The sequence below is a fragment of the Gopherus evgoodei genome, chromosome 1 (assembly GCF_007399415.2).
Source record: "Gopherus evgoodei ecotype Sinaloan lineage chromosome 1, rGopEvg1_v1.p, whole genome shotgun sequence".
Lineage (NCBI taxonomy): Eukaryota > Metazoa > Chordata > Testudines > Testudinidae > Gopherus > Gopherus evgoodei.
In genome coordinates, this window is record NC_044322.1 from 126,211,121 (window position 1) to 126,267,211 (window position 56,091).

Genomic DNA, 56,091 nt, shown 5'->3' on the forward strand with positions numbered 1-56,091 from the left:
TGTGGCAAAGATATAAAACCTCTAAATTGTAACTTTGATGAAGAAATGTGGATTATTTAGCTGTGTTTAAATAAAAAAAGGTTTATATATGTAAACAGTCCACCCACATCTGAATAATTCATATAAAACCCAAATATAGCACTTACATACTGTGACATGTTGCACAAGAGAATTTTAATTTAGATTTGTGTCTTTTTAATTTAGTCATAAAAAGTCCAATCTTGCATTGCTTGTGCATCCCAAATTCTCTGCAACATCAAGGAGAGTTTCTGATGTCCAAGCAAAGGAGGAGCCAGCTCCCTGCAGGCAAGATTGGCAGGCTTCTTAACATATGTTTAATTTTAGATAACATTTATCAGAAAATGTGGCAGGAAGGTGTGGTCTAGCCTAACAGACCCTGTATTTCAACTATCAAAGCCTGAGAGAGGATTTAATTCATCTAGTTCATCTCCTTTTGGGATTTATTTTAAATATCTCCTGTTTGCAGGTAGGCCCGTGAGAGGTTTTAGAGCTACAAAACACAAGTCCCGATGTCCAACATCCCCCCTCCATAAAAGTTTGAGTGCTTTTCGTTGTTGGATTCCACCTATCCCCAGAGACAGCCCCAAGCATGAAATCTGAATCTGGCTTTTGACCCCTCTCCCCTTCCACTTCCTGTGATTCAAGAGTTCCTCTCTTTTTTTCAACAGGTATGGAGACAAAAGGAAAGGTGTTTCCCATACCACACTAACCTGAAAGAGGCCAACCCCTACCAATTCACTATCTGGAGGCAAGAAACCTATACCTAGCAGGCATCTGAATCTGGAAGGATTAACAAGATAGTATATTTTATTGGACAACTAAAAGTTATTGCCTCACCCATGTTGTCTCTTAATAGTATCCTGGGACCCATATGGCTATAACTACACTGCATACAATCCAGGGAGGAGGTTAGTTTCTTTGCACGTCCAGAAAAGCCCTCCCTGCTGCCGTTTTTGCCAGACAGCAAAGTAAAAAACCGGTTTTGGCACCAATTGCGTTGAGTCATTGCTCTCTCTCTGCACCAGTTTCTGGCTCAGATCTGCATTCTGACAACCTTCCTGCCCTCCCACTGCAAACCCTCCCTGTGCCCGTTAGCAGCCTAACATGCCAGCTGCTGCACTCTCACGCTATTTTCCGCAGCTCGGGGACAGCATCTCCCGATCTGCAGGGCGAGACCTGCTGCACCGCACCCCACCCGCTAGTCTCCCGTGACCTAAGGCGTGGCATACCCTGGCAGAGATGCACGCTCTCTTCTCCCGGCCAGAGGCCGGGAAAGGGGGGAGTGGAGGTTGGCTGCCCGTTCGTCTCATTGGCTGCCTGGGGCCATCTCTCCCTGCGGATTGGCTGCCTGCCTCTGGTAGGCAGGATTCTTGGAGAGAGGGGACAGCTACATCCCCTTTTTTGGCTGCGGGGTGAAATTGCTGGTTGTGCAGGAGGATCCCGGGCGCCTGGAGGGCTGTGGCTGCTGCTTGTGGCGCACCCGTGAGCCGCTCCTGGCGGGAGTCTGGAGTTAGTGGCTTGTTGGAAAGCAAGTTAGAAGTGTGTGTGTTGGGTGGGAAACCTGCGGGGAAAGTTTGCACCTTAGTCTCCGGAGCGGCAGCAGCGGATCATGCAGCGGGGGAGACTCGCCCTCCTAGTGTCTCTGGCTTTTCTTCTGCTCCACGTGAGAGGTAAGAAGGTGGAGCAGACGCTGGGGGAAGAGGGTCGCTGCAGTGCAACTCGCCCCTCTTTCCCCTTGCGCCGACGGGGATCTGTGGCGGGGGGTTTCCTGTGGGGCTGCGCTCCCCTACGAAGCCTTCCCTCCCTCCCTCCCTCTTGCCACCTAGGGGTGGGGGCTGGGAGCTGTGGCCCGCTGCCAGCATAGCCTGAACAAAGGAGCGGCTGGACGGGGGACGGGGGATGGCGGGGCGCCCAGGCGGGAGATCCGCATGGCTGAGTGGCTCTCAGGGCGGGGTTGTAGCGCAGACTGGACAGTGTCCGGAGCTCCCCTTTGTCGATACGGAGGTGCTTGCCCAGGGGGGCGGCCCGTGCCGGGACCCCTCTCGCTGTTTGCACGGGCTGGCCGCCGCTAGGAGAGAGCGAGCAAAGAGCGGAGCTGCGGGCTGAGCCCCGGGCGTGGGTGTGCGCCCTGGGTCCATAAATGGCTGGTCCACCACCTCCGGCCGCGGCGCTGCCTCCCTAGGTGGGATGAGCCTGATGCTCTGCCTCTGCTCCCCCAGTGACAGCCACCCACGGAGAAGCCTTCGGAGGAGGCAGCCGGATTGGAAAAACTCCCTTTTGTGCGATCGGGGGCGTGCCCCCTTTTAGTTGGCAACTCGGTTTTTTTTGTTTTTGCCGTGGAATTTAATCTCTGGGAGAACTGGATTTGCAGTGACTGCGGAGAAATCGCCTTAACCGTGGGCACTGAACGTGGCGCTACTGGAAATGAGGCAGAGGGTGATGGGGAGGATTTACTACGCGGCTGGCACACAGAAATAAGCCAAGTATATTATGCTGGGCCGGTTGGCCTGCTCGTTGTCTGGTTTGGGAGAACTGAAAGGATCTGGGAGTTGTCTCTTCATGTATTGGTAGCCTGGGGAGGAGAAATGCTACATACTTGTAAGGCTGGGGAATCCTTAGCTGTCTTCCTGCTGGAGTATCTAGCTGACATCTTTCAGGGAAGGTGGGATGCCTGAAGTGCCTCTCATTCTCCCACTAGATCTGCACAGAGTAGTCCTCCTCACATTTGCCCGTTGAACCGTAGATACAGAAAGGGTAATGGGGTCACTTACAGAGGAGGTAATGTTGTCCTTTTTAAAAAAAGTGTACTGTATAAAAATGTTTATTTTTTTCACCTCTCACTTCATAAATTGTATGTACCTAATTAGTTGATGTGTTTTCATTAATTTGTGCATAGGAGGAGGCAGCTTTTCTTGAATGCCATGGAAAGTTTTGGCACAGTCAGAGCTCTAAAACAGCTTCCTGTTTAGGAAAGAAAGAGGAGTTACTTTAAATCAGAGCAACAGTTACCCAGTTGCAAGTTAACTTTGAGTTATCAGCACAATTACTATCCTATGGGGAAACTTCTAGGTAAACAAAAAAAAAGTTGCTGATAATTTCCCTTTGATTTTAATATTCTTATGAGCAGACTTTTTTTAGCCTTGAAACTTTTGGCCATTTTTTTTTGCACAGAATATTTATTTAAAAACAATAGGTTGAATGCTGGGCTTCTGATGCATTATTTGGAGAAGTGCAGCTACAATAGCTAAAACTACTTTATCCAATAAGAACTTATGTAAACTCTATGGCAGGCCTGCACAACATGCGGGCCGCATGTGGCCCGCGGAGGCTCGCTGTGCCGCCCGTGGCGGGGAATCAAAGGGCTCTGGGCTGCCCGCAGCGGTGGGGAGCCCAGAGCCCTTTAAATCCTAGCCGTGGCCAGGATTCATAGAGCTCTGGGCTGCCCGCAGCAGCGGGGAGCCCGGAGCTCTTTAAATCTCAGCCACGGCCAGAATTGAAAGGGCTCTGGGCTGCCCGCAGCAGTGGGGAGCCCGGAGCTCTTTAAATCCCAACCACGGCCAGGAATCAAAGGGCGCTGGGCTGCCTGCAGCAGTGGGGAGCCCAGAGCTCTTTAAATCTCAGCCGCGGCTGGGATTCATAGGGCTCTGGGCTGCCCACAGCCGCAGGGAGCCCAGAGCCCTTCAAATATGAGCCGCGGCCGGGATTCAAAAGGCTCTGGGCTGCCCGCAGTGGTGGGGAGCCCAGAGCTCTTTAAATCTCAGCCGCAGCCGGGATTCCTAGGGCTCTGGGCTGCTCGCAGCCGCGGGGAGCCCAGAGCTCTTTGAATCCCAGCCGCGGCGCCAGCGGATGGGTTGGGGCTGAGATTTAAAGGGCTTGGGCTCCCCTCAGCTGCAGGAGCTCTGGGCCCTTTAAATCCCTGGCCCAGCCCAGCAAAGCTCCGTGTTCCCCCAGCCGCCAGAGCCCCGGGCCCTTTAATTTGCCCCTGAGGGCTCCCAGCCACCTCTTCAGCTGGGAGCCCCTGGTTGATTTAAAATGAAGTATCACCTCCCTACCCCCAACCTTCCTTTTTGGCCCATAGCTGTTTTGGTGGGGCAGCGCTGGGGAAGGAGGGTTTGTTACTGCAGGGCTGGGCGGTGCTGGGGCGGGGTGTTTCCCCGAGGTCCTGAGAGGGGTTGTTTCCATGGGGCCAGGGGGTTTCAGCCCTCAGCTGTTTTCTTTGGAGTAATGTGGCCCTCGCCGCTTTACAGTTGTGCTGGCCTGCTCTATGGGCTAAGGCCTGATGTGATACAAGGATATGTGATACAAATTGTCACTTACTTTGCACAGTGTGTCACTTAATTACTTCTTGCAAGTATGGTATTATTTTAGCCACACCAAAGAAGGCTAGTTGATGCTACATAGTCATATATTTTTCCTGTCAAATATTTAGCAAAACTGTTAGTTTAGAATCACTTGTTGCCTCAGAGCTCCAGAGGACATGCTGTAGAACAGGGGTGGCCAACCTGTGGCTTTGGAGCCACATGCGGCTCTTGAGAAGTTTAATATGCGGCTCCTTGTATAGGTACTGACTCTAGGGCTGGAGCTACAGGTGCCAACTTTCCAGTGAGTCGAGGGGGCTCACTGCTCAGTCCCTGGCTCTGCTCCGACTCCACCCCTTCCTGCCCCCTCCTCTGAGCCTGAAATACTCTCGCTTCTCCCCCATCCCCCCAGAGCCTCCTGCATGCCACAAAACAGCTGATTGGGAGGGATGGGGGAGGTGCTGATTGGCGGTGCTGCCAGTGGGTGGGAGGCATTGGGAGCAGGAGTATGGGAGCCAATGGGGGGCTGCTGACCTATTGCTGTGGCTCTTTGGCAATGTACACTGGTAAATTCTGGCTCCTTCTCAGGCTCAATTTGCCCACCCATGTCATAGAGAGAGAGAGGGATGTTAAGTGTTTGAGAAACCTTTGCAAAGAAGTAAATTGTTCTGATATGATCAGTAACCGTAACTCAGCTTGTTGTGCCTGGGGTTACAGTTCATAATGTGAGTGCATTATCCCAACCAAATGCATAAAAGACACAAATAAGATCTTTTTTTTTTCTCCAAACAATACTTGTATGCATTTATGCATGGTATGAAGAAAGCTTCAGTTTTAACCAGCGCGAAGCTACTTTAAATAAAGCAATTTACATCAGTTATCTAAATCATTTGATTTTAAAATATCATCAGTCTAAATCAGGTGGAGGTTTTGCAAAACTAATTTGAAAACTTGTGCTCTTACAACATTAGGCTAAAATATATCCTAAATTTTGAAATGGTTTTTAAAATGCCACTGTCTGTAGGGTATCTTATTTGAATTTTCACTACTTTGTCAGTAGCAGTTCTGTAAGTGTACGGTTCTGATCCTGCAAACACTTAAGCAGTTGTGTAACTTTTACTCACACAAACAGTCCCATTAACTTCAGTGGGGACTACTCCTGTTCTTAAAGTTAAGCATGAGAGTTTGCAGCATCAGAGCTAGCACTGTATTTTTTTATTAAATGTCACTCTAAATGGCATAAAATATTTGTCATTCCAAAGCAAAATTGCTTCAGTGTTAACAATGTTATAAACACAGGCCAAAATTGTTTTAAAATAAGAGCCTAAAGTTAAGATCACATTTAGACACATGCAAGTGAGATTTTCAAAGTGTGGAACTTCAGAGCAGAAAAAAATCTTTGTCATAGCTGAAATTTTACTAACAATTAGAAAATTTAAGGAATAAATACAAAACAACAACTTCATCACTTTAAGACTATAAAATAGGAAGAATGTAATTGTGATTTTAACTGCCCTGGCCTCAACTGTTTACTTCTTTAGTTGGTTTAAATTCAGACTTTGAAAAAAATGGTCAAAATACAGTTAAATTATGCATTTTAATGTTGATAGAATGTGGATCAAATTCCCCCATGCATCATTCTGAAAATGTAGTTCCAAGTTAAATGAGCAGTTAATGATTGCATTTCCTTTGGATACTATTGCTATTTGCCAATTTCTGGTGGGGGTATCATTTTATAGAGCCGCACATACTGTACTATGAAGCTGAAAATGTGCAGCAGGCTATTCTTTTTACCTCTGTCACTGAAAAGAGTTCAGTTCTGTGACTCAGACTCTGAAGGCTTTTACTTTTTAGACTGATAATTTACATAAAAAGACAACTGTGCATGCTAAATCAAAATGACTTCATTGCAGCAGTGCAGAAGTTCTTTGAAGTCATGACTGTGTAGCTTGGCAACAGTTGAACACTCCTCAGCTCTTCACTGCACAGTAAGAAACAATTTCTAGATATTAATGTTTGATGTTACTACTTTGGCATGTCAGATGGGGTTAGGGCGACCACACAGTATGACGAACTAGGAATGTTCTTAATGTTTCCTCTGAATACTGTGTTGGTGCCTCAGTGTCCCCATGGCAGTTCTTAAGTATCTGGCAGAGCAAAGGGCCAGTGCACCTAAATGCCTGACCTTCTGTCTCCTAGCAACTGATGGCCTGGGCCCCTCCTCTGCAAAGGTGCTAGCTGGAGGTGTTGGAGACAAAGGGATCAGGTGACCTCCTGGCCCGGGAAAGGAGCTGAGCAGAAAGGAGGGGCTGGAAGGGGTTGTTAGTCTGGAGCTGGCTGGGGATGAGGAGTGAAGTGCAGACGTAGGGGGTCTGGCTCACTGCACCCCAGAATGGACCCGGCCGAGGGGTCCGGTTCGCTGTATCTACAAGCCCTGTTTTAGACCCTGTTCCTGTCATTGAATAAACCTCTGTTTTACTGGCTGGCTGAGAGTCACGTCTGACTGCAAAGTGGGGGTGCAGGACCCTGTGGCTTCCCCAGGACCCCGCCTGGGTGGGCTCGCTATGGGAAGCGCATGGAGGGGCAGAGGATGCTGAATGCTCCAAGGAGAGACCCAGGAGGTGAAGATGTGTGAGCTTCTTGCCCTGAACAAGTCTGCTCCAAGGGAGAGGAGGCTCCCCAAAGTCCTGACTGGCTTGGTGGGGAGCAGTTCCAGAGCATCGCCCGGGGACTCCGTGACAAGTTGAACACTCCTCAGCTCTTCACTGCACAATAAGAAACAATTTCTAGATATTAATGTTTGCTGTTACTACTTCGGCATGTCAGATGGGGTTAGGGCGACCACACAGCAAGTGTGAAAAATTGGGACTGTCCCTATAAAATCAGGGCATCTGGTCACCCTACATGGGATGGCAGCTATACTTAAAATGTTTGTCCTTGTTTGACTCTTGTTACTGTGATCCATGTACTGGGGAAGGCATTATTTGTTTGGAGGATACAGTTTAGTACAAATTTACTGTAATTGCCATGTCCTTTATTCATTTAGTATTGCAAGAAGATGAAAGTGCACCCAGAAATCTACTAGCCAGAGACCAATAGGACAAGAGTGTGTAAAGAGTATGAGGGGAGGGAGGAGGAAGGCAAGTCACTAGGGAGTTGCAGGGGTCAGGGCTCATCTTCAGCTGGTAGAAAAGGGGAGGGTACATGGGTTTGTACCTGGTTGCATTTACTTTTTTGTTAGAATGTGGGAGAGGGGAACAACACTTCATCTTCCATATGAATCGCTGGCTAGTGTTTAATAAATTTGAAATCCCATGGCTACTTGTTGGGAAAGGAGCAAGTGGTAAAAGCAGCAGCATTGAAGTGCTCTGTCTGCGGACTCAGACAGCACCACAACACTTAACTTTTGGAGGGTTCTTTGCAATCATAAGGAGACTGCAAATGAAAGCAGAAATTATGTAGAAGCTGGTACATTGCCACTTCTCAAATATCCAGTCTTAGGATATGTCTACATCTACAATTTTGCAGCGCTGGTTGTTACAGCTGTATTAGTACAGCTGTATAGGGCCAGCGCTGCAGAGTGGCCACACTTACAGCAACCAGCGCTGCAACTGGTGTTAGATGTGGCCACACTGCAGCGCTGTTGGGCGGCTTCAAGGGGGGTTCGGGGAACGCGAGAGCAAACCGGGGAAGGAGACCAGCTTCGCCACGGTTTGCTCTCGCGTTCCCCGAACCCCCCTGCAAACTGCAGGGAAGGAGATCTGCTTGCTCGGGGATTCGGGGAACGCGAGAGCAAACCGCAGGGAAGGAGACCTGCTTGCTCGGGGATTCGGGGAACGCAAGAGCAAACCGCAGGGAAGGAGACCTGCTTGCACGGGGGTTCGGGGAACGCGAAAACAAACCGGGAAAGGAGACCAGCTTCGCAGCGGTTTGCTCTCGCGTTCCCCGAACCCCCCTGCAAACCGCAGGGAAGGAGACCTGCTTGCACGGGGGTTCGGGGAACGCGAGAGCAAACCGGGGAAGGAGACCAGCTTCGCCGCGGTTTGCTCTCGCATTCCCCGAACCCCCCTGCAAACCGCAGGGAAGGAGACCTGCTTGCACGGGGGTTCGGGGAACGCGAGAGCAAACCGGGGAAGGAGACCTGCTTGATTACCAGAGGCTTCCTCAGGTATGCTGGGATACCTGCTTATTCCACGGAGGTCAAGAAAAGCGCTGGTAAGTGTCTACACTTGATTACCAGCGCTGGATCACCAGCGCTGGATCCTCTACACCCGAGACAAAACGGGAGTACGGCCAGCGCTGCAAACAGGGAGTTACAGCGCTGGTGATGCCCTGCAGATGTGTACACCTCCTAAGTTGCAGCGCTGTAACCCCCTCACCAGCGCTGCAACTTTGTGATGTAGACAAGCCCTCAATTCCTTTCCCCTAAGTAGGTTTCTGTCATCAATGTACAAAATGTCAAATGGACACTTAAAAAGAAACATCTTTAACTGTACTTTTTAAAAGGCAAAAGTCATTAGTAACTCAACTAGTAATTCACTACATATGTTAGTTGGTCTCTATCCTTCTCACGTTTTGAATCTCTTAATAGGCTTTCTTCTTGGATCTCTGCTAGCAGTTTTATAGATATGCCCCACCTGACCCCAAATGTATGCTTATTGTGTACAGTAGAACCTCAGAGTTATGAACACCAGAGTTATTAACTGATCACTCAACTTCATACCTCATTTGGAACTGGGACTATGCAATCAGGCAGCAACAGAGACTTAGAAAAAAGAAAAGAGAGAGAGAGGCAAATACAGTCCACTACTGTGTTAAATGTATACTACTACAAAAATAAAGGGAAAGCAGCATTTTTCTTCTACATAGTAAAGTTTCAAAGCTGAATTAAGTCAATTTTCAGTTGTAAACTTTTGAAAGAACCACCATAACGTTTTGTTCAAAGTTACGAACATTTCAGAAAAAATGAGGAGTCCTTGTGGCACCTTAGAGACTAACATATTTATTTGAGTATAAGCTTTTGTGGGCTATTTCAGAGTTACAAACAACCTCCATTCCCAAGATGTTTGTATCTCCGAGGTTCTATAACTTTCACCTTTGTGCAGGATGGACGGTGAGAATACTTCATCCACAAGATCTGTTCACAAGAAATCTTTTAATCCCAGGTCTTTTCTTTTGAGTAAGAGAATTTTGGTCTAGGTAAAAATAAATTTTGGGGTGGGTTTTTGTTGTTGTTGCTTTTGCCCCCTCACACAAGATATCCATTGCCATTTTTGTTGTCTGCTAAATCTTAGTTGTTTGTCTGAATAAAAGGTTCCAGGTTTTTATTAAACAAAAGCTGTTTGTAAACTCCAGAGCTTATGTTGTCTGGATTTGATCTGTTGGCGTTTTAGTTATAACATTCTCTTCTCATGCTGGTCCTTTTATTTTTAAACTAGACCATAGACATTCATTTCAACTTTTTCTTTATTTAATTTTTACTCTAAACTACTGAATTGTTTCACAAATAGAAATTAAACTGTGGGGATACAAAAGTTATTTAATACAAAGTTCTGTATCTAAAGCTGGGTCTGCAGTTTTAAAACAGAGCGTATCTAATAGGCTTGGTGGTAATGATACAATTGTTAGTAGTACTCTTTCAATCTGTGGTGCCTAGTGCACAAAACAAGTTGAAGGAATGGAAGTGCCAGGTATCAACCCTTATTTTGTCTTCCTACTCCCTGCCCCACATTTAGGGGTAACCTAAATTTGGGGGCTGGGGAGATAGCATGCTTAAGAGGTGCATAGCAGAGTAGGGTTTTGGTGAAGGGTTCTGGGAATCTTGTGCAAATGGCCTTTGGAAGCTGGTGGAGAAGAGTCTGCTCAGATCCACATTCTCAGTTTTACTTTTTTTCCTTTTGTTTATTCCTTTTTTCTGTTACACTCCTTCAGTATTATATATCCTTTCCTGCTAACACTACTCATCTGCATTCTCCCTCTTCCACCAACCCCCAAACCTACGCACCCTCATTGTCAAACCCCAACACAACATTGTCACCCACATCTCCAAATCTTGTGCAGCAGTCCTGCGTCCCAGTCCCTCTTCCAGCTTCCTCCCTGCTAACTCCCACACATACATAGCCATCACCGCTTGAAGCAAACCGCTCCATGATTCCCTCCCCACAGCAACTCTGCACCAAGGTTTCCCTTCTCACATATACTGCAGCCCTCTATCACTCTCCCATGCAGCAGCCTTCTCCCCTCTGCAACCCCCCTTCATTCCATCCATCTCCCTGTCTTTCCCACAATGCACCTGGGAACCCCCACTGCTTCCTGCAACCACTCCCTACAGCAGATCCCTGGTTTGCTCTTGCTACCATCTCTGTCTTCCACTGCCTTACCATTCATGTGGCTGTGACCAGGAAGGTAAGGGACTGCAGCAAGCCCTTTTGAATGTCCCATGTCTGCAGCCAACAGTGGTGAAATTTGTGGTGGAGTTGCTTTGCCTTTGGTGACTAATGAGATTGTCATGTCAAAGGCTTGAAGTCTCATCATGTTGCTTTGATCAACATGTATGCCATATTTCACAGCTAGGACATTTTCAGGACCACAATAAATCCCCTGGTGGCCCCAGGCTGTATCACACTGTATAGTGTAACCCCTACACTTGCAACCAGATCATGCAAATTGATCTTTGAGAGTGGATGCTTATACCTGTATGGAGTCAGTTTCTGGGTATATGCAAGCATCTGGCCACACTGAACCTATTGATGGAGTCAGAGGAAGAGACTGAGGGATGGATTCTCAATTTATAATGGAGTAGAAATGAATTAGGATTGTCTGAGTGACTTGCCATGTGTATTAGTAGTTCGTTGTAACTTTTGATTGTTTTAGTGGAATAGTATTCAGAGTGTGGGATGGTTGCTCCTGGAGAAATAAGAAGTGGCTTTCAGAGATAAGGATGGAAGATTTAAATACACAATTGCTGTAATTTCTGGGCAAGAGCCAGTACTCAAGTGCAGTTCCCTAGTAAGTGTTAAAATGTTGCAGTCACTTTCTTTGGGGTGGGATGTGTGTTTACTAATCACAAAACACTTCATAGCTACACAGATAAAATCTTTATGGATATGGAAATTAAACTATCAGGATCTGGGTGCTGTCCTTTGGTATCATGAACCATGATTTACATTAAATCATGGCTTATGACTTCTTACCACCTGGTCTTTAAAACATATAATGTTCTGTTCCCTCTCCCTAACAAATGTGGGAAAGACACTTAAGTGTACAGGAGTATAAAATATTCTTTAGTGGAATGATAGGCCATGTTAGTAGTTAGCTCTTTAGTGAAGAAAAATTGGCATAAGCCATTCAGTGTGAGTTTTATTTTCCTATCTGCAACAGGATTTGTCAGTCTCGTTCTGTTGTATGGTGTCAGGAAGTTAACTGCTTGCTTGGGCCAAACATTCTTCTTTTGATGAACCTGAATTTCCAACTGATTTTGGAATTGTTTATCTGTTAATTTCCTTTGTAATTGTCACAATTTGTCAAGTTGTAGAATTCTTATGAGTAGCTTTAACATTCATGTGAGGAAACTGCTGATGCCTGAGATGCATAGGGCTAGGTACGCATGAAGTACTTGTGAGAACACTGAAACTTGCCCCTAAAATTCTCTGTCCTGGTTTGAGACACGTGCTCTTGTTGCCGTGAAAATCTCATGGGAATAATGTTGTCTGCTTGTGATCTCCACATGAGGAATACAATACATTAACATTCCCTGAGGAATGTGTAATGGTCCTGGAAGCTCTGTAGTTCCAGATATTTGTATAGTTTTACTAAACAGAAATGGAAAAGAGTATTGCTGTAACTGACAACATTCTTTTTGCCTTTAAACCCAGAAATTGTCAATTAGTAGCATAATAAAGGAGGCTACTGATAATTTAGCTTTGGAAAGGGCAGAATGAACAATGAATTTACATTGACAGTATCTTCTTTGGTGTTGATGGGATGTGTGGAAGAATGAGAACTTTCCAGTAAGTGTATCACCGGTTAAGGAAACCTGATTGTTGCAAGTTCTGTTCATTGTTTATCACAAGTCTTTGTTAGGTTTGTGAAAGTTTAAAATACCAGCCCTTGGACAAGTTAAACTTGGAAACTGTGTGCTGTAGATGATATAAATACTGTGAAGGTTAGTTTGTAAGTCTTTTGGTCATGGAAAATGAACAAGGCTTTTATAGACTTTCAATAGCTGGATTTTCAAATGCCAGTGGTAGAATTTTCAAATGATACTAAGGGAATTAGATGCCCAATTTACATTTAATTTCATTGGGATTTGGGTGCTGAATTCCCTGAGGTTTTTGAATGTGTTTGTAAATGATGCAAAACCAATATAAAAGAATATAGGGACTTCCAAAGAGCTCTAGATTTGAAAGTCTCTTGCTCTGAGGAAAAGACGTCCAAATCCTGTGACTTGGATATGTTATAAAAGCACTTGGTTTTGTGGACTTATCATTGTTGCTACTATCTTCCTACTTATTGGCAACATGTGGTAACTTCTTGGATACCATAAATTGTATTAGCACAAAATAAGTCCTACAGTTTTTTTCACTGAGAAGAAGCTTATGTAAAAAAAATCTTTCCACCACTATATTTAACTCTTCCCTGCAGAAATTGGGGATCATTCCCTGTATATTAGCTGTAGCCAGTACCTAAATTTTAACAGCTTTACATTTGGAAAGTGAACTTTTTCTCGGGGGAGAAGAGTCAAATGACAACATTCAGCTTTTTAAAGGAAAGCTGAATGTTACATTTGTTGTGAAGATGAACAAAAACAAATACTGTCTAAAATAATAAGGTGACTTAACCTTAAATTCAGGCCTTTTCTACGCTGCAGAGTTTTGTCGCTAAAAGGCAGCTTTTGGTGACAAAATGTGGAGATGTACACATGAAATTCCACTTTTGGTGACAAAAATCTTCAGTTTCAACAACAAAATAAAACCACCTTGATGAAAGTCATAAAGCTTTTTGCAGCAAAGTTAAAATGACAAGGTGTGAGTGTAGATACTGCCATTCATTATATCGCCAGAACTGTCCTCCCCCAGTATCCCACAATGCCTGCCGTGACTGTTCTGCTCACTGTTTTGAAATCTGCAAGCGTGTGCCCCTCCCCTTTCAAAGCTCTGTTCTGACAGCTGAACATGTAGCACTGCTCTGAGCAACACAGAGGAAATCACTAAGGTGGAATGCTGCTCTGGGAACACAGAGACAGGCAGGCAGGGGCAGATGTGTATATGTGTGTGAGAGAGAGACTGCTGTGAAGAGCCATGGAGGGAAGCAGAGGCTGAAGCCAGGGGTGTCCCTCCCACTGCCTCAGGACTCATGCTTCCGGCTGCTGTCTGAATTTACGAGACAGCATGCCAGCACACTCACTCTCCCCCAGTACACACTCTGTCTCCACACACACACACACACCAGACATGCCAAACCTGTGGAAAAAATGCAGAAATTGGGCTTGTTTTTGGCTTAATTGGCTTGTGAATTGCTTGTTGGCTAGTTTTTGGCTTGTAGTTTTGTTGCTTGTGTGGTTTGTAGCTTGTTGCTTCTTTGATCGGCTCCTGGCAAGCTGGGGCAAGGGAGTGGGGGGAGCAAGCAGGGACCAGTGGGGGTGGGGAGAGTCAGGGGTGCACAGTGGGTCCACCACAGTCCCAGACTACATGCCGGGGGATCTAGCCACAGAGAGTGTTGGGGTTCTTAGCGATTGGCTTGATTTGGCCTTGTTTTGGAATGGGATTAGCTTGATTTTTGGCTTATTGTGAAAGTCGGGGTGCTTATTTACCATGTGAAAATTGGTATCTGTGACACACATGCTCCGTGTCACACACTCTCCCTTCTCTCTCCCTACACACTTCATTTGAAAAGTGACTGGCAATCTAGTAGGATGCTTATGGAACAATGGGATTGAGAAACCTGCATCATGTGATGCTGTACTTGCCCCATGAGGCACTGCAAACCCTTCCCAAAACATCCTGAGGCCAGTTGCACAGTGGGATAGCTACTCACAATACACTGTTCTCTGTGTTGATGCAAGACCTGCTAGTGTCGATGCATTCCACCAGCACCAGGAGCACAGTGTGGGCATGCAACAGTGCTTTAATTAAAACAGCATAACTTTTGGCAACAAAACTCTTCAATGAAGACATAGCCTTAGTCTGACTGCATTGTGGTTGTGACCTAACTTTATAACTAGGGGATACTAAGAGCTGGGTAGTGCTTCTCTGGGAGGAGTGAACTTCCAGTGTTCTTGCTTTTCGCAGATGCAAATACCTACATATGCTCTTTAAATAGTCTTACATTAGACAGTGTTGGAATGTACCCATTGTGGGATGTAATAGTTGTATATGCTCTCTTGATTTTACACTATGTAACAGGGTGGATTTGATTTAAATTGTGATTTAAATCTGGAAGACTCGATTTAATCATAATTTTCTACATAAAAGTGCGGTCTTATTGCTTGTTATAACCTTAATACGTATTCTTCACAGCTCAGAGATAGATGTAGGTTTTATTTTTAGAAGGTACACACTATACATTTTTAAACAGTGTTTTATTTTGAAAACTTTTCAGATTAGTTTTACAGCTATATCAGAACATGAATGATTGTTTGGTTATTTCATTTACCAAAGGTAACTGAAGCAGATATTTATGAAGTCACTAGGAGGTGAAGTATCTCCAGTTCAACAGGTTAATCAATAATATTTGGAGGATTTTCTTACCATGCTGTATTAGGAGGAGAACATCACCAGACAGACATTTAAATTGTTTTATTTAACTAAAACAACAACGTTAAATATTCTGTTTTTTTCTTCAACCGCAAGCATATAATATTATAACAAAACAAGTGTATGTCCCTTGCTTCTCACATTTATCTCCAGACTTCTTCTCCTTGTCCAGCTCTATTCCACCCCTAACACTCCTTCTATTAATTGAACTTTTGAAACTTTGCATTCTTAGAGAGAGGTAAGTGATTGACTCTGTGTACACAAATTGCAGAGGGACAATAGAGTTGAGGTCTGTTGTTTCTCACCTTTGTATATTCATTTATTTATTTAAAACATTTTTGCTGTTTACAAGCATGTTACCTCTAGAGACATAAATCCACAGTTTGAGAACTGCAAAACTAAGCATCTCTGATGGTATCTTCTAGACCAGGGATTGGCAACGTTTGGTGCACGGCCTGCCAAGGTAAGCTCCCTGGCGGGCCGAGCCAGTTTGTTTACTTGCCGCATCCACAGGTTTGGCCGATTACGGCTCCCACTGGCCTGGGAAGCAACACGGGACGAGGGATGTGCTGACTGCTGCTTCCCACAGCCCCCATTGGCCTGGAGTGGTGAACCATGGCCAGTGGGAGCTGCGATCAGCCGAACCTGTAGACGCGGCAAGTAAACAAACTGACCCAGCCCACGAGGGGGCTTACCCTGGTGAGCCGTGTGCCAGACGTTGCCAATCCCTGTTCTAGACTGAGCACTGAGTCCCGTTGGGTAGATAGAAAGATTAACCTAAATAATCTATACGGAAGCCTGTGGAACCACATAAGATTGGGTTTCTAATCCATGAACTATTGGAACTCATTTACAAAACTCTTCTTAAACATTACATGAATATATTGTCTCATACTATAGAATTCCATGATAAGATACATTATAGCTCAAAGGTATCTCATTTAAAACTATCTTTAGATAAGTTATTCCTCAAAAAGCATTTTATCAAAAAAATCCAATTTACTAAAAAAATAATCATTGATTTTTATCCACCCTGCTATGTAAAGTGTACACACTCATGTTTGCGTCTGCAAAGTGCACTTTGTGTCTGCAGTTTTGTGTTCACACAAAAGGAAACTGGGTAGAGGCCATTGTGAAATATATATTCCTTAAGCTTTGAAAGTCTTTATTAAAAGTTGTCCATTTCAGTAAGCAAGTGAGATGTTTTGCCGTTGAGAATGTCCTGATTGTGTCAGGTGCTTAGATGCCATGGCAATGATACATTATACAGTAGTGTCAACCCCACGCCTTCTCTGAGTATAAGAATTTATGTAGAATAGAATCAAGTGTGGTAAGCTCACCTCTGGGGAGAATAACTTTCCCAGAAACAAAGATGGCAAACATTTTAACCCTATGCTAGCTGACTGTGTGCTCTGAGACCATACTGAGGTCCCTAGGGAAAAATAGTCACCTCATTTCTGAATCTATGTCCTTACTGACCCCAACCTTGTGGAACTAAACTATGGTACAGAATTAGTTCTGGCATTTGGGTAGTGATTTGAAGATTGGACACTGGATCTTGGGCCTTAATCTACCCAGCCCAACTGAATGGCTTCAGAGGCTCCCAGATTTATTGTTGCTATGTGGCAGGACTGATTTTGGTTTCTGGATAACAGCTGTCATTAGCCTTATTAAATACTGAGCTCCTTGTGACAGATTCTGTAACCTCCTGTTTACCCTACTCTTGTGTAGTCTCAGGCGTTTATCTGGTGATTCAAAGCACTCTAACTCTTTATTCCTAAACTAAATGCTTCTGTCAAGCCATCCACATTATCAGCACCAGAGCTTGTTTTGTTTGTGATGCAAGCCCTCAGTGAATAGATTTCTTTTGTTACAAAATGTGCCATAATTCCTAATTTCTCTATGCAGTCTTGAATGGATATTAACGTAGATCGACATAATTTGTGATGCATCCCCTGAGTTCCAGCATGCACCACAGACACATGTGGAAACATGAAACGAAGGTATGTGTTGGAGAAAGGTGGTCTCTTGAATGGATGTTCACATCTGTCAAAGGATCCTGTGTACATTTTCACTTCTGTTCAATGGAAGGAATGGTCTGTTTTGGACTTCAGCATCAGTAGCTGAAAAGTGATAATGGACAACTGCTTATTTGCTCCTTGTTTAGGTACCCCATCATTTTAAAAAATGTCATTGCTACCTTGGAAGAGGTGTCTAGAAACCATTCTTTTTGCATAAAGGCCTGTTGGGAGACTTTTGTATGTGAACAAATAACCTTGGTAAGTCAAATACATCTTGAGCAATATGAAAGAAATGTAGGTTTCTCTTTTTTACTGATTCTAGAGGAATATTAACTGTCATGGTCACCAATGTTTTCTGACTGTAAACATGCTAAATCCAACAGGACTGAATATGCAGCAAATAGCTGCTTTTTTTGTATTTAGAAAATCTTCACTTCATATTCTGTCTGTATCATTGTGTCATACTTAGAATTTAAGCTCTTTGAGGTAGGGTCAGTCTTCTTTTTGTATCGTACCTAGCACAGTAGGGTCCTGGTTCATGACTGGAGCTCCTAAGTGCTACCACAGTGCAAATAATCAGTAGAAAATAAACTTAAAGATTTGATATATGAGCAAAGTTTTGATAGGTGAAGTCTTGTAAGAGAGTTGCAGACTAAAAACTACAGTACAGGATTTCAGTTCAGAAGATTTCATGGTATGCTGCTGCAGAGCTAATTATAAGCTGCTGCTTGTCAATGTCTGTAAACATCTTGTCACAGTTTTTGCCCACAGCCCTGCCTAGAATGAGATGACTAATACAGCTGCAAGTTCTGCTCCTCCCGCAGAGTCATCATCACATTCAAGTTTCTCTGCTTAAAACTTAAAAAAAGAAGTTTTTGCAGAGATATAAAGGGAACAGAGATTTAAGAGGAATAAAAAAGTTTTCACTTTGTCCTGCGCTGCTTGTTGGTAAATTTGTTTTTCTTTTTCGGTTCTAGATGTTTGTGACATTCACTATTTTGGAAAAAAAAAGACTGTCAGAATGTGGGATATGCAGTGGATGTTTTTATTCTTGGATCACTATATGCTGACAGGAGGCAGATAACTGATTTGGAAACAAATGCCAGTGAGCTCAGAACAGCAGTTCCTAGGTTTAAACTTTAAAGTATTTTGCACAATTTTATTTTTATTTGAAGTGTTGCTTTTACTAATTGCATATGTGCAGACCTACCTACCATGGCACTAGTCTCTCATGGCTGGGTAGCAGATATTCCCATCCTTCTTATAGGTCCACTGAAGTAAGGGGAAAAATGGAATTATTAGTGGGGTATATACCTTAGCCAATTAGTTTATTTTATCATCCATTTATCATTGTGTTATTTGGCATTATGGTTAATTCATATGCTATTTCATAGTTTGTCAATGTATGCAAAATAATTTAAATTGTAGGATAATAGAAGTGTAAGACTCACAATAATTTAGAGTGATGAGTGTGTGTTAAGTATATAAATAAAGCATAGCTGGAATACAAGGCCTATAAGCTGAAACCTGTACATTTTTAGCTTAGTCATCCTAGGCCAGGCTTAAGAATGCTTGATATTAGTGGGTGATCTGGGAATAACCTTATGCCAGGAAGGTCACAAGATCACTATAAAAGATATGCCCAATGTTACAAAAAACTAGATTGCAATACACTGCAGGGTATTTTTCAAGATCATGAGACACTGGATTGTTAGATCGTGGAATGTCCTGTCGTGATCGCAGCATACATGTTGTGCTTAGATGCTAATAAGAATAAGTGAAAAGTAAGAAACAGCTATGAAAAATTGGGCACTCCAATATTCATAGGGTATAAGGAAAACCCTCATGCATCTGCATAATGTATTAGGTATGATCAGAACAACAAAATAAAAGAGGTTCCCTGATTGGGTAAAAGTGGGAAAGACCCCCACCAGAAACCCCAGCAGGAACTATCCCTCTATTGACAATAATCTGTTGAGAGGTCCATTGGGGACCCTAGGATATCTTTTGAGGATGTGAGGATGACTGCAGCCTTAGTCATTGCATGGATTTTTGTAGGATTTATATATGTATGGGTCATTGTAACTTTATTGCTTTAATAAAACTTGTAGTACAGATAAGACTTTGTATTTGTGGTTGTGTTTGTGGTCACTCTCCTTGGACTTTGTGTTCCTGGAGTCTCCAGATTTGAGAGAGACACCAGAGGTAATTTTCACGCCATTGAGCTCGAAACTGTAGCGATAGCAGGTGAACCCATGGTAGCTTAATACAAAATTACTAAATTCAATTTAAATTTAAAAACTCCTACAGGAGAATAGGAGTGGTATTAAATATGATTATAGGGAATTGTGCAACCTGCTTGGGACAAGCTGTTTTACCCTCTGTGGAGATGCATCATAATAAATCCTCAGTCTCATCCTGTACTCCTGCTCATGACCAAAGCAGGAGCTGCTCTAAATCAGTTGTCTCATGCCAGCTTCTGCAGTGGAATGTAGCTCTGGTTGTCATTTCCTTTCCCACCCTGTTCAGTGAAGAAGCTTCCATGAGTCACAGCAACAGAGTTCCATTTCAGTGTCTGGCCCTCTTTAGTGGCCTTCAGTTCATCAGCCCTTCAAAGCTTTATATTTGCTCAGAAATAGCTTTTGCCTACCTAGTGCTTCAGATGTCATATTTTTAAATTCATTTTCCCAGCTGTCTCCAGCAATTGGCATAGCCTGTGTCAGTCAGGGCATCAAGGCTGGTAGCTTCTGCTCTGTTAGAGGTGCAAGGTTTTTTCTCCCTAGCTCTCTGCTCATATGCTTGAGAACACTTGAAACTCATGGATTTGTATATTGTGTGTATGGAGAGGTGGTAACACAGCAGTTTCAAAAAGTGCTCTAATGCTGCACTATGCCTCTCATAGACAGACACAACTGATGCATTCTTGATCCTTTATGGTTTCCAATACTAGTGCTTCAGAGGAAATTGCGTGAAATGCTGTCCATGGACAATTATAAAATAACCTTTTTTTCCCTCCATTTGTGCTGGGAAAGAAGCTTGCAATCTTCTCCCTAGTATCTGAACCTCATCCCAGTCATTCATACCTCTCAGCTCAGAATTGGATTATTGCAGTGCATTCACCACTGGGGCCAGATTTTCATTTTGAAAAAAGTTTAACATCTGGGGATCCTGACCTAGATCTGGCCCTAAACAGGACTATATCTGAAGACCTCTCAATAACTTCAGTCCGGCGAGGCTTCCTGCTTTAAGTGGTTACCCAGAGCATATCATACATGCCCAGCAGTCAAAAAGAGGCTTCAGTCTTATTTGTGGGTGATGTTTACAAGTGAAAATGATAAAACCTTAGCATTACAGTACTTTTTTGGATCTTGGCTCTCTTCGACTGCTTCTCCCCTTCTTGGACAAACCACCGCAGAGACAGTGAGCTGAGATGTTCAAACGAACAGTTCCCTTGTGTTAAATGTCAGGTGATGGTGGAGGCAGGGAGCTACCAGTGAATAGTCCTCTTCTCCGCAATTGGTATCTCCCCTCCAAATATACCTTTTAGTCCACCGAAGCCTAGATTTAATTTAACTATTCCTCATGTGATGCTTTTTGTGCTTCACATAAAGTTTTTTAAGTTTTTGCCTGTCTAGGTTAGGTCCCATTTTCTGGCTATTTTGCCTTTCTGCATGCCCATTGTAAACAGACCAGTTTATCTGCAGGCCCTGAACGAAAGATTTTCTTTGCAAAATGGATAAGCTTCGGCCTTTGTGATCCACTTTTATGCTGAATTCCTAAGATGATATGGATGTATCTTGCATTCCTTTCTAAGGTGGTGTCAGTTCCCGCTGAATCATTCTGGCAATATGTCTCATGGGCATGTCCACTCCTCTGAAGTAGTTTTTCCAGGAGTTGGGTGTTTAAAAGGTCCCACAGCATTTTTCAGGAGTGGAGTAAAGGAAAGTGGCTAGTGAGGAGATCCTCTCCTCTCTCTGCCGCTCACCCCTGTGGAGACTTGGAGTACCTGCCTTGTTGTGCAAGAGCCCAGCCACAAACCCAGTGCATTCATTATGATGACTATCTCCAGAGAGCAACTACAGTTAAGAGCTTTTTTCTTCCACCCTTTCAGATTGCCTGTTTTTGTCTGTTTCACGTCTTCTGTTCTAAGGCTGCGTCTGCACTAGGAGCTGGGGGTGTGATTTCCAGCTTGCATAGACATACTTGTGCTAGCTCTCATCAAACTAGCATGCTAAAAATAGTAGCCTAACTGTGATAGCATGGGCAGCAGGGAGTGGTGGCACAGACTAGCTGCGCCAAGTATATACTCCCAGGATCCAGGGCAGCTAGCCTATGCCACTCCTTGCTGCTGTCTGTGCTACCATGACTACACTATTACAGTAGAACCTGAGAGTTACAAACACCAGAGTTGTCTCCCACTCCCCTAGTTCCTGGTCACAGCACTGCTCTGTCCAGGATGCTGGCAGTTCTCTCAGCCCTCCAGAGACACAGCCCTTCCTCCCTGGGCTCCCAGCAGAGAACTGCCCTCCTTTGCCCTGCAGCTCACTGTAGATATGGGCCTGCTTGGCCCTGATGGGCTGCTCCCTTCAGCCCTTCTCTTATTGGCTGCCTCTGGCACAGCCTCCCTAGGCTGATTTGAAACCCTTTTCTGCCAGTGATGGGGTGTTTGCCCCTCACAGGGAAGAGTGCATTTACTCCATGGAAGACTGCCTGACCTTACAGAGATTGTCTGCAGATATGGCCCTTATAATAATCCCATATCCCTTCTCTTCTAAAGGAGTATTTTGGGGGGAAGTGCTTTTGCTTCCTGCCCGTGGTACTGAGAAACTCCCTGTATTCTAGCTACATGTGGGGCAACATTGACCAGGATCAGAATGGCGTATTTCAGAGTGAGAAAAGTCTCTCCTCATTCTGCTGCTAATTTCTGGCTTTTTTGTGTGTATGTGTGTGTTGATAGGTGAAGATGACTTTAACTTAGAAGATGCATTAGACTTGGGTAAGTAATATGTTCTTGCAAAAATCCCTTCTTGTGAGATTTTTCTTTATATAGTGTTTAGCATTAATGTTAAAACATAATTTAAACACTTAGGGCCAGATTCTGACATCCATACTGAACATGCATAACACCTTTCTCCATGAGTAGCTGTATTAACTTCTCTGGCACAATTTAAGGTATATGGTGCCAGTTAGTATGACTAAGAGTGTACCAGAACCTGGACCACATAGAATTAGAGCAACCTGTCTGGTGGCAATACTTACATGTTTAAGTGCAAATCATACAGCTATAGAAGACTTGAAAAATTATTGGTCTAATACTTTCACTTATTTTAAAAGGAAGTCTATTTAAACTTGTTCTCTAAGTACCTTTGTGCAATGTATTCATCACCAAAGTTTCAGTTTGTATTAACTTCTATGACCTTGACATACCAGGGCCTACAAAGAAGCCTGATTCAGCTACCAAAAAGCCGGAGCTGGGTGAGTAGTGATTAAGTTGGCACATAATGCATCTTACAGTAAATGCTTTATTGTGATTTTTAGATGTGTAGTTACTGACAAAGAATCATGGTTACACATTGCTGTATATCTGCAATAAAAAAAAATAGACACGTTGGGATAATTTAAGTGCACATCTCAAGCCTCTTTGGGGACAAGCGGAGGATCAAATAATAGAACCAAGCTGTCTTTAATAATACAGTAACGCCTCATTTAATGTCATCCCGGTTAACACTGTTTGATTGTTACGTCACTGATCTACTAAAAAACATGCCCGTTTAAAGTTGCCCTGTGCTCCCTTATGACATTTGGCAGCTGCCTGCTTTGTCCACTGCTTTCAGGAAGAGCAGCCCGTTGGAGGCAGCTGGTGGGGGCTTGGAACCAGGATGGACTGGAAACCCCCCTATCAGCTTCCTTAAGTTCCCAGCAGACTATCAATTGCCCGGCAGTTCAGGTGTCCCTCCCCCACTTCCATGTGCTGCTCCGGCCCTCTGTCTTGGAACTGCTCCCAGGAGCCTCCTGCTTGCTGTGCAGGGAGTGGGGGGGGAAAGAAGGGGCCTAATGTCAGGGAGTCCCCCTCCCCCTGCTCCTGTACCCCATCTCCACAAAGCAGGGGCGGGGGACACCCAGGAGCGGTGCCAGGGTTTCTGACGCTCTAGGCGGATGGCCATTTCACCGCCCCCCGCGGGTCCGGTGGACCTACCGCAGTCATGCCGGCGGACGGTCTGCTGCTGGAAAGGCTCCGGTGGAGCTGCCGCAGTGATGCCGGCGGGCGGTCTGCTGGTCTAAAGGCTCCGGTGGACCTGCCACAGGCATTACTGCGGTAGGTCCGCCGGAGCCTTTGGACCAGCGCATCGTCCGCCAAAATGACTGCGGCAGCTCCACCGGAGCCTTTCGAGCAGCGAACCGTCCGCCAGCATGACTGCAGTAGGTCCACCGGGGCCGCATGCCGCCCCCCTGGCAAAATAGCGCCCCCCAAAAATTCTGGCTCCCTAGGCCATTGCCTAGGTCACCTAAATGGTAGTGCCGGCCCTGGGGACACTACAGGGCTCAGGACAGAGGGAACTGCTGTCTCAACTTGCTGGTCTGCTTAAAAAGGCAGTGTCCTTAGAGTGGGGTCAACATAGTTAAAGGGGCAATGCGGGTCTCTGTCTCTCTCACACACGCACACACACACACATGCACCCCCTATCACTTTGGAAAGTGGAGAGAGTGGTGCGCTCCATTGGGATAGCATGGGTTCATCATCATGTTCAGTTTCCGCAGGAAACGTTTGCAGGCATTGCTATTGTGTCTCCTCCCTCTATTTGTGCTGCCTTGTAGAGTGTGAGGCTACATTAACAACATGTTAACCCTTGAGGGCTCAGCCGTGTGCTAGTTCATCATTTAGCATCATTTTTTTCATTTACAAGAAACCATAAAAAAAAAAAAGGAAACGAATAAGTATGGTGACTTACTTTGCCACTCCAATGCCCTAAAATGTCATGAAATTTGAACAGTAAGGTTGATCATTTTGATGTAGTGATAATTAAAGATTTAACTTCACAAGTGTATCCAATATCCTAGAAAACCATGATGTATAACCTGAGCAACTTTTCACATAAAGAGCCTGCATCCTAACCAGGCATCATTTAGCAGTAAGGCATTCCCTGGGAAATATCTCGACCTCTTCCACCCTCTGACTCCACCACCTCAACCAAGTGTCACAATCATCATTGCTGTGTGCAGTATTAAATTGTTTGTTTAAAACTTACACTGTGTGTGTGTGTGTGTGTGTGTGTGTGTGTGTGTGTGTGTAAATATATATATGAATTTTTTTTTCCTGAAACCTAACCCCCCCATTTACATTAATTCTTGTGGGGAAGTTGGTTTAGCTTAACATCGTTTTGCTTAAAAGTAGCATTTTTCAGGAACATGATTACGTGTTAAGCGAGGAGTTACTGTAATAATGACTCTTGTAGGCTTTAGGCAGTGTCATGGCAAAACTGAGTTATTGGCTGACAGATCTTTTGGTGATGTCATACATACCTCAGTCTGCAGGAACACATTTGTCTCTGACATCTGCTGAACCGCCACATTGAAATTATATTTTACTATATCTAAGGGTTAAATTGTTGCTTAACTAACATGGTGGAATGAGAGCATAAGGACACCTTAACACCCTTTTGCTGGCTACATGCATTGCAGATAGTAGGGAAAGCAGGCTACCCAGAGCTACTACTTCTTCCCCTTACACAGGTGGGTGAGAGGGGCAGAATATAGGCTTCACCCTTGCAATGTGCTTGTTGGCATAGCTGTGCTGGGGATATATGCTGCAACAAATATAGTGCAGTTACTGCCTCCCTGGAGTCGAGGAGGAAACCAGGAGTGATACTGAGACTGAGTCACAATCTCCCTCCTTTGCTTCTTTGGGGGGCAGTGCAACAGCACGCTGTCCTTTGCTCAAGACTAGATGTTAGTCATGATCTAGTCCGTAATCAGGAAAACAATAATTAGAGCCTTCAGAATGTGCATTTAGATTTGTCAGTGAATTAAAAAAAACTCAATTAAAAGCAGTCTCTTAAAAACAAATGCACGTGCAGCCTCATTGGGGTTTTGTACTAGCTAGCAAAATGGGATGAGCAGGATGGTCACAGCCCTAGGACTTGCAACCCATGAATTAGACTATAACAATGCATAATAAATACGTATGTCTTGTATATCACTTGTCATCAGTAGACCTTAAAAGTGCCATGCAAAGGACATCTGTGTCATTATCCCCATTCTACAGATGAGGAATCTGAGAGCTTGCTCCTTTGTAAAGCACTTTGAGGTCTACTCATGAAAAATGCTATATAAGAGCTGGGTATTATTATTCTGAGTTGTTAGAGCCTAGTACATGGGTTGCGGGCAAACCTTGTGGCTGTGACCACCCTGCTCATCCCATTTTGCTAAATGGAAGGGGGATCCTCAGAGGTAAGTAGGGAATCCTAGTAAGTAGAACCATGGAATGTTAACCTGCGTATTTTGTTCACTGAAGCTTTCATAATTAGAGTGGTCTGCAGTGGGTCCTGGGGGTTGCCTGAGCAGAGCTCGTTGCAAGATCAGGTCTAAAAGATATCCAAGGAACAATTTCATGGCTTTTTAAAATAGGGGTGATGATGGCATGATGAGGTGAGTTAGAGCTTATAGGACTACTGGAAGAAGTGAATATCAAGAGGGATTTAATTAAATTGAGGTCAGTGCGACGCACAGAAATTGATGTAGTAGAATTTGGTATTGAGGATCCATGAGTTTCTGCTGTTGAGTTAGAGGCCACGTTTGAGTGCATTAATGGCTTTGGGTTTTTTGTTTTTCCAAATGGCTTTTGATTAGTTGACTTTGGGGATGTTTCATCACCTTATTTTCACTAGATAGAACTAATTGACTAATATACCATTCCTAGAAGTGGTTGTAATTTGAAAATATTACCTTTCTAATCACTCCCTAGAAAGAAGGGGAAAAAAAGATGCTCTTTATGCCAGGAGATGGGAGTCTGTTGTCAGAAGGAAAGCCTTTCCCTTTCCTCTGGGATAATCTCTTTGCAAAGTCTTTAATGTATTTCAGCTAAGTCACATTAGCAAACTGCAGTATCCTTGCCACACTCTCACTGGTGAAGTGGAACATAGTTTGGCAGGTAGTGTCTGTTAACTTTTTGGATTGCTGAACAACACCCATAAAAGCTGGTATCACACTAGCATTGCTGTGTTTCAGCATTACTGGCAATTGTTGAGAAGGGGGAGGCTTGTCTGTGGGAACTAACAAAGGGCACAGAATTCCAGAACTGTAACAATGTTTGTTCTTTTAGTTTATTTAGTCATAGAAGAAGCATGGCGTTATACAAGGCCATAATGCCTCTGTTAGAAGGATTTTGGCCAATTACATGCAAGTTTGGAAATCTGTAAAGTTTATTGCCTGGTTAGGATGCAGGCTCTTTATGTGAAAAGTTGCTCAGGTTATACATCATGGTTTTCTAGGGCATTGGATACACTTGTGACGTTAACTCTTTTATTGCTACATCAAAATGCTCAACCTTACTGTTCAAATTTCATGACATTTTAAGGCATTGGAGTGGCAAAGTAAATCACCATATTTATTTGTTTCCTTTTTTCTTTTACTGTTTCTTCTAAATGGAAAAAAAAAAAGTCTTCATTTTTATAGAATTGCCAGTCAGAACAGATGAACTTGTGGCCTTTGTTAGTTAACTGCATGTTTGTAGACTCAACTGTGTGTGTAAGTTGTATGCAAAGTACACGTTTCCATATGCATTTATTGCTGTGTGTGTATATATAAATAAAATGAGATGAAGTTGTCTTGGGATCTTGCTAATTTTAAATGGTCATAACTAGAGTGAACGCAAAATGAACCGATTTTCTTCTTCAGGTGGATTGATACTTTTTTTTGAGACTGAGGTCTATAAAGCTGCCAGACTGAAATAAATTCAGTTTCATAGTCTTAAAGTTGATGCATACTTGATGCTAGCTACCTAGTTTTAAAAATTCCACTTTAGTGCCCAGGCCTGCTTCCCATTCTGTTCAATGGGAGTTTTGCTATTGACTTCAATGGGAGCAGAAGCAGGCCCTAAACTTCAGACAAGCAAATCGAAATGAGGTGGGATAGTTAGAAATAGAAGGGTTCTCAAGAGATTCTTATTTACAATCTTGAACTCAGTGGATTAAATCAGCTGCCATAATATTAGTAAACATAAGTTATGGAGGGACTTTGTAGGGGTGAGGAGAGGAAGACAGAGAAACATGGGAAAGGTGAGTATAGATTATTCAGCTTGTTTCTGCACTTTACTCATTTGCAATTTTAATTCTTTTTCCCCCTAATAATATTTGTCAGTAGATGACCGCCCAAAACCTCAGCCTGGAAGCAAGGACAATACTGGTGGTAAGAATTTTGTAAATGTTTTAAATAGCGTTTGTCAGCCATCATACTCAGATCATTCTATTGACTTTTTAAACGAACCATTCATCTTTAAATGATTTGGTACATCAAGGCATTTACTTCTGATTATGCAAATAATGAACTTGATGAACTTAGACATGATGAAAGAACAGTTGAGAACTAAGAGAAAGTGCTCGATGCTTGATTTTTGCAAACAAATCATGCAAGGTAATAAATGGCAGAAAGTCAGTTTCCTTTGTTTTCATTTTTTAAAAAGAAAAAGGGTGAGCATAGGTCAATATTTGCATTTGAGTGCCTAAAGCAAGGCACCTAAATAAGTGATCTGATTTATCCTCTCCCGACCTTGACAGGATGAGCTCCCACAGATTTCATTCAAGTCAATGGGAACTGCAAGGTCTTAGTGCTGTTCTGACCAAACTTGCTAATTGGTAGAAAGGTTGTTTTTAGTATCTCATATGCACATTTTGAAACTACTTTGTGTTAACCTGGAGTCTGCTCTATTTTGTGTTAATATGGAATCTGCTCTATGGAAATCACAAATAAACTCCTAAAGTTGTTTGGATTTTGAAACTCTGATAATATATCTGAATTTTTAATAGACCTTTGTGGGTGAGAGGCAAACCAGTGGAGGAGAGTAGTTGTGGCGTTGCACTGTTTGTTCTTGAGAGTTTGCCTTAAACCTTGGATTTTGTCATGTATGAAGTAAAACATAGTTTTCAGCATGCCCTGGATAAATGTATGACACATGTATTCCAATAGTTATTTTTCAGGTGGCTCAAGTTTCCTATCGGCTTATAGAAGCTAAAAAGGGGTTAAGAGATCAAGGATGAACATGTCATGATAGTTTAAAGGAAGAGTCAATATCAGGTATAAACACATACAAAGGAAGGATAACCATTGTATTTACTCTTACAGGAAACTTTAAGGATGAAGACTTAGTTGATGGTAATCTTCCGCCAGAAAAAAGGGGTAAGATAACGTCCAACACTTCACAGTGAAACCCGTTGCTATCTCGTTTTTGCCTAAGACTTTTGTGTCACAAGCTGATTAAAATGAGTTAGGAATGCTAGATTTTGTCCTGGTTTCTTTAAGGCATGGAAATTGATATCTTCCAATTTAACCATTATGTACTTTGTTCATTCAGAAAAATTGATGATCCGAGGGAGTGGAATTGATTCAGGAATCCTAAACAATAGGTTTAAAACTACAGTGATGTGAAAGTGGTACTGTTTCAGCATTCACAATGGGTAAAATTTCCAAATGCACCTCAGCACCATGTCTAGTGACTTAGGAGCTTACGTCCTATTGACTTTCAGTGAGATTTAGGTTACTAAAAGCCTAAGTCCCTTCTGAAAATAGGACTTGGTTGCTTTTGAGAAAAAAATCCCCCAGCCATTCTGTTGAGAAGTTCTAGTGCCTTGCTTTGGGACAGAGACTTGAAATTTGGCATAGGAATATCCCTGGTGCCAGGAATGTGCATCTTGCTGTTCCCATGGGGAAAAAGCCCACTGGTATTTGGCCAAGTTTTATAAGTCTTTGAAAAATCTGTTTGCAAACGCTCAGTTAAATTTTCTTGAGAATCCCATCTGCACAGAACGTGCCCAGTCGAGATCTTCAGTGGGTGAGCAGGACTTTCCCTGTGATTACTGCTCCCAATTGCTGCATGCTGCTGTAGTGCCAGGTATTAAACTGGAGAACAGGGAGACTCTCTCTTATCCTCTCTGTGCTGGCACCAGGCAGCAAGGATGATGAAGCCACCTGACTTGAACAGAGGGGACAAGAGCTGGAGTGGGGGTGGGAAAGAATAGATTGGGACAACAAGCTATGGAGACTAGGAACTTGAGGGGTAGAGGAGAAGTCAGGTGTGGGGAAGAGACAGGACTGGGACATGTTAGAGAGGGTGGGGCAGAAGGGTCTGTGCCCACTAGAGCGCACACCTTCAGCACCTGAGATTCCTCAGTGTCAGCATTCCCAGCTGTCAGAAGATATCTGTGAAATGCACTAGCAAAGAGTGTCTCCTCATCATCTGATGATTCGTCCAGAGAGAGGATGGCAACTTACTACTGCTACCAATACTCCATTAGCTCAAATGGCAGAGGTCTGTGTGGTGGATTTAAAGGTTCAAGCCTCTGTGGTGCCACCTGATGGAATTTACATATCAGCTTGCTTTTCAAATGCCTAGGAAATCATACACACAACCATGTTAAAAGAATATAAAGGTTGCAAAGTCAACCATTCAAAAGTTAAGAAATACCAGAACTAAGGTTACCTATGCACTTTGATAGACTTCAATTGCACGATCACATAGTATCCCTGCATCATTCAGTGCAGAGGGTGGGTGGCACTCTGGTAGAATGAATCAGAGTTCCTAATGAGTAAGGCTGTTACTTATAGCACCCTTACCTCACTTGTTGCAGAAGTTGGAAGGTGTGTAGTGAATGAGGCAGGGGACTGCAGGAACGGAAAGAAAAGTCTCTGATGGGTAAGGCAGTTGAATGCTGCAAAGGAGAACTGGATTCTATTGCTGCATCTGCCACAGAGTTAAACCGCACTTTTCAAAGGTGGCCACTAATTGTATTCACTTTCTTGATTCCCAGCTTGGGACCCCAGGACCTGATTTGGAGAGGTGCTGAGCACTTAACAGCCGCAACTGAAGCAGTGGGAGCTGTGGAGCTTTGAGCACAGAAAGTGCTATATAATGTTAAATACTCTGGCACTCAAAATTAGTATCCTTAATCTCTGAGCCCCAGTTTCCCATCTGTACAATGAAGATGCTAATGCTACCTTACCACACACAGCTGTTGTGAAACTAAATTAATGTTTGTGAAACACTTAGATAATTTGGTGATAATCACCATAGAAAACCCCATGAGGAAATCTAATAATTTTGTATTTAAAGCAGAGTTTTAGCCGTGTGCAGTAAATTAGGCCTGGGGCCTTTATATTGAACCATGAGAATAAGATAAAATATTGAATTAGCTACTCATTGCTTGGGAACCATCTATCCTAAGCATTTGGAACAGGGTCCTGTAGAAAAAAATGGTCTGTGATCACGTAATTAAAGAGTGTATCACAATAAATACACCCAATAGGGCTGAATTAAGTTTGCACAGGCAACCCTAGGTCTGGCATTTCCTACTTTTGAGTGCTTGACTTTGCAACCCGAGTATTCTTTTAACATAGTTTGTGTAATTTCTTTATTATTTAAACTTGAAGTCTGTTTCCATTGTATTGACTTTGTTAATGTAGCATCTGGAGATAGCGATGCATTGACATAAAGCGCGGATTCTCATTGTGATAAGGCTGTTCTCTAAAAAGATTCTTCTAGCAATGAAATTATTTGTTCTTTCAGGAGAAGATGATACCAATCCCAAGAGTGGAGGAGATGCGGCAGGTAAATGCATGGATTTTCATATATCTATTATATCTGTACATCATCTTTAAAAAGTTAAAATATCTAACATTAGGCATTCCTTTTATTGCCTGCAGGTTTAGAATTGTAATAGTGCCAATAAGCACTGTCGATGCTTTTCAGCTTCAAAATATTATACAAAATCTAGCATTTTTATTTCAAGCGGCTTTGTTCCTGCCACCTTTTTTTAAATACTTCACTTCTGATGGGTCAAAAATTGTGAGTTATTAGAGTATAAAATGTGAACCTTGCACACAGCATTTCACAAGGTTTAGATCCAGACTTCATAGTGCCCACTCATTTTTGTATGAATGTACTTCATACCATGCCAATCACATAATGGAATGTGCTCGTGCTGCTTAATAATATGTACTACTTGAAAAATTAACTATTCTAAATCTATGCTTGACTCTTCAAAATCCATGAAAAGAAGGCAGAATCAATGTCAAAGATTACTTCAAATGTTAGTGCTGTTTGGAAACATTACGAGTTTGTATATCTTTTTTTGTTTATAGCCTCTCAAGGAGTGATACCTGGAATTATAAGTGCTGTGGTTGTAGCAGTTGTTGGAGCAGTATCTAGCTTCATTGCTTACCAGAAGAAGAAACTCTGTTTCAAAGCAAGCGGTAAGATTTTAACTAGTTTTTTTTTTCCCTTTGTCATCTGTTGTAGCTCTTAATTAGAAAGTTTATATGGAATTTAGTAATGATTATAAAACATAGGCCACAGTCTTAGTGGTCCAGTGCATTAGCACTCATCATGAAAGAATAATGTATTTTAAGTGAGACTTAAAACTAAGCTGTTTGAGAGCTGCTTTGGCAAAAAAATAAATAAATAAATAAAAATTAAAGATATAGGAGGGTACCTTCCCCTCCTCCCTCCAAATCCCATAGCTCAGAAAAAGCTGGGCTGAGGATTCTCAAATGCTTCAAAAATTCTCTGCTTGCGAAAGAGCGAGTATGGGAGAGTTTAAGCAACACTTTTGAGGGGGAAATAAAAAAATAGAGGAAATAAGGAGTGGGAAGTGGAATGTTTATAGTGGAAACTGCCTTGCAACTTTAACAATAGAGTCACTATCTTGGCTCTGTAATGTCACTAGTGGGCCCAGGCTAACCCACAGTTTGTGAATTATGAAGACTAAGTACACAGCTGTTTCCCACACATTAGGCTTCTAACAACAGCACAGGAGAGTTTTTATTCCTTTTTGAGATGTTCATCTTCCCACCATTAGTTTCTATCCCTTCTCCTCCCTCACTGTCTTCCTAAACCAAAGATATGAAGGCCAGGACACTACGTGAAATGTCACACAGCATAAAACTTCCCCCAAATAACTTGCAAGGGCAATAACATGGTTACTGGATGCAATTTATGCTTCATTTGCTCTTGGTAACATTCTTCTTTCTTTTAGTTGTCTAGGTCAGGGATCGGCAACCTTTGACATGCAGCCCATCAGGGAAATCCGCTGACGGTCCGGGAGAGTTTGTTTACCTGCAGCATCCACAGGTTCAGCCGACCTCAGCTCCCACTGGCTGCAGTTCACCATTCCAGGCCAATGGGGGCTGCGAGGAGGGGCGGCCAGCACATCCCTTGGCCTGCACTGGTTCCCACAACCCCCATTAGCCTGGAACGGTGAACTGCGGCCAGTGGGAGCTGAGGTCGGCTGAACCAGTGGATGCTGCAGGTAAACAAACTCTCCCGGACCGCCAGCGGATTTCCCTGATGGGCTGCATGCCAAAGGTTGCCGATCCCTGGTCTAGGCTATTGCAGAATCTCTGAATTACACACCCTATGCTTTCAGTGGCCACCGTCTAGAGAAGCCTTTGCAGAGGATGATCACTTTGCCACCTAGTCAGTGTAAGGAGGCTATACCCATCCATCAGTGGTTTCACAGGCCTTACCTTTTTAAGTTGCTTTGCTACAGAGCATTCCCATCCTCTCTCATGTTTGCTCTTGTATCTGCCGTTACCGGTCTTAGGGAAATGCAAGTAATACAAATGCCTGATGTCTTACAGTGTTTGTGTTTGTATCTCAGGAGATCAAGAGAATGTTAATATGGAAAGTCAGCAAGGAGCACATGCAGAGCCACCTGGTAAGAAAAGGATCTGGAGGGAAGAGAAGAATTTTTGGCAGGAATCTCTGTGGACTTGCATCACAGAAATTAATCTCTTAGAGAGACTTTTCACTTGCACTATACATTCTTGTAGCCAAGTGTTTATAACTGCTAGAGAAACTAATTTTGGACTGAAACAAGTCTCAAATTGAGTTTCATTTATATTAGATGGTAAAAATGTAGAACTAAAGCAAATTACTAACCTTTTTTTTTGGTGGGTTTTTTTTTTGCATTTTTTTCTTTATAGTGAAATATTAAAATGTGTAAGGAAGTAGTGGGAATGTAAATGAGTATCATAATTGTGAACCAAAAGAGCACGAAGCTGCTACTTTAAATCAATTATTTGAAAAATGATATGGAATGGTAACTGTCTGGTGTGTTTAGTGGGATGTGTTGGGAGTCTGACTGGAGCCGTAGCTGTGCTGTGTGACACTAGACCAATAAAGCTCTCTCAGAGTTGGCATTAATAAAAGGTTCACGGTATTTGAACAAAGATGCAGTTACATAAAAGCAAGCTGGAGGCAGGGAAAATTAAACTAACTAGTATACTGTTGTGCACCACAAAGTATCTTTTATAAAAGAAGAAAAGCATAAAAGAGCAAACTTTTTTTTTTTTTTTTTTTTTTTTTGGTCTGATCATGACTGCTAGGAGTTTTTTTCAATTAGCTCCAACTCTGTAGTGCAATGCGGACGTGGCTGTTTAAAATGATTGGCTAGGGAAATTGATGTATTGTCAGAGTAGGAAACCTGGCTTCAGGAAGCCCTAGATATATTTGGATATAGGAATTGTTGAAGTGGTATAGGTGACAGCCAGAAAACAAACTTGGCTTGTGTCAGTTTCACCCCTTCTGACTGACTAATGAAGGGACGAATGGGAGTACTCAGCAAGGCACTGAAATTTTGGAGAGGATTCTGCATGTACAGTATGTTTAAAAAAATAAAGTTGAGCCTCTCACAAGAGTGTAGGTTATGAGTAACTGTATGTCCTCCTGCGTGCTTAGTTTAAAACTAGCGTCAGAGCAGAACTAGGCCTTTTCTACCTTTTAAATCTGGGCAAAGAGTTACTTGCCTTATTACTCCAATGCAGTCAGTTTGTCCCCATCGACTTGTTAGCTGGTTCAAGATCTCTTGTGTAAACTTTTCTGTAATACATTATCAATTATTTTATAAAACTATAAAGCAAGTACCTTTCTCTCCAACTGCTTCCTGAAGTCAAGAGCACAGTTAGTTTTGAATATCCGCCTCAAACCTGAGAGATTCAGACAAATAGTTTAAATACAGATATTAATTGTAGTTCTTTTAAAATTAATCTGGTTATATTAGCTGAAGAGAAGAGCAGATTTAAAATGTCTAGATATTCGTTAGGATACAGTGTTAAACTAAAATCTATCTCTTTGCCCGTAGTGAAATATACCTTTATAAAGTCCTGGATTAGGTTACCATTGTAATCTAGATAAATATAATACTGCAAGAGCTCTGCAAAATTCAGCTTCATATATGAGTTTATAGACAGAGTAGGTTGAAAGTTTAAACTTAGTTTAGGATTCCTGGACTTGGTTGTGATTTGTCACAATTGTTATAAAATTAGTGATTTTTTTTAAGGGTTTAATAAAACCCCACAAAACCAAAAATTTTTGTATGCATTGAAATCTGACCATTTTCTCCTAGATGTGTATGCAAGCATGTTACATTCCAGTCTGAGTTTACTATAACTGCATATTATATATACTATAACTGCATTTTGCATAGATAAGGCCATGACCCAAAATCACTCTTGTAGACACAATTTGTGTCTGCAAAAGAATCCCCCTTTTTACTTTTTTGCATCCACAGTGAATTGTAGGGGCAGTTCTTAGAAGTTGTATTTCTGAATACTTGACTGCAAATGTAAATTAGGTAGCCATATATGTCATTAAAATTTATTTCTTCGCGTTACTCATGGGTGCAAAAACATGCAGCCACCCTGTTTTTTGCAAGCAGAATTCTGCTTACAAACAGATCGGGCTTCAGCCCCACTCCACAATATCAAATGCCCATTTATTTACTAAGATTAGAGTGTTCACACTTTTAATAGAAACACTGTTTTACAAATTGGATTCTGATGTATTGATAGAGTGTTTTACTAAGCTTGATTTGATTATTTTGTTTGTATATTTGTTTCTTTTTCTTTTTTTCAGTTCAACGAACACTTCTGCAGAAATAATCCAGGGAGACTCAAGGTGAAGAAAAGATGAGCAAAAATGGATAGAAAACCTGCATATCTGCCTGAAAAAAACACAATGTAAACAGCAGGGGCTTGAGTTTCAAAATTGCATGAAAAAAAAATGTAGTCCTGTTGAAATATCCTTGGAAAGGATGGGAGGGATGTTTTCAAATACCTGAGCATTTTTAATGTGGTTAGCCCTGTGAAGCGCAGTGTTGCCCACTGACAATTGGCCTTAAAATAGTGATGGTCTGAAACAACTTGTGCCTTTTAATTCTCAACTCTGCTCTTGTGGCAAGAACTGTCGCTGGTGTATATCTGAACTGACTACTATTCTGGCTAGCTCCTTTTCCTTACCCCTTCAAAAAAAAATCAGTAGATCTGTTAATGTATCATTACTTTGACACAGCTCGAACACTGTAGCATTGTATGGGTACATCTACACAACCCACATCAGGAAGCCTCCCACTGTGGGCTGACAGACTGGGGCTAGCAAGGCTCATGCTAGTGCTCTTAAAAATAGCAGTGGAGGCAGTGCTTTGAAGTTGCAGCTCAGGCTAGTGCTCGGGCTCTGAAGCTTAGAGAGGTGGGTGGGCTCCAAAGCCGGAGCTCCCACCCACGCTGCGACGTCTACCCAGCTATTTTTAGTGCGGTAGCGCAAGTCCCAGGAGCCCAACTCTGTTGACCTGAATTGAGAGGCTAACTGCTGTGTGCTGCATATACTTACCCTAAATCGGGTAATCATACTAGTGAAGACACCCGTACAGTTCACTTGCAAGTGAAGTTTAAAAAAAAAAATATTCTAGTAAATGTTACATTTTGTGGGCACCTGAATACAAATGTTACATAGCTTAAAAAAAGTAGCCATGTCATCTGAAATATTTGACCAAATGAGTGTGAGTGTGTGTGTGTGTATTTGACAATGGTGTTGCCTGTGTAGCTGCATGGGTCAGCTTAGCAGGAAGGAGGTACTTATATCTATCCTCTAAGGAAAAAAAGTGTTTCTTTTATTTTTCTTCACTACGTCTGTCTGGTACAGATCCAGAAAGCCCCAATGTGCTTCCCTGCATCCCCCAGAGTCTCAAAGTTGCTTTTCATAGCGATTAACTAAAATAGAGTTGATCAAAAAAGGAAAAGCCTGACTTACAGATCAGAATTCTGCATTGGCTGCTTTTCATTTGGCTGGGTGTGTCTTTTTGGTGTTCGTGAGAATTCAAACAGCTGCCAGGAATTAATTTGTATACAATTTGGGACTGACAGATATTTCCATGACTGCTCACCTGAAAGTTTTAACAGAAGGTCATTATATATAGTTTCAGTTTTGAAAGCTTTGTCATCCAGTCAGAAAGCAGAAACAATACGACTAACTTATGTGGTAACTCTGCAACATGGATAATCAAGAGCTCTAAACTAGGGTGACCAGATAGCAACTGTGAAAAAATGAGACGGGGGTGGGGGATAATAGGCGCCTATATAAGAAAAAGTCCCAAAAAACGTGACTGTCCCTTTATAAAACGGGACATCTGGTCACCCTACTCTAAAGTGAGTTCCTAAAAATTACTCTCCACACGATTCAGCAAATGCTTGTGAATAACAAACACATTTGAGGACCTCTATTAGGTTCATGAGGGACTGACAGCAGAAAAGAGCCTCAGTCCTGCAGCTAATAGCATACAGGGGCTGCTGCACTTGTATGGAGCCCCAGTAAAATTAGTGGTGCCCCATTCAAGCATAGCAGCCTGCTTACATGCTGTCAATTGAAGGATTGGGGCTTAAATTTGTAACTAATACTGGTTACAGTGAATAGTTTGACCAGCTGTACCAAGGAGATTTTTTTTGTAATATAACTTCAGTTTTTGTGCAATTTTACAAAACACTTTGTGACAATTTTACTTAAAAGTGCATCTGGTAAATGCATAGGTGAGAATCTGGAGAATTACAGTAATTCATACAGGAAACAAATGAAGCTTTTTGCATAAGGTTATAATTTGGACTAGCTCAGACTTTTTTTTCCTGCCAAAACCTGCAAATCTCTGTTCATTCAAATATTAATGCATCTAATGAGAACTCATTTTAAAGGGAACATGGACATTTTTATTTTAGGAAGTTGATGACAAAGAGCTTTAAATTGATTTTTTTTTTAATTATGAAAATCAGTAAACCAGTTTGCCCCATTACTCTTATTTTTTTTCCTGGATGAAAATGTTAAAACATGCAAGTGTGTTATTGGTGGAAAAGTTACTATATTGTAGGTGAAATTCTTTGACTGTAATCATTAAACTAATGAAATGCCTTGCTTACCTTCACCAACAAATGTATTACATATGTATCATTGTCAAGTGTCAAGCACACTGAAACATGCCAATAGCTGTTTTGGGGTTCTTTAAACAAGCTTTCAGTTAATTAGGATTATGAATCCTTCTTTAGATTTCTCAAACCTCTTAAGAATTAGTCATTAAAACCTCAAACTATTAACATTGTGCCTTTTTTAAATAAACATTTGTAAAGTTACTTTGGTTAAGTATCTTAAAATGGACTTCCATTTATTTCTTTGAGCTGAAAACAATGTTAACTCTACTTCTATGTTTGGATGTTCTAGAAAAAAAGAAGTTGGAGGCAAGATGGGAGTGGTCTACAAACTTGTTAGTTTACCTTTTGTCCTAAAGAGTTTAGATTTATTTTGAAAACATCTAAGTGTACTAGAATACATGTGTGTAATTTTAAGTAAACAGTGAAAAAAAGTACTAGCCTGTTTTTAATATCTAGTGTGCAGCATTTTGGAGAAGAGACTGCAGAATGTGATTTGTGGTTTCCTTTTTTGTACAATGGCTGATTCGTATGCACTCAAATTTCGGTAGGTTTGTTTATATTACAGAGGAATTATTAAAACATCCAACATAGAATGACATTGTTTCTGTGTTTCTAGTTAGGCAAACAAAGACAAGTGGATTATATCAGTTTTGCCTATGCAAGTTGAAGATGTTCTCCATCCTAATGCCATTGCAGCTCCTCCTAGCAGTAGTTACTGCAATGATACCTGTACCACTTTTAATCCTAGCCTCTGAGTGAGGAGTTCATTGAAACTGAAATGACTGAAAACAATATGGGAGGGGTTCCAAGTAATATTATTTTAACAATAGTAAACTTACTGAATACCTCAGCTTTGGAGGCTGCAAACTGATATGTGAAATTCAAGCACAGAGAAGACTATTCCATCACAATTTCAGCTGTATTATGTAGCACTATTTGAGTGGAAAATCTGTGACTCTCTTAAAGCTGATTTTTTTATTTTTTTGCACCCTGCTCCATCCCACACACTGCTGTGTGCTTGTTTGGTTTGTGGCTTTACGGACTAGAAGCATGGGATAGGGAAGAAATGTGGCACATTGCATATTTGTGATACTACTGGAATGTCTCAGTGTCACTACTGACAGCCAGAGAGGAAAGGCAAAAAAAAACAACCCCAAACCCTTGAAGGCTTGAAAACTCCCTGATGCCATTCTGTAATGTGTGAGCAAGGAGCGGGTGTCATGATAGAGGTCCCTGTCAGCCACAAGGTGACTGTGGGAACAAGTGTTCCTACATGGTCCCCATGAAGCTGTTAGGTCAAAATTTTCAGACTTTAATGGCTGAAAGAAGGCACCTAAATATAGTCACTTGGTTTTGCAAATTTTAGCCATAGTGCTTAAGTTTCCCACTATCAAAGTAATTCTGCAGGCAAAGCTTTTAACATCAGAAAGAGTAAAACTAGCATTAACCACCACCCACTTGTCCTTCGCACTTGACTATTTGTTTCCCTGCTTAATGGCTTATCTCATTCCCTACTTTAAATCCCCACCTAATTTCTATATTGGGTTTTAATCAGTCTGGTACCTGAGGATGGAGTACCATTCTTCAGCTCCCTCAAGCATTTCCTCTCTTAGCCAAAGCAATTGCCGGTTCAGCCATGCAAGAGAACTTCAATACTGCAACAAAAGTTTAATTATCCAGAGATGAAAAAACTTTTGGGATGCAAGCAACTGTTTCACTCTGGCTAACCACCTAGCTGCATTATATCCATGTTATCTTAATATGCCCAATCCTTCTCTTACATGAAGATATTATGCCTAAATCTCTCTTGCTTTACTAGCATTAGTTTGTGATCAGTTATCACCAGGCTATTGTAATATCAAACAGGAAAGCCCAGTTGGCCCATCTAGTTAAAGAAAGACTTTAGAATAATTATTTAACAGGGTTTTCACACACTGGCATTGATGTATAGTGTTTTTATCCCATTAGCATCTACAAGAGCTGAACAGAATGACAATTTGAAGGGCACGAACACTTTTGGAAAATAGTATTTTTGACCCATGACTACTCTTTTTTTTTTTTTTTTTTAACCCCATAACTCCCACTATTCACTATTTTAAAAACTGTGCCTCGTTTAAATGTTTCTGAACATCACTTTTAATGTAAAACGTTCAGCTATAACATGGGTCAGTGCAATCACTTTGAACTGAATTACATTTGATTTTTTAAAGTCAGTTTTCATCCCTGTTGTCAAATCCCTTAGGCAGCTGCCTAGGTGCTAACTAAACTCTAGGCCATGGGAGAGACATCAAGATGGGGAAAAAAGGAGAGCAATAATAAGAAGGAGTTAAGTAATAGGGAATGAAATTTAGAGGAAAGGAAAGACAGCTGTGGCGGAAGGAGAAAATAATGCTGGCAACAATATTACAGAAGGAAGTTGATGAAAAGACAAATGGGAAAAGGAGGAAAAGAGAATTTGAGTTTGAAAATGCATGCCAAGTTCAACACTTAGCATTTGAAAAAATACTTTGAGATCTACCGATGGAAAATGTTTATAAGCTGTGTATTGTTGCATTATTGTTAAAAGGCTAATAGGGCCAAGCAACATTTACTTATTAAGCACAACTTCTTGCAGAAAGATGTTATTTTTTTTAATGCATTACAGACAATGTAGAAAGAAAAACTGTTACAGGGGACTTCAGTTTGGGAAGCATGCTGGAGGACTTATGTAGCCAGTAGTAAAATATCAGACTCTGTTTCTTGTTCTGTTTGTTTGTTTGTTTCTTTAAAAATATATATAATTGTCTAACACAAAAGGTATTTCATCAGGATGGAGTATCTCTGTTGCACCTCTTTATGATGGAGAAACATTAGTGACAGAAATGGAAATTGGTAGGTTGCCTAGGGACCAATTATCATGACCTGATTACATTCAATATGGGAAAATAGAGCACAGTCCAACCAGTAATGTATATACTTGGTGCTTCAAAAGGGCTAACTTCCCAAAGCTGGGGGATTCAGTTGATAAAGAATAGGAATATAATTAATGCCAGTGCACACAGTTTTATGGAAAATAGATCTTGTCATGCAAACCTGACTTCACTCTTTAAGACTATAAGTTTGTTTGATAAAGGTAATTGTGTGGGTGTAATATACTTAAACCTTTATAAGGTATTTGACTTAGTATCCAAAGACATTCTGATTTAAAAAATAAGAAATTATATATATCAGTAGAGCACGTGGATTAAGAACTGGTTAACTGATCACAATAAGTAGTCAATGGGGAAACAACAGTGAATGAGGATATTTATAGAGGGATTCCACAGGGAGTGGTACTAGACCTGATGCTATTCAAAATTTTCATCAATGATCTGGAAGTAAATATAAAATCCTTGCTGATACATTTTGTGGAAGACACAAAGAGTGGCAGAGTGGTAAATTATGATGAGAAGGCAGTCATACAGAACAATGGGCATTTCTTGGTAAATTGGGCCCATTCAAATAAATTTGTGTTTTTAATACAGCCAAATACTTTTATACACCTAGAAACAAGGAAGGCAGGCCATGCTTACAGAGTGAGGGCGCTGTATACCAGAATGCAGGATGTGGAAAAATTGGAGAGGGTGCAGTAAAGAGCAACAAAAATGACTCGAGGGCTGCAAAAAATGGTTTACAGTGAGATTTAAAGAGCTTAATCTGTTTAGTTTACTAAGAAGAATATTGAGAGGTGATATGATTAAGGTGCATAAGTATCTTCATGAGTAGAGAACTTAGTGGATAAAGCCCCTAACAAGAACCGATGGCTGGAAGTTGAAGCCAACAAAACTCAAAGTAAGGCACAATTTTTTAATAGGGAAGGTGGAACAAACTACCGCAGTAAGCGATGGATATTCCATCTGTTGTCTTCAGATCAAGACTGGATGCTTTACCCAAAGACAGGCTCAACCTCAGGGTAACTGGGTGAGAGTTAATGGCCTGCAATATATAGAAGATCAGATTAGATGATCTAATGCCCCCTTTTGGCCTTAAACTCTGTGGAACTATATACGGTCCAGGTGTGGTAGCTCCTATTATAGTCTGTGTGTGTGCACATGCATACACCAGTGAGCCAAATTCAGAGATCATTGCAACATACTCCCATACCTTCCACTCCCTTCAGCTTGTAAATTGGATCTGTTAATCTCCTCCCTTTTGTACTGATTTATACCACTGAATCATCTCTGAAGAGGATTAATCTACCAACTGAGTGACCACATGAGAGAGAGAGCAAGAAAAACAGGAGGATGTATCAAGGTATTAGTGAAAATACTTCCGTTTTTATGACCAAAAATGTTCATTGTATCAGGAAGCAATTGGCACAATGGCCCAATTGCTCTCCCCAGAATTCTGATAGGGGTCCATTGAGCAATGCAGATAGAGCAATAAAATAGGAATCTGGCTCTAATTGGGTAAGGCCTAACTTGCCCTCAGGAGGAAGATACGACTGACAAGGGTCTGACTGCCACTCTCCCCACTTCAAGCTTCTCAGCTCTAACACGCTTATTTACAAAATAACTGGTATGATATGGAGAACACAAAGAGATTTAAATGAAAAGTGGGAAATTTTAAAATTATATGGAGAAAAGAGGATACATACAAAAGTGCAGTGGGCCACAATGTACACCACATGTACATGCACATCAGTTAGTCATATAATCATAGGACTGGAAGAGACCTCAACAGGTCATCTAGTCCAGTCCCGTGCACTCATGACAGGACTAAGTATTATCTAGGCCAGGGATCAGCACCTTTGGCATGTGGCCTGTCAGGGAAATCTGCTGGCAGGCCAGGCCGGTTTGTTTACCTGCAGCACCCGCAGGTTCAGCCAATTGCAGCTCCCACTGGCCGCGGTTTGCTGTTCCAGGGCAATGGGGGCTGTGGGAAGCGATGGCCAGCACATTCCTTATCCCATGCCACTTCCCGCAGCTGCCATTGGCCTGGAACAGTGAACTGCAGCCTGTGGGAGCTGCGATTGGTCTAACCTGTGGATGCTGCAGGTAAACAAACGTCCCATCTCGCCAGTGGATTTCCCTGATGGGCTGCGTGCCAAAAGTTGTCAATCCCTGATCTAGATTATCCCTCACAGGTGTTTGTCTAACTTGCTCTTTAAAATCTCCAATGACAGAAATTCCACAACCTCCCTAAGCAATTTATTCTAGTGTTTAACTACCATGACAGGAAATTTTTCCTAATGTCCAACCAAAACTGCCCTTGCTGAAATTTAAGCCCATTGCTTCTTGTCCTGTTCTCAGAGGTTAAAGAGAACAATTTTTCTCCTGCCTTCCTGTAACAACTTTTTATGTACTTGAAAACTGTTATCATGTCCTTTTGCAGACTTTTCTTCTCCAGACTAAACAAACCCAAATTTTTCAATCTTCTCTCATAGGTCAAGTATTCTGATCTTTAATAATTTTTGTTGCTCTTCTCTGGAATTTTTCCAATCTGTCCACATCTTATTGAGTTAGAAAACAAGGTTTACAGGGAATCTACTTTTATTCTCCCATTTATTCATTGTCTGCTCTTGGGCTAAGGTTTGGAAAAGAAAAATGGTTAAGTGTTTTTACTAATTTTTTTTTAAAAGAAAATACTTAGATATTTGTGGTGCTTTATATGTTCAAAGCACTGTGCAGCTGTTAATCCCCCTGGTAGGTAGTCACACACTTTTATCGCTAATTTACAGAGGGGTAACTGAAGCCAAAAAGACACAGGCCCAGATCCTCAAAGGAATTTAGGTCCCTACCTCCCATTGATTTCAATGGGACTTAGGTGCCTAAAAACTTCTGAAGATCTTGGGGATTTACCCATGGGTGCCCAGTACATTAGTAGCAGAGGCGGAATTAGTACTTGGGACATCCTGACTCCCAACACCATTCATTGTTTCAGCCTACATTTTGTAAAATGCTTTGCCATACCAAATGCTGCATTTGTTAGTATTTTGTATTCCGTAGAGATGTGGATCTAAAATAGTTTTCTCACATAAGAAATCTTGCCCCTATATGACAAGAGAGAAGATATGGTACGTACAGAAAAGACACCCACCAGGAAAATAGCTATTGTAAAGTTAAAGCCATTAAACCTCAATGAGGTGTGCTGCCTTTGCCTAAGATTCTCTATTATTCAAGCAGCAAAGAATCCTGTGGCACCTTATAGACTAACAGACGTTTTGGAGCATGAGCTTTCGTGGGTGAATACCCACTTCGTCAGATGTGGGTATTCACCCACGAAAGCTCATGCTCCAAAACGTCTGTTAGTCTATAAGGTGCCATAGGATTCTTTGCTGCTTTTATAGATCCAGACTAACACGGCTACCCCTCTATTATTCAACTGCACTAAATTCTCTGTTACCTTTAGGGTGTCAACAGTTTCCTCATTGAAATCAGGCTTAGCACGCATACACAGATGCATGCATTAGTTTGAGGAGAGGCATTCAAAGATCTTATGATGACTTCCTGTTGAGTCATATAGCCTACTCCTTTTGTTGAAATAAGAAATGATTTCCTCAGCCACTTAACTTAAATGTCAGTAACTTTCTCAGCTTCAATGATTGGGACTGACAAGAATGAATATATTTAACTGCCTTAGCCAAAGTAGTGATGACAACAATTGTCGTGTCTTCCATCATAGCAAAAACAATTTCAATATCAATTTACATTATTTAAATTCAACTTGGTATTTGTTACTTGTTCAGTTTCCAAAGCTTTCATTCTTCTTCCCATTCTCAGATCACAGCAATGTACCAAGTGTCTTCCTATTTACAGATTCCTCTTTTCATTCTAATGGGATCTTCCTTTACTATTTCAGTTTAACCCCCTCACGAGTGGAACGTGATCACAGCAACTGCAGTAGCCTGATTTTTCAAAGGTGCAGGCTTCCTCCTTGCATATACCCGAGCCACCCCTCATCCCTTGATTTCAGTGAGTTGTTGAGTGCTCAAGCAGTTCTGAAATTGAGCCATTTGTGCACCACACCACCACCACAGGATACGTGCGGACAAGAAGTAAATATTGAATTGAAACTGGAGCAGGAAGCATTAACTCTCTGTACTTTTGCAAAACATTCCAGGAAATTTTTGATGACTGCTAATGCTGCTGTGACTCTCATTTTTTAAGGAACCCTATACTCCTGTGAGTAACTGAATTGTTCTGTCAATGTAGCTATTCACTGAACTGGCATAATAATAAAAAAGACTTTGACAGACTCATTGAAACTCACCCTAGGGTCCTTCCAGACATAGCTGAAGTTCTGGATGTCCCTCTGAGTATATTAACTATTAAAATCACCAGACTTGACTGCAAATATTAATAGAACAAATACACAATAATATTGGAAAGATGTTTGAACAACAACAAAGGCTAAATGGATCAGGTGTCTCCATGAATCTGAAAGGTGAATGTGAATTGAATGGAAATCCCTGTCTAGTGAACTTCTGCTCTTCTAAATGTAACCTCATCCCTCTCTCTCCCTCTTCTTTAAAGTTAGAGCAGAGAGGTCTGAAATAATTGAAATTTGTGGTATTGGAGTGCAAATTCTGACTGATCTGTAGCCCTTTCCGTGATGAAATATTTTTGGCAACAGTCATGAAGATTCATTATTAAATCTTTGGAGTGAAAACTTGGCCCTGTTGAAGTCAATGGCAAAACTACTATTGACTTCAAAGGGGTCAGGATTTCACCTGTGAACTTGTTTGTAACCGACGTGGTCCTACCTGTTTTCCCCTCTTCCACAGACCTCTCAGTCTTAACAAATAGTTAAGCAAGATTTGCGTGCACCAAACTGTCTCCTCTTTTCAGTATTTTCAGACACCTCTGATGGGTAAATCGATGAATTAAAGATAGGTAAATGGATGAATTGAAAATTTGTTGTATGCAATACTAGCCTATGACCTGCTGTCACTATGACCTGCTGTCACAAGCACTGGTCGGTAAACACTGTTAGTACTATGGTCAAGGAGAGCAACGTGAATGTAAACATCAGCAGGTAAATAAACTTATGTACTCACGACCCCTGACTCAGGATGACTCAGGAAAAACATGTTCCGACCAGTGTGGTCCGATATGACGTGTAAAATGCTATAAATATACAATGTAAAGCTTGTCTCGGTGTGCCCTTCCTCTGGCATTAGTCGAGGGGGACACCCGCTCAGCTGATCATTCAATAAAACGGTCAAAGCTCTCTGTGTTCCTCTTTGGAGTAATTGGCTAGCTCCGGGGAGAACGAGCCTAATTTGGTTAACAAATTGGCGACCGCGGCAGGACTCTCTCTGTAGAGGGCGCTGACGCTATCGGTGGCTAGTAGGTTGGTACCGAGAAAAGTGGCCACCCGAGCTGATTGTGCGGCTTGTGTTCTCGGACCACCACGGCCAACCGGGGCAGCGGTGTCCTCTCTAGAGTAAGTCCCAAAAGGACACAAGAGCACTGAGTTTTTGGTTCCTCAACGTCCCCAAGCCGGACGCGGCCACTCCGGGTGGTAAGTGCATTTCCCTCCAAAGGGTTGAGGATTAACGCCCCCGAAGTGTGGGTTGGACGACGGAAATTGCAACAAGAAGGTATACTACTAGTAGCATTGTTATAGTTTTGTGAATAATTTGTGTATAGTATTAGTTTATGGGTTGTTTAACACAACTCCTAGCTCTTTTGCTCCTATTCGCGCTTTTCTTCCTTCTCCTTATTGTGTATTGGAAGTTCAACTCGTGTATAAGCATTTCGTGTTTCTGTGTGGAAGGTGAGTGAGTGCTACTAGTTATATCTGGGACTAAGCTGACTCCAGCCGCCCAAGACTCCTGCAAGGGGAAACCCGATGACCAAGATATCTTGATTGCAAGGGGGGTCAGCCGAACCTCAGTGAATATCTGTTGTAAATCTGTATGTACATAGCGTTTGAGTCTTAAGTATGGGGTCTATGGGGTCCACTCAAAGTTCTTATTCTGGAACACCCCTAGGATGCATGTTAGATAACTGGACAGCATTTAGACGCCAGGCAGATTATGGGACGGTATTATGTAAAGAAGATCTGATAAAATTTTTACGGTAGAATGGCCGACATTTAAGGTAGACTGGCCAGATGGTGGTACATTAAAATTAGACATTGTACAGGCTGTGCATGGCATTGTGACCCGAGATGGGCATTGCGACCAGTATCCGTATAGACATTTGGCAGGATCTGGTAGCCAATCCCCCTCCCTGGTTACAAAAATGTAGGCAGAAAACCCTTAAGATTTTGTTGGCCCGAGCCCCGGTTAAGAAACCCAATAGCACCGTTAAAAAGCCATGCCCTCCCCCTGTAATCTCACAACCTCCGGAATATGTGGTTCCTCCTCCTCCCTTGTACCCAAACCTTTCTCACCTGCAGAAAGGGGAGGGCACTAGCACCCCTTTTGTGTCTGCAGGAGACAAAGAGGATAAAAGCGTAGAACAGGACTCTACCCAGATTTTCCCTGACTCCACACAGAAAGGGCCCATACATACTTATGAATTAAGAAGTAAGGACCAAGGTGGCACGGCATATCTAATGCCCCTACGTGAAACTTTAGGAGAAGATGGTAAAATAACCATGGTATATGTCCCGTTTTCTACAAGTGACATATATAATTGAAAAGAATATAGAGGAGCTGTTACAAATTGCTCTAAAGGTGTATGATAAACGGGAAGATGAAGAACATAAGAAGGGAGCTCGGACCCTAGCAATGGCTTTAAGAAAGGGAAACGAAGGCGTTGGGTATGTTGAAGAAAGAGGTAGGAAGTGACTTCCCCGCTTAGGGCGCAATCAGTGCGCCATCTGTAAAGAGGAGGGACATTGGAAAAATAAATGTCCTAAAAGATGATTTATGGAAAAGGGACATAAGAATGAGGCTCCAGCACTCCCAATTTTCTATAACACAACAGATTCGGACAGTGCTTCTCCCCAATAGGGGGGCCGGGGGACCCAGCGGCCCCTCTTAGCGGCACAGGCTGCTGAGTTGGATCCCACGGTACAGACTAAAATAGGAGACTATCAGATCTCTCATCAGTTCGTCTGTAGCCCCTCATGCCCCATTGCCTTGCTAGGACGAGATATTCTCACTAAACTGCAGGCAGAAATCTCGTTCAGCAATGGAACTATTGAAGTTAGGCTTCCGAAACAACAAACTTCGAACTATCAGATGGCCTTATTGTCTGCCAAAAATACGGAATACCAGAGTACAGAAGGGGGCCTGATACCGGGGATTAATCCTGAGGTCTGGGCAGAGAAGGGAAGTGTCCCACGGGCTCGGAATGCCTCCCCAGTACGGATACATCTTAAGGAAGGGAGCAGTCCGATCCGTGTCCGACAATATCCTCTGAAGTTGGCTACACAAATTGGTCCAAAACCCCTAATTCTCAAATTTGTGCGATGTGGCTGGCTCAGGGAAGGCATTTCCCCATACAATACTCCAATAATAGGGGTGCCTAACCCTAACGGACAGTATCGATTGGTACAAGACCTAAGACAGGTGAACAAGCAAATAGAAGCCCCCTTTCCAGTAGTTCCGAATCCCCATACTATTCTTGGTCAGATTCCCAAGACTCATAGCTGGTTCTCTGTAATAGATTTAAAAGATGCCTTTTTCTCTATTCCTCTACACCCTGACTCACAAAAGCTGTTTGCATTTGAATGGGAAGATCCAGACACCCATTACAAGGCTCAGTATCTGTGGACTGTCGTCCCACAAGGACTTATGTGCACCTGAGATTTTTGGCAGCCAGCTAAAAAGAGACCTTGCCTCATTCCTTGCTAAACACCCCTCATGTAACATAGTTCAGTATTGCGATGATCTGCTTTTAAATACTGACAGCGAGACATCCTGTAAAGTGCAAACAGTAAAGCTCCTTAATTACCTCAGGTAAAGGAAAAAGCCCAATTAGTGAAGCAACAGGTCACTTTCCTTGGATATTATCTATCCAAAGGAAATCACAGATTGGAAAAAAAAAGAATCCAGGCCATACTCGCTTGTCCCCAACCACGAAATCCCCGGGAGTTAAGGGCTTTCTTAGGATTAACCGGATTTTGTAAACTCTGGATCCCTGACTATGGGGGGAAAGCCAAACCCCTATATGAATCCTTAACTAAAGAAGGTTTGCTCTATTGGAAATGGACCAGGGAGATGGAGAAAGCATTTCGAGAGCTTAAGACAGCTTTAACTCAGCCTCCTGCTTTGGCTCTTCCAGATCCTCGAAAGCCATTTACCCTGTATGTCCATGAAAGAAATGGAGTAGCAGCAGGGGTCCTGTGTCAGCGTTCAGGACCAATCTGCCAACCAATTGGTTACTATTCAAAACTATTAGATCCTGTTGCCAGGGGATGGCCTGCCTGTTTACGAGCTGTTGCGGCAACCAGCCCCCTTGTTCAGGAAGCTGAAAAGTTAACCCTGGGTGGGGACACTGAAGTTGTGGTTCCCCATGATGTGCCTCCAATATTAGGGACAGGAGCCGGAGAAAAACACTTAAATCCCAGTTGGCACTCACGATATGAGGTAGGGCTTTTATTAGCCCCAATCTAACTTTTAGGGCTGTTAGCTCTCTTAACCCAGCAACCTTGTTACTAAACCCTCGGATTTCCCAGGAATCCAGTCCCACTCATGACTGTGTTAAAGTTTTGCAGCAAGAAACTAAACCCCAGCCAGACCTCTCCGATGTGCCCTGGTCAAACCCTGATATCGAAGTGTATGTAGACGGGTCTGGTCACATGCAAAGACATACAAGAGTCCGCTTCAACCACAGTGGCTGGGACCTTTTGAGATCCTTCTGACAAGCCCTACTGCTGTCCGGGTAAAGGAGTTATCTACTTGAACCCATCACACCAGACTCAAGAGGAGCACCGCTCTGGAACCTGACCTGGTAAAGGGTTCCCCAGAAGCAGACGACGTCGGACTTTGAGGGAGCCGCGCACGGTCACTCCACCACGAACCGGGTAAACCAGAAGCAGATGACACTTGTGTCCCAGATAAATGGACTGTTGCCCCTTTGGGTGACCTAAAGCTCCGACTCACGAGGAAACTGTAACTTGGTTATGTCTTTTTTCAAAAGAATGGCCCAACTTGCTGGCATGGGTCTTTCTGTTTTTGTTCTGTTTATTATTTGTTATCCTCCTGCTTTGGGGTTTCAGCGAGTTGAGATAGGAGAACCTCTTAATTCAATGTCAATGTCAATGCAATGTATCTGGGGTTTCCTTTCTTCATTTCCAAAGCCAACACAAGGGTGGGAGGGTAACAGTTTCTTGAGTTTAACTCATACCATAATTCAGAGTGTAAACCAAACACAATGCTGGGTTTGCATTCATACCCCCACACACACAGGCCAGGAAATCCCATTAAAAGGAGTACCCATTCCCCTTAATCGAACCCTCCAGGCCAAGTTATGGGTGAATACTACCTTTACCTGGAATGTTACAATCCAAACATGGTCCATTGATATGGTAGCCCAAGGTAGTTATGCTTCATGTGTGTCACGAAAGAAGACCGTACATAACACTGTTTTTGTGGGCAATTATACTCGGTGTGGTAACACCACTCGGATCAGTTCTAATGTGGCAAGTTTTTCAAGTTCTCAGGGGCTCCATGGTCGGTCCCTGAGGGATCTGGCTGGTATTGGCTATGCAATCACACGACCTATAAAATCCTTCCAGCAAGTTGGTATGGCACGTGTACGTTGGGGGCCATAGTACCAGCTGTCACGGTACATAAAACCTTGAGTCAAGGGGAGATTCATAATCTTGTATGGCGGAACCGACGGAGTGTTCCTACAAATCCCCTGTCAGACAGGCCCACAGGCTTTCATTCCTTTGTACGTTGGTCTCTACCTTGGGTAGGAGTTAGTGAGTTGGAAAAGGCTATAGTAAATATTTCTGCAGCACTGGAAGTTATGGCAAATGCTACTGCAGATGCCTTATCTGCTCTTCAAATTGAACTAACCCAATTGTCCCAAACAGCTATACAAAATCGTTTGGCTCTGGATTATCTCCTCACAAATCAGGGTGGGGTTTGTGCCCTGGTTAACTCTAGCTGTTGTGTGTTTGTAAATCAACACCAACAGGTGGAGACTGACATCCACGCTATTATGCAGCAAGCTGCCTCGTTTCATCGTATCAGCCTTGACAATACCAGCACTGGGTTCCAAGAGGTTTGGAACTGGCTGACTTCCTGGCTACCACAAATAGGGTGGCTTCGAAAGGGCTTCCTTATCGGTGCAGTCTTTATTATAGTCCTATTAACTCTAGCTTGCTTTGCTCCTTGTTTAATTGCAGTAGTCTGGCGAATTGCTAATCAACTTGTCTATCAGCGAATAATGGTGCTGTATCAGCCAATAAAACCTGAAGATTGGGGGGTTTAGCTCTCTCAAAGCTTTATTCAAAGGGGGGATTGATGGGTAAATCGATGAATTAAAGATAGGTAAATGGATGAATTGAAAATTTGTTGTATGCAATACTAGCCTATGACCTGCTGTCACTATGACCTGCTGTCACAAGCACTGGTCGGTAAACACTGTTAGTACTATGGTCAAGGAGAGCAACGTGGAATGTAAACATCAGCAGGTAAATAAACTTATGTACTCACGACCCCTGACTCAGGATGACTCAGGAAAAACATGTTCTTCTTCGAGTGATTGCTCACATCCATTCCAGGTAGGTGTGCGCGCTGCGCGTGCACATTCGTCGGAAACTTTTTACCCTAGCAACTCCAGTGGGCCGGCAGGTCGCCCCCTGGAGTGGCGCCGCCATGGCGCTCGATATATACCCTTGCCGGCCCACCCGCTCCTCAGTTCCTTCTTACCGCCGTGTCGGTCGTTGGAACTGTGGAGCGCGGCATAGCTGTCCTCCACGTCCCTAGCTCTCCTTGTTAACTACCGTTATTATTACAGTCGTTAGTTAGGTCGTTAAGTATAGTTAGTTAATTAGTTGTAGTGTAAATAGTATTGTATATAGTTGTTCACCGGTCTGGGCTGTAGCCCTTCCCGGCACCGGGCTCATGCCTGGTTCGCCGGGCTTTAAGCAGTGTGCGGCCTGTAAAAAGCCTATGCCAACCAGCGACCCCCACGACGCTTGTCTGAAGTGCCTGGGGGAATCGCACAGGTCGGACAAGTGCCGCATTTGCAAGGCTTTTAAGCCCAGGACAAAGAAGGAGAGAGACCAGAGACTCAGGACTCTCCTAATGGAGGCGGCACTTGACCCAGCAGCTTCACAGGCCGTGATCTCGGCGCCGGCACCGGATCGCACCGGCACCGGGAAGACTCCCTGGCACCGACCTTCCCCGGCACCGGGTGCAGAGGCGAGACCGTCAACATCTGCTACTCCAGCCAGGCAGACCCGAATGGAGCGCCCGGCATCGACATCGGCCGCGGCGCTACCGGCACCGTCGACTCCGGGCCCGGTGGGTCCGTCGAGTCCGGTGCCGCCAAGCTCCCCCATAAGATCTGGGGTTGAGCTATTGGTCCCATCCACTCCGGAGACCTTCGCCTCGGCACGGGACCTTATCGCCCTAACTGAGTCTACTCAGCCGCCACCCCCGGTACCTCCGGTGCGGGTAGCATCTAGGGGCAAGCCCATGATGACGGCACCGTCTCGGGACTCGCGCTCGCGATCCAGGTCCCGACGCCACGGTCACTCGAGATCCCGCCGCCGCTCGCAGTCCCGGCACCGCTCCCCTCGGCGGTACTGGTCTCACTCGCGGCACCGATCGACCTCCAGACGGTCGCGGTCTGACTCCAGCCGTCGATACCGGCACCGTGACTCTAGGAGCCAGTCTCGCCGTCACTCACCGCGCCGGTCGACCTCCCGGCACCGAGCTGGTGGCAGGTCCCGGTCCCGGTCGACCTCCCGGCACCGCGTCGGTGGCAGGTCCCGGTCCCGATCCCGGCACCGAAGCAGCGGCCGGTACCGATCCAGATCCCGGCACCGAGACAGAACCCGGTCCCGATCCCGGCGCCGCTATGGCTCCCGGTACCGATCCCCGGCACCGAGAAGATCTTCGGTGCCGAACCGCGCAGACCCGTATCAGCCGGGGTCGGCCCCGCCATAGCCTTCTAGGCAGCCGTCGGTGTCATCTCAAGCGGACAGCGTGTATGCGCTGGGCACCGACAGCAGGCGGCGTTGTTTCAGGACCCTCCGCAACAGGACCAGGGTCCGCAGCAGTGGGGGTTTTGGACCCCCTGGGCGTACCATCAAGCCCAGGGCCCCCAACAGCTTCCTGCTAGGCCTGCAACGGCGGAGCACAGGGTGCCAGAGGCTTCGTTGTTTCACCCCCCTCCCTCCCCGGATGGAGAGGAAGGATCGAAGCAGCAAGACCCTGCTCTTGCTCCTGAGACAGAGGCGAGGGCTGAGGGGGACCCCCCACTGGACACTTTCTTGCTGGGGGTCTCCTCATCCTCCTCCCCCGACGAAGCGGTGGCTGGCACCTCCTCCAGTAGCCCTCCTCCGCTGGATCTCAGGGTGCACCAAGACCTCCTTAGGCGAGTAGCTCAGAATCTGAGCCTGCAAGCCGAGGAGGTCTCTGAGATCGAGGACCCTATCGTCACCATCCTCTCATCTGATGCCCCCACCAGGGTCGCCCTACCCTTCATTAGGACGATCCAGGCCAACGCCAATACAATCTGGCAGTCACCGGCCTCCATCCCCCCTACGGCGAGGGGGGTCGAGAGGAAGTACATGGCCCCCTCCAAGGGCTACGAGTACCTCCACGTCCACCCGACACCGTGTTCCCTGGTGGTGCAGTCGGTGAACGAGAGGGAGCGCCACGGACAGGAAGCTCCAGCCCCCAAATCCAAGGAGGCCAGGCGTATGGACCTCCTCGGCCGTAAGGTCTATTCGGCTGGGGCCCTTCAGCTCAGGGTTTCAAATCAACAAGCCCTGCTCAGCAGATATGCTTTTAACTCGTGGGTGGCAGCGGACAAATTCAAAGAGCTGCTGCCACAGGAGGCCCGCCAAGAATTTGCGGCCATTCTGGACGAGGGCAAGAAGGTTGCACGAACCTCGTTGCAAGCTTCTTTGGACGCTGCAGACTCGGCTGCCCGCACCCTCGCCTCGGGGGTAACGATGCGCCGTATCTCCTGGCTTCAGGTCTCTGGCCTTCCACCGGAGCTCCAATACACCATCCAGGACCTCCCGTTCGAAGGCCAGGGCCTGTTTTCAGAGAAGACAGACCCCAGACTTAAAAGTCTCAAAGACAATCGGGTCATTATGCGCTCCCTCGGGATGCACACGCCGGGAACGCAGCGCAGACCCTTCCGGCCACAGCAGCAACAGCAGCGCAGGCCATACCCCCAGTTCCACCAATGGCAGGACCTCAATAGGCGCCGTGGCAGGAATGGGAGGCATAGACATTCGGGGAACCAGAGCGGGCAGAATCAAAGCTCCTCTAAGCCCCCGCCTGGGCCCAAGCCTTCGTTTTGAAGGTGCGCCCGAGGGCGCAGTAAGTTTTCCCCACGGATCCTTCCCCCCCGTTTTCCAACCGCCTTTCGTTTTTCCTCCCGGCGTGGACCCAAATAACATCAGACCGCTGGGTCTTACGCACGGTGCAGATGGGATACCGCCTGCAGTTTATATCATTTCCTCCTTCCCGCCCCCCTTCCTCGTCCCTCTTCAGGGACCCCTCTCACGAGCAATTCCTTCGACAGGAGGTACAGACGCTCCTCAACAAAGGAGCTATAGAGGCGGTTCCGGAAAACGAGAAAGGCAAGGGGTTTTATTCCCGCTATTTTCTGATCCCCAAGGCCAAGGGAGGCCTCAGGCCTATCCTCGACCTGCGAGAGCTCAACAAATACCTAGTGAAGTTGAAGTTCCGCATGGTATCCCTGGGGACCATTATCCCATCCCTGGATCCGGGAGACTGGTACGCCGCCCTCGACATGCAGGACGCTTATTTTCACATTGCCATTTGGCCACACCACAGACGATTCCTTTCGTTTCGTGGTGGGCCGCCTTCACTACCAATTTGCAGTCCTCCCATTTGGCCTTTCTACGGCCCCGAGGGTATTCACAAAATGCATGGCAGTCGTTGTGGCACATCTTCGGCACAGTCGTATCCACGTGTTCCCTTACCTAGACGATTGGTTAATTCGGGGCACGTCGGAACTACAGGTTTTCAGCCACATCCGCAGGATCACCGGCCTGTTTGCTACCTTGGGCCTCATGATCAACACAGACAAGTCCACCCTGCTCCCCACGCAGAGGGTGGAGTTCATCGGGGCCGTCCTGGACTCCACCGTGGCCAGGGCTCTTCTGCCGTTACCGAGGTTCCAGGCGTTGTCGGCGATCGTTCAGCAATTGCGGGCAGCCCCCTTGACATCCATACGGACATGTCTAACCCTGTTAGGCCACATGGCAGCATGCACATTTGTGACCGGTTACGCTCGGCTCCGCATGAGGCCCCTCCAGTTGTGGTTCATCGCACATTACCGGCCGGCAAGGCAACCGCTAGACATGCTGATCACAATCCCCCAGGGGGTGTTAGAGTCTCTCGGCTGGTGGTTAGACCAGTCCGTAGTGTGTGCGGGGCTCTCTTTCCACCCACCTCAGCCTTCGGTGTCCCTAACAATGGATGCCTCAGATCTCGGCTGGGGGGCCCACCTGGGAACCCTGAGAACACAGGGCCTGTGGTCCCCGCAGGAGGTGAAGCTGCACATCAACATGCGGGAGTTGAGAGCGGTCCGCCTTGCTTGTCAAACGTTCTGTCACCAGCTTCGAGGTTGTTGTGTCGCGGTGTTTACCGACAACACGACGACCATGTACTATATCAACAAGCAGGGCGGCACCAGATCCTCTCCCCTATGTCACGAGGCGATGCGACTCTGGGACTTTTGTGTAGCCCACTCCATTCACCTCACGGCTTCCTTCCTCCCCGGAGTACGGAACACGCTGGCGGATCGCCTGAGCAGATCCTTCCTATCACACGAGTGGTCCCTTCGCCCGGACGTCGCCCTCTCAATCTTCCAGAGGTGGGGTTATCCCCGTGTGGACCTCTTCGCGTCCGGGGGGAACAAGAAATGCCAGGCGTTCTGCTCCTTTCAGGGCAGGGAGCCCGGGTCTATAGCGGATGCCTTCCTTATTCCATGGACGACCCACTTGTACTACGCGTTTCCCCCGTTCCCACTGGTCCACAGGGTCCTTCTGAAGGTGCGCAGGGACAGGGCTCGCGTGATCATGGTAGCCCCGGCGTGGCCCAGGCAACATTGGTACCCCATGCTGCTGGACCTGGCCATAGCCGACCCAGTTCCCCTGCCCCTTCACCCGGACCTGATCACCCAGGAACACGGGACTCTCTGTCACCCGGACCTGCAGTCGCTACACCTAGCGGCGTGGTTCCTGCGTGGCTGACCAGTTCTGAACTGCGCTACTCCACCCCGGTACGGGAGGTTCTTTTGGGAAGCAGGAAGCCTTCCACTAGAGCGACATACTCGGCCAAGTGGAAGCGTTTCTCCTGTTGGTGCGTGGAGAAAGGTCTCCGCCCTATGGAAGCTTCGGTGGCCAATATTTTAGACTATATTTGGTCCCTCAAACAACAGGGCCTGGCGATAT

At 44.0% G+C, this 56,091-nt stretch overlaps 1 protein-coding gene across 4 annotated transcripts; it reads left to right on the plus strand.

Moving 5' to 3' along the window:
- The first annotated feature begins 1,277 nt into the window (after nt 1-1,277).
- On the plus strand, nt 1,278-38,144 carry LOC115655966 (CD99 antigen-like). Of its 4 annotated transcripts, none has more exons than XM_030572098.1 (9): nt 1,278-1,691; nt 22,052-22,085; nt 22,520-22,569; nt 27,451-27,498; nt 28,432-28,485; nt 30,869-30,910; nt 31,444-31,554; nt 32,961-33,017; nt 35,216-38,144. In XM_030572098.1, the coding sequence occupies exons 1-9, from the start codon at nt 1,631-1,633 to the stop codon at nt 35,239-35,241; spliced, it is 483 nt and encodes a 160-aa protein (XP_030427958.1). In that variant the 5' UTR covers nt 1,278-1,630; the 3' UTR covers nt 35,242-38,144. The 4 variants fall into 4 exon arrangements, with proteins under 4 accessions (XP_030427958.1, XP_030427973.1, XP_030427951.1 ...); XM_030572113.1 differs by having other exon boundaries at nt 1,280-1,691; nt 27,454-27,498; XM_030572091.1 differs by having other exon boundaries at nt 1,282-1,691; nt 22,052-22,090; nt 22,525-22,569.
- Nucleotides 38,145-56,091: the final 17,947 nt, after the last annotated feature.

Bases quoted from the DNA above. Each gene is read 5' to 3' on its own strand.
- LOC115655966 (XM_030572098.1), top strand. From the start codon at position 1,631: ATGCAGCGGGGGAGACTCGCCCTCCTAGTGTCTCTGGCTTTTCTTCTG. The intron at 22,570-27,450 runs GTGAGTAGTGAT...AATATTTGTCAG, and splicing joins TACCAAAAAGCCGGAGCTGG to TAGATGACCGCCCAAAACCT. The intron at 33,018-35,215 runs GTAAGAAAAGGA...TCTTTTTTTCAG, and splicing joins AGCACATGCAGAGCCACCTG to TTCAACGAACACTTCTGCAG.